We start from the raw sequence: 72,089 nt of genomic DNA, 5'->3' as shown, positions 1-72,089 counted from the left end.
ATGGACACCCACGGCCAAACGGGCCCTTAGAGAACTGAAAGAAAGCCTAATGCCTTTATTGGGGTTGACGAGTCCTCAACGAGAAGAACCCTTAATAGTATACCAAGTAGCAGGTGAGCGAGCTCTTAGCATTGTCCTGACGCTAAACAAGAACGGAATCTGGACGCCAGTATACTATGTAAGCATAATGATGCAAGGGCCTGAAAATAACTACCCAAAGATTGAAAAGTTGGCTCTAGCCCTAGTGCACACATGAAGATAACTTCGGAGGTACTTCCAGGCTTACCCTATTTGTATGCTAACAAATCAACCGATAAGGTAGGTACTACTTCAATCGGAAAGGTCAGGCCGACTGGCTAAATGGGCTATTGAGCTAAGAGAGCATGGTATCCAATACAAACCAAGGACCAACATAAAAAGCGAAAGTCTTGGCAGACTTCTTAATGGAGATGCCTGAAGAAGAAAACCCCCTCGTTAGCTCAAGAAAATAAAATATCATTGGAGCTGACGCATAGTGTTAGACGTTGTACACAGATGGGGCGTTCAACTTCGATGAATCCGGAGTAGGGGTTGTATTGACAGACCCGGAAAAATAGATGTTCACTTACGCCTTACAGTTTGAATTCATATGTTCGAACAATGAGGCGGAGTATGAAGCTTTGTTGGCAGGACTAAAAATCTCCATAGAAATGGAGGTAAAACATCTGAAAGCATATAGACTCTCAATGATAATGGTAAAATAGATAAATGGAACGTACAGAGCAAAAGAAAAACTGATACAACAGTACTTGAAGTTAACTAAGGATTTATCGTCCGAGTTCGAGACCTTTACTATAACCCAAGTGTCAAGATCAGAAAACAAACAAGTCGACACACTAAGTAATATGGTGATCGTCACCTTCAGCCATCTCACAAAAAAGTACTTGTCAAAGTACTACGAGGTAAAATCATCGGAGAAAAGAAGATTCTTAGAATAGAAGAAGAAGAGGAAACATGGATGAGTCCAATGATTCGATACTTTCTCAATGTAACCGAGCCTGAAGACCGCCTACAAGCAAGGAAAATAAGAGCAAAAGCACCAAATTACGTACTCAAGCAAGAAGTCTTATATAAACCAGGAACAATCTCACCACGGTCGAGGTGTGTAACACCAAATAAAGCATAAAAAAGAATTGAAGAGTTGCACACATGTCTATGTGGAGCACATGGAGTAGAAAGAGAATGGACTCATACAATTATACGGACATGCTACTTTTGGTCGACCCTATCGGATGATGTCAAGAAATGGGTGAGCATATGCGATTCCTGTCAAAGGCATACAAGCATCCACCGTGTTCCTCAAACCACAATGATTGGGATTGAAATCCCCTGGCCGTTCAATCAGTAGGGCATAGATATAGTGGGACCCTTCCCCGAAGCCCCAAGAAAAGTAAATTTTTCAGTGGTAGTTGTGGATTATTTCTCTAAATGGGTTGAAGCAGAACTCCTCTCTCACATCACCGGAAAACATATGGGAAAGTTTGTGTGGAGACAAATAGTATGGCGATTCAGAGTACCACACACCTTGATTAGTGATAATGGGACCTAGTTAGTGCACGAACCATTCAAGGGATGGTGTGTCCAGCTAAAGATATGACAACATTTCACATAAGTAGCACACCCTCAAGCCAATGTCCAAATCGAGGTGACTAATCAAATAATAATCAAGTGGCTCAAGACACATCTATCTCGAGCTAAAGGTCAGTGGACGGAAGAACTTCACAACATTTTGTGAGCATACATAACAATCGAGTGGAGAGCTACAAAGGAAACCCCCTTCTCACTGGTATACGGAGACAAAGTCGTCATACCACCCGAGTTGGACCTCTTAACCAGTCGAGTAGTGGCCTTTAACCTAAATGAAAACAACCAAAGTCTGGGAATAACTCTAGACCAAGTTGAGGAAAAAAGGGAAAAAGCACCCATCTAACAGAACCGATACAAAGCCGCCATGGAAAGTTTTTACAATAAAAGATTTAAAGAAGCAGCATACAAGGTGGAGGTACTTTACTTACAAAAAATGAAGCTAGCCGGTTCGAGAAAGGAGGAAAACTATGCACCAATGGGAAGGCCCGTACAGGATTAGTGAAGCTCGGAGGAATGGGTCATAGTCCTGGAAACCCTTCAAGGGAACCGATTTCCAGGGATTTGGAACATATCAAACCTTAAAAAGTTCCATTTGTAAATATAGGTGAAGGGAAGGGAAATGAAGGCCATGAAATAGCCACATTTTGTACGAATTGTAAGCCCCTATAAAATGGGCTAATTTTGATGTTCCAATGTATTTGTAACAAAATATAAACTTTTCCTAAGTTATTTATAATTAACTAGCAAAAAGAACACATAGTTCGATCAAAACAATAAATTCGAGTCATCGCAACCCAATAAATTATGTTCATTTGTGTCTAGTCTACAAAGCTAAACTGCTTCCCGACCAAACCCGGCCAACACAAAAAAAAAGATGTAAAGTGTAGGTCATGTATACTGCCACATTGTGTTAAATCTAGTGATAATTTGGTCAAAAAAAACATGACAAAAAATCTATTATTCAGGCATTCCGAGCCCGAGCTCGTGAGGCTATTAGAAAACATAGCCAAAATTAAAAAGGTGTGGATCAGGTAAACCGCCACATTGTTCCAAATCTAGCAACAATTCGATCAAACAAAAGTTGGCAAAAAAATCTATTATTCGGGAATTCCGAGCTTGAGCTCGCAAGGCTATTGGAAAACATAGCCCAAATTAAAACTTCTACTTACCCCACAAGTCGAATCATACCAAGTCAACATATATAAGCTATTAATATAGCCAAATACTATGGAAAAATAGAACATCTCATTAAATAAACACAAAAACCGATCCAATCCAGGTTGTATGGATTAAATCGGCTCGCAGCCAGTTTAGTGTTCATCCAAAATATGTTCAAATTAAATAAAAAAGGAGGGGACGGCGGGGAATATCAACAATAGTTCAACGTGAAAAGCTTGGTCATATTCGCCTCAGTTGAAGCAATTTACTGGTTGGACAAAGCACCAACACGTATAACCAAACACCCCCACAGACAAATTTCGTTAGCACTAAACGCAAGGTGCATCAAGAGTCTAATAAGACTTGCTATGATTTCAGATTCAATTGAAACTGTAACGTCCAGTCATTTTACGTAAAAAATATCTTCTTTAATTCTTAAGTGAAGTGTGAGGTTCAAGTCTAAGCAAGGCGTAGATAGCATCTACGTGTCGCGTAGAAGGAAGTGATGACGAGTCTTTAATGAACTACGCATGGCGTAATCGACCAGATTCCAAACCATAAAAACGAGGTTTTGAGCCATATTTAAACACCTTAACCTTCATAAACCCTTTTCATTCTCAGCTTCCATTTCCCCAGACGACTCCCTTGAAACCATAACCCCATATTAGTGTATTGTGAGCTTAGACGTGTCTTTTTGGGTTCTTTTGAAGGAAGAAGAAGATGGTGGTGGTGGTGGTGGTGGTGGTGGTGGTGCTTGGAAAGTTTCAATGCTTGTAGATATGGGATTTGCATCTCTTAAGCATTCTGTAGGAGGTATAAAATTTAGAACTTCATGAATATCTTGATAGATCTTGTTAGCTTTAGGTTTATGTCCCTTTTGTCCCATATTTCTGGTCTAGTTAGGTATGAGCTACTCCATAACTTATGAGTATCCTTTTCAGATGTTTTTATATGCATGGTGTCATAAATATGCACTTTTGGTCCCTTCTTTCCAACCATGCATGAATTATGGAGCTTGGGATTTTGTGATAAGTTAGGGTTTTTGATTTGGTCACTTTCTAGCCATGAATAGACATAAAGTTGTAAACTTTATGATTTAGAATTCTCTTTAAGGTTAGATCTGTGTATTAGGTGAAAGTTCTTAAGGAAATAAGTGTTTAATGGAAAGTTTGGATTTAGCATGAGTAAGAAGGGCATACTTAAGGATATGTAGCGCGTAACCTGTTTGAGCGCCCTATTTTGTGATGAGACATTATGTCATACATAGAGATGGAGTATGCAGGGCATACTCCGTCTGATGTGGACTGTTGACTTTTAACCATTGACCGTTGACTTTGACCAAGTTTGACTTTAGGTCATTTGGGGTAATTTGAATTTTAGATTGAAACTGGATCCCTGTTTATTTCATAGGTGATCTGTAGAGACAGTGTTCGGAGCAGTAATCAGCTTAGCTATCTTCCAGTTTGTGAGGTGAGCTTTCCTCACTGTACTTGTGGGTCGAAGGCACTAATGCCATCCCACTAGGTTATGTATCCTGGTATATAGGATGTTGTTATGCTGGTATTATGTTAGAGCGGTAGATCTGTTAGATTACATGTACTCACTGGTGTTATGTTAGACTTTTAGATCTGTATGATTACCTCTACTTGTTGGCTATGGATTATAGTTGTATATGTCGACATGTTATTGTGTTGTGGGGTTAAGGTGGTCCTACTATGTGTTGAAGGCCAAGATATCGGGGCAGTCCAATCGATACGGTAGGCCTAAGGGAGCGGTCCAGCTTATGTTGTAGGCTCAGGAGCGGTCCAGCTAGTAGTTGAACGCTCGGTGTCGGTCCTGCCAAGTGTTGCAGACCTGGTTGCGTGCATTGTATTATGTTTTCGTGTGTAGTACATTGGAGGAACTCACTAAGCTTTGGCTTACAGTTTGATTTTATGTTTTTAGGTACATCAGAGGATAGGGGCAAGGTGAAGGCGTGATTGTGCACATCATGTTCGATTTTATTGAGTTATTATTTTAGGATACTCTGATTCATGATTTTTGTTTTGGAAACGATGTTATTATATAACTTATGAACTTTGGAATGGTTTTAAAAAAAGTCATGATTTTTGGGATGTTACAAGTTAGTATTAGAGCCCTAGTTTGAGTGAATTGGATGAACATTTGCGTAAATCTAGACTCAAACTAAGGATTTTCAAAAAACTAAATTCAAAACAAAAGTAACTCTAAAAGAACCGACAGGAAGGATGCGATGTGTACAATCAGCCTGAGCCAAGGAAAGTGATTCCCCAAGATACCGATACTTGTTTAATGTATTGATAGAATTGCATGATAGTATCTAGGCTAAGGTTCTTTAAGAATTGCATGATTGAATTTCCTGATGTATGATGCATGATAACCTACGCGAGTTTCTTCTTATGCTATATGGAACTGACATTATTACTGTGGTTGCTTAGTGTATGCATCATAGTTGTACATAACTAAGATTTTATAGTCTGAGAATGTTTGATTTAGCCTTATTTCCTGTTCCTTGTTTGGTTGTGGGCTAAGGGTAGAATCAAGTATTTGAATGTCTATCAAGTCTAGTGTTATGTATGATTAACATACACAAGCGGCTGCAAGGTTAGTGGAAATTTCATGAGTGCACATAGTTTGTAGTAGGCCAGCTTAAGGAATGATTAGACACTCTCGAAAGAGTGAATATAGGATGTATGCGTATCCTAGTCGTTGGGTTTTGTAGATGGGTGGTTCCATAACGATCCCTTTAGACAAATATGGGTAGGTGTTGAAGGTAGTATGGCCCCGTACTATTGGAAGCACAGGACTCGTACGCATATCAAGGAAGTCCCGAACACCGAGTGTTGATTAGTTATGAGATGATGTGGTAGATTGGATTATGAATCTTGTCCTGATGTTTTCTCGGTTTATTTTCGGTATGTCGATCACTAGAGATTCTGGATCAGGAGCTGGTGGCCCGGCGAGACCAATCTTACGTCCCAAAAATACCAAGTAAAAGTTTCATTTTTATTAAGTTTAAACCATTTTAAACATAAACCATAAGCAAGATCTAGTCTTTAAGTCTCAAAGGGACCAATAATGCATCTTTCTCAGCTAAATCCATTAAGTCCACGTCTCCAACCTTCATATCTAAATCAACATGATGTTTAGATGGATAAATGTCACACCCCCAAACCAAGGATGGATGAAACGTCCGGGGGTGGAGGAATTCATGTATAGTATCCTAACAACAATTGCAATAGTGATCAAAGTAAACATAACCAACATAAATATAATTGAAAAAGTTACATCATGGTATGAGTTACATGTTTCCAAATCAATTACATTATGTTGACAAAATATGAAATGTTTGACGCCTTAACGTCCCATCCTCAAAAGCACTCGGTTACCTGTTTAGTGATTTCCTGAGAATACAAGTTGTTTGAAAAAGTGTCAACACAAAGGTTGGTGAGTGCATAAACTTTTGTATGTAGTTATGAAAACCTTTTCTTGTAAAAGTAGTGTTCGTTCCAGAAAATCCAATATTTTCCTTAATGTGTAAATGTAGTCTTAAAACCCAAAGACCGAAATGTACAAGAAATTTGTCATACTTATAGTAAAACAATGCAAGTTTAAATCGACATAAACTCGTTTGATTTCAATGAAATCCCCGTAAATTCTATGGTTGTTAATACTTAATGTGAGTTATTATAACCATGCTATGACCTAGTTGGCCTGAAACGACGTTCTTCAGGTGTCGGAAATGTTATGACATTTGTCACCCCAGACCAGCCGGTCTAGCTGTTGCATGCAGCTAAGGTGTGGGTTTTTCAGGCCCAATATAGATCTACATACAACTATCACGCTCTCCCTCCAGGAGACTCTGGTTACAATACAGGACTTATTTGTAAAGTGAAGCGAATGTCTCACAGAAGTCATTAACGAATTTACGTGTAATGTAATGAAAACCCCTTTTGTATAAATGTACCCTTTAGTAATGAGTTCGTTATGTAAATGTATCATAAACTATACCTATTATAGTTTATCACAACAAGGGTAGTAGTAGTGTTCATAAACTACATTTGTCATAGTTTACCAAATGTTTGTGTATAATGGATGTAAACATTGTTTAGAACAATCTATCATTTAGCATGCCTAATGTAGCAAAAACCCATTTGTCTACTGATGTATGTCTAATTACCAAGACAAAATGACATATAATGTAATAATATATGATCACATAATGATATACACCTTGCTCAACAAGTTACAAGGTGGAATGAAATTGATAGCATTTTTCTGTTATTAACATTTTCTATTGTTGTTCTTAGAAAATTTATAGAAAAATTATCAAAGGCCCAAATCAAAATCCGTAAATTCTGGGAGTTTTGAAGATGTGTCTAGTTTGTTCATAAATTTTCTCATGATTTTTAGTAACTTCCAACTTGTGTGAAAAGGGCTATAATCACAGACTGGTCCGAATGTGTTTTTCAAATGATAGGCAGTTTTGTAAAAATCACCATAAATTGTAGAAAAATCGTATGGAGATGTGCAAGTAGCCATTTTAAAGCTAAGAACTTGAACTACTTGTACCTTATACAGTTTTAGAAACCAAAATGTTTAAGTTGCCCAAAACAGTCCGTGATTAGAGTTGAACTTTCCTGATGAAAGCTGTTGGAAAAGTTTAGTTGTGTTCTTGGTGATTTAACTTGTATTCCCCCCCCCCCCCGCCCTTAAAACTTAAGAAAGCATGAAAATATAGGGGTGTGAACTCACCTTATGTGTTCTTAGAGGATGGATGTTGGAGAAGAGAAGTGTTCAACTCAAGAACACTTAGAAGATGCCTTGATGAATCGAGAACCTAACATGAAGGTGACGATGTTTGTGTAAGATTCCTATGATTTTGAGTAGAAGGATGTGTAATAATCATAAGAAGAATGAATTATACTTACCAAGAGTGGAAGAAAGCTTGATGATCAGCCTTGGAAGTCTCGAAATTGAGAGAGAATGGTGAGAGAATTTGGAGTGTGATCCTTGGAGAAAAAATGAGAGAATGAAGGAAGTGTGAGGAGAGAGGGTGGGTTGTCCAGCTCTTAGGACGTGGGAATGGCTGGAGATTGATGGAAAAAGTACAAGGAAGTGACTAGGTATGTATGGTAGGGAGGGGTGTGGGTTGGTCATGGAGTGGGTATGGGTGGTTGCTTGTGTCATAAATCAAAGAAAAGTCAACACTCCACCCCCTTGTACTTCACCCACTAAATCTTGGATATGATTGGCACTAAAAACGTGGGGATTAATGAAATATGGGGCTTTAATTGTTAAAATAAAGTTTTGGGTGAAAATCCCGCGCAAAAATAGTGAAAAACGGGCCTAAAATGAAGTTGTGGTCGAAAACCGGGTGGAAAGTGGAAAATCCGAAGTCAGGGCGTGGTTCCGGTCTTAGCAGCCTTAGATCCGCAGTGGTGGTTTGGTTGGTGAATTGGATCCGAAGGGGGAGGGACTGCGGTCCGAGCAGGTACCGCAGGCGGGTTCGTCAGGAGGGACCGTAGGCGAAGTTCGGATGCGGTGCTCCAGGTTCGATAGCTACGGTTCGATGGCTGCGGTTCGGTGGATGCGGCTCGATGGCTGCGGCCAGATGGCTGCGGCTACTCAAGGGGACTCCGGTCTTGCTTCTTGGGTCTTCGGCTCAAGGAGGGTTTGGTCCCTATAGAGGGAATTCGGCCCTAAAAGGCTATTTTCCAAGGTATGATCCCGTTTCGAGTGGTTTTTCACCAAGTCAAGTGTCGGGATGCCCCAAATGATTAAAAAAATCCAAAGAGGTTTTGAGAGAGATTTGACATACTCGGAGAGATTTCACATACTTGGAGAGATTTGAGATACTTGGAGAGATTGGGCATACTTGGAGAGATTTGGGAGAGATTTCTTTTGTGACCTTTTTGAGTGTCCGGCTTCGCAACGCAAGGTCCGTAAACCCCGTTAAGCCACGTTTAAGGATCTTACACACTCCCGATGAGCATGCAATAGTGTTTTATCGCTTTGGTTCATTACTTACCACAGTTTTTGGTTAAGGAAATCTTGATATACGACTTTTCATTCGATGATTTCTAATTAGAAAAGCGAGTTGTACAGTAATTACATAATGTAAACCGTAGTATACAAGAGTTAGTAGAGTTGACCGGTTTGACTTATTGACTTTATTTGACTTTGACTTGACCAGAATTTGACGGTTGTCACATCATCCCCCCGATAGAAGGAATTTCGTCCCGAAATTAGCTTTTTGACTGGGACTTCAAGAATTTGAGAAGAGATGTGGATACTTTTGTTTCATCAGATCCTCGCATTCCCATGTGAATTCGGGTCCTCGTTTAGCATTCCAGCGGACCTTCACAATGGGAATACGACTTTGCTTTGTGCTTTTGATCTCTCGATCCATGATTTCTACCGGTTCGTCCACGAAGTGGAGACTCTCGTTGATTTCAATTTCGTCGAGAGGTATCACGAGGGTCTCGTCGGATAGACATTTCTTTAAGTTTGATACGTGGAAGGTAGGATGTACATTATTAAGTTCTTGTGGTAGGCGAAGCTTGTAAGCTACCGGACCAATCCTAGCGAGGATCTCGAATGGTCCGATGTATCTAGGGTTCAGTTTTCCTCGTTTGCCGAAATGTATTAAACCCTTCCAGGGTGAGACCTTTAATAGCACGCGATCCCCAACCTAGAATTCCAAGGGCTTTCGTTTGTTATCCGCGTAACTTTTCTGTCTGTCTCTAGAAGCTTTTAACCGTTCTCGGATTTGAACTATCTTCTTTGTAGTTTCCCTTAATATTTCCGGGCCAGTGAGGGTGCTATTAGGGACTTGTCCCTTAGCTAGTTGTGTGTCACCCACTTCAGCCCAGCACAGAGGTGACCTGCACTTGCGGCCATAGAGGGCTTCAAATGGTGCAACCTTGATGCTAGTGTGATAACTGTTATTGTATGAGAATTCGACAAGTGGTAAATGGATATCCCAAGATTTACCAAAGTCTATCACGCACGCTCTAAGCATGTCTTCTAGCGTCTGAATGGTCCTCTCACTTTTCCTGTCGGTTTGTGGGTGATAGGCTGTACTCATGTCCAGCCTAGTTCCCAAGGACTTCTGAAGTGACTGCCAGAATCGCGAGGTAAATCGACTATCCCTGTCTGAGATAATGGATTTTGGAACGCCTTGCAGTCGTACAATCTCTTTGATATACGTCCTAGTCAGTTTCTCCATCTTCTCGGTTTCTTTTATCGGTAGGAAGTGCGCCAATTTGGTCAGTCTGTCTACGACTACCCATATGGTATCAAGCCCGCCCGTGGTCTTGGGTAGCTTGGTTATGAAGTCCATGGTTATCCGTTCCCACTTCCACTCGGGTATATCCGGCTGCTGTGGTAGTCCCGAGGGTTTCTGGTATTCGACCTTGACCTTGGCGCAAGTCAGACACTTGCCCACATAGGTAGCAATCTCAGCTTTCATGTTCGGCCACCAGTATAACTTCTTGAGGTCTAGATACATCTTATCTGACCCGGGATGGATGGAGTATCGAGTCTTGTGTGCTTCACTCATGACAACGTCTCGGAACCCACCAAACTTCGGTGTCCAGATCCGATTCATGAGGTAACGTGCTCCATCATCCTTGACTTCTAAGTTTTTATCCATCCCTCTTAATGCCTCATCCGCCACATTTTCTGGTTTCAAGTCTTCTAGTTGTGCTTCCTTGATTTGTGTGGCCAGGTGGGAATGGATTGTCATGGTTAAGGATTTTACTCGGCGGCCCGAATATTCTTTTCTGCTTAGGGCATCGGCCGCTACATTGGCCTTGCCCGAATGGTAGCGAATTTCGCACTCGTAGTCGTTCAGCAACTCTACCCATCTTCTCTGTCGCATGTTGAGCTCTTTCTGATTGAGGATATGCTGAAGACTTTTGTGATCGGTGAAGATAGTGCATTTTGTGCCGTAGAGGTAGTGTCTCCAGATCTTCAAAGCGAACACTACCGCTCCCAATTCAAGGTCGTGCGTGGTATAATTAACTTCGTGCGTCTTAAGTTGCCTTGATGCATAAGCGATGACCTTCCCTCTCTACATGAGCACACATCCTAGACCTTGATTTGAAGCGTCGCAATACACTATGAAATCTTCAGTTCCTTCTGGGAGGGACAAGACCGGTGCGCTGCATAAGGCTCGTTTTAATTTTTGGAAGGTGGCTTCTTGTTTATCCTCCCACTTAAACATCACACCTTTCTGAGTCAAGGTGGTGAGTGGTTTAGCGATCTTGGAGAAGTTTTGGATGAATCTTCGGTAGTATCCAGCAAGCCCCAAGAATTGTCGGATTTCCGTTGGTGTTGTAGGTGCTGACCAGTTCTCGATTGCCTTGATTTTGGAGGGGTCCACATGTATCCCTTTCTCACTGACCACATGGCCAAGGAAATCCACTTCTCGGATCCAGAATTCGCACTTAGAGAATTTAGCATAAAGCTTCTCAACTCTCAACGTCTCTAGCACCTGTCGTAGGTGTTGGCGATGTTCTTCCTTGCTTCGTGAGTAGACCAAAATGTCATCGATGAACACGATCACGAACTTGTCTAAGTAGGGTCGACACACTCGATTCATCAGGTCTATGAATACCGCAGGTGCGTTGGTTAATCCGAAGGGCATCACCACAAACTCGTAGTGCCCATAGCGAGTTCTGAAGGCTGTCTTGGGGATATCTTCTTCTTGAACTCGTAGCTGATGGTAACCCGACCGCAGATCGATTTTTGAAAAGTAGCTTGCTCCTTGAAGTTGGTCGAAGAGGTCGTCGATTCAGGGTAGAGGGTATCGGTTTTTGATGGTAAGCTTATTTAACTCGCGGTAGTCAATGCACATGCGAAAAGATCCGTCCTTCTTCTTTACAAACAGGATTGGTGCTCCCCAAGGTGAAAAGCTCGGCCTGATGAACCCTTTGCTTAACAGCTCGTTCAATTGGCTGGACAATTCTTGCATTTCTGCCGACGCTAGGCGGTATGGAGCTTTGGCTACTGGGGTAGCTCCGGGGACCAAGTCGATTCGGAATTCGACTTGTCGTGCGAGGGGTACGCCTGGAAGGTCTTCAGGGAATACGTCGGGAAAGTTGCACACTTCTGGTATGTCTTTGATATCCTTCATCTCTTGTTTCTTATCTACTACGTGGGCTAAGAAGGCGTGGTATTCCTTTCGGAGATACTTTTGAGCCTTGACGCAAGAGATGATTTGTAAGTTTGCACTGGGTTTATCACCGTAGACGAGATGGATATCGCCACTTGGAAGATTGAGGCGAACGGCCCTTTCGTAACATAGAATGTTGGCACGATGAGAACTTAACCAATCCATACCAATGATTATGTCGAAACCTTTTATTGTTACCGGCATTAGGTCGATTTTAAATGAATGATTATCTAGGGTGAAGGTACACCCTGAGTATATATCGCTACCGCGCTCTGCCTTTCCGTTTGCCATTTCTACGACGTATGTGTCTTTTAGTAATTGGGGATCTTGTTTAAGTAAATGTTTGAATTGATGGCTCACAAAACTCCTCTCCGCTCCACTATCGAAGAGTATGCATGCATAAGAGTTATTAAGGAGGAAAGTACCGGTAACCATCGTGGGGTCCTTGATTGCTTCTCCATGTCCTATAGCCAGGACTCTCCCCACGCCACCAGCATTAGGGGTTTGTGCCTTTGGGCAGTTTCTTTTGAAGTGCCCTGTCTCCCCACAGCCATAACAGGTTTGACTTGCCCCCGTATTGGCGACTTGAGTGATTGGTTGGGCTGGCGTCCTACAGAAGCGAGCGGTATGCCCCTTCTTGTTGCAATTTTTGCAGTGCATTTCCCGACAAGCACCGGTGTGGTGGAAGTTGCATTTATTGCACTTGGGAAGGGTTCCCGCATATTGCTTCGGTGGTGCTGGAGTGACAGGAGTAATGGCAGCATGAACAGCAACCGTTTGTTGCTTTTTGGTGGAGTCTGGCACCGACTGCTTCTTTTTGTTGTTCCAAAATTTTCTTTTATTGCTCCCCCCTTAGCTTGATCACGGGTGGTAGTAACAATACCGTGGCTGGCTTTATGATCGATAAGTTGTTGTGCCAATTCCTTAGCACTGTCAAAAGTAGTGGGCTTCGAGGCCAACACACTATCTTGAATCTGGGATGATAGCCCTCAGAGGTATCGTTCCACCTTCTTCTCTTCTGGAGTGACCATTGCTGGGTAGAGGAGTGCGAGGTCATTGAATCGAGTAGTATACGTTTCAAGGTCTGTGCCCGACATCTTGAGGTTCCAGAGTTCTTCTTCAAGTTTTTGCACTTCGCCCCTCGGGCAATATTCCTTTAGCATTAAAGCTTTCAAGTCCTCCCAGCTGATAGAATTAGCCACTGTAGGAGTAAGTGACTTAACTCGGCCATTCCACCAAGTGAGAGCTTTACCGGTGAAAGTGAATGCCGCATACTTGACTTTGCTTGCTTCGGGACAAGCACAGATTTCGAAAACTGCTTCGGTCCTCTCGAACCATTGCATTAGTGTGACCACTGCCCCGCTTCCATTAAAAAAAATCAGGTTTGCCGTTCGTGAAGTCCTTGTAAGAACACTCTTTTGTACGCCCCGTACTGTCCCCGTGGTTAGAGTGTGTAGCACCCGACCAGAACCACCAGCACCGTTTGTCCCTATCTGCGACATTGCGGCCGCCACGGCTGCTGTTACTGCCGCCTGGAACATCACGGAATCAAACTGTGGATGTGGCAGCGGCGGAGGTGGTGCTGTGCTGCCGGAAGGTCTGGGTCTTTTCCTTGGCGGCATAGTTCTGTCAAAAGTTATAAAGACAAAAAATCGGTAAGTCTTCAATTGTAAGTCAGATTCTATTGAATTTGATTATTTGTTATATGACCCGACTTAAAACATTCAGAAATGATTTATGAAGAAAGTTCTTGCGCTCGAACTCCCCGAATTTAGTAGTGACCCAAATGTAATTCTGTAATCTTTGGTCATGCCTGGTCCTTTCCTATGATCACTCGATGCACACCAGTTATTTGTGATTATGGTCCAATAGGCCGTTGAACTTAATGAGTCTATCCTAGGCCCACAACCAAACAAGGAACAGGACCTAAAGCGGACTCACCATTTCTAAGTCGATCGTCTCACAATTACAACTAACCAGGAGGTGTACATTAAGAATCTCAGAAACACCGAAAGTAAATTGTTTGCACGGTCATGCTATGAGATTTATTATAAACTCGCAATGAAATAAAATACATGCCAATTTCATTGATATAATTTGATACATATTGTTTGGGAGAATTTGACCTTTAAGCAGGTCTACATCAATGTAACGGAAAATTTTGGCATAACATAGCCCCTTGAGTACTGTAATCACTTAATCATAGGGTTAGCTTACATGCAAGAAGAGTAGCACCAACGCATACTCAAAATCCTAGTTTATAACAAAATGTGAGTAGTGTAGGAACTACTCGTGGCGGGTGACATCTGGTCCGTTGTGGCCTTGATATGAGGTCGAGGCTCCCTGAAGCTCTGCAATCCTGCGTTCGGCCGCGATTACTCTCTCCTCGAGAGCTGTGTGCCTTATCTGGTACTCCCTTACCTCCGCCCAAGCGGTGGTAAGGTCCTCGATGAGTTGGTAAATGGGGTAGAAGTCTCTTTCCAAGTCCCTGGTACGAGCATCCGAGGCGTTTACAGCAGCGTTGAGATCCCGAACCTGATTTGCCACTTCCCTATTCTGGTCTCCAAGGTTCGTGATCTGTTGGATCACGACTGGGAAGGCTCTGTCAGCTGGTCCCCCGTGACTGAGGTCGTAGTAACCCCGTTGATCGCCATAAAGGGATCGTTGTCGTTGTTGTCGGCTCCATCTCTCAATCGTGGTTGCCCAACGGGGCTCAGGCCCGTTGTAACCAAAACGGTTTGCTGGCACCCTGGCAATGTAAGGAGGGTTGATGACTTCCTCCTCCGGTTCCTCTTCTTCATCTTCGTCCTCTGATTCTTCTTCTTTGTCTTCCTCTTCTTCAACCTCCTCGGGGTTTTCCTCCGGATCCTCCTCGATCATTTCCTCGGGTTCTGCCTCGAGCCATCCAGCGTTTCCCTCATTAGGGAAGTAAGGGTCTCCAGGTAGATGGAATCCCGCCATGTTGTCTGTACGAGAATAGGGGTGTAAGATATGTGAAATGAATCTAAAATGTCGAGTTATAAATTTACAAAATACTCCCATAGTATTTTTAAATGTTATGTTTGGTTCTTAGTATATTTTTTATAGGGTGATGTTAGGTTGTCAGATTTGTTGTCCACTACGACTATCCCCCAATATATGCAAGTCACTTCTCGGAAAGATATAGTTGATCAGGCTATATCCGTCCCAGAGTTGACCACATATTCCAAGGCATACTCGTAACGTACAACTCCTCCTCTTTTACTTTATGTTCTTCCTAGTTATGACACTATGCGAGCATATGTGCATGTACTTATACTTTTAATAAGAAACCGTTTACTTTCTAAAAGTATAGTCATTTAAAAATATTTAATCAGAGGCTTTTAGTCCCAAATGTGTTTATAGTTTGTATATCTTATGTGGTTCGATATACTTAGTTCACTATAAACATTGCTCTGATACCAATCTGTCACACCCCCAAACCAAGGATGGCGGAAACGTCCGGGGGTGGAGGACTTCATGTATAGTATCATAACAACAATTGCAATAGTGATCAAAGTAAACATAACCAACATAAATATAATTGAAAAAGTTACATCATTGTATGAGTTACATGTTTGCAAATCAATTACATTATGTTGACAAAATATGAAATGTTTGACGCCTTAACGTCCCATCCTCAAAAGCACTTGGTTACCTGTTTAGTGATTTCCTGAGAATACAAGTTGTTTGAAAAAGTGTCAACACAAAGGTTGGTGAGTTCATAAACTTTTGTATGTATTTATGAAAACCTTTTCTTGTAAAAGTAGTGTTCGTTCCAGAAAATCCAATATTTTCCTTAAAGTGTAAATGTAGTCTTAAAACCCAAAGACCGAAATGTACAAGAAATTTGTCATACTTATAGTAAAACAATGCAAGTTTAAATCGACATAAACTCGTTTGATTTCAATGAAATCCCCGTAAATTCTATGGTTGTTAATACTTAATGTGAGTTATTATAACCATGCTATGACCTAGTTGGCCTGAAACGACATTCTTCAGGTGTCGGAAATGTTATGACATTTGTCACCCCAGACCTGCCGGTCTAGCTGTTGCATGCAGCTAAGGTGTGGGTTTGTCAGACCCAATATAGATCTATATACAACTATCACGCTCTCCCTCCAGGAGACTCTGGTTAAAATACAGGACTTATTTGTATAAGTGAAGCGAATGTCTCACAGAAGTCATTAACGAATTTACGTGTAATGTAATGAAAACCCCTTTTGTATAAATGTACCCTTTAGTAATGAGTTCGTTATGTAAATGTATCATAAACTATACCTATTATAGTTTATCACAACAAGGGTAGTAGTAGTGTTCATAAACTACATTTGTCATAGTTTACCAAATGTTTGTGTATAATGGATGTAAACATTGTTTATAACAATCTATCATTTAGCATGCCTAATGTAGCAAAAACCCATTTGTCTACTTATGTATGTCTAATTACCAAGACAAAATGACATATAATGTAATAATATATGATCACATAATGATATACACCTTGCTCAACAAGTTACAAGGTGGAATGAAATTGATAGCATTTTTCTGTTATTAATATTTTCTATTGCTGTTCTTAGAAAATTTATAGAAAAATTATCAAAGGCCCAAATCAAAATCCGTAAATTCTAGGAGTTTTGAAGATGTGTCTAGTTTGTTCATAAATTTTCTCATGATTTTTAGTAACTTCCAACTTGTGTGAAAAGGGCCATAATCACAGACTGGTCCGAATGTGTTCTTGAAATGATAGGCAGTTTTGTAAAAATCACCATAAATTGTAGAAAAATCGTATGGAGATGTGCAAGTAGCCATTTTAAATCTAAGAACTTGAACTACTTGTACCTTGTACAGTTTTAGAAACCAAAATGTTTAAGTTGCCCAAAACAGTCCGTGATTAGATTTGAACTTTCCTGATGAAAGCTGTTGGAAAAGTTTAGTTGTGTTCTTGGTGATTTAACTTGTATTCCCCCCCCCCCCCCCGCCCTTAAAACTTAAGAAAGCATGAAAATATAGGGGTATGAACTCACCTTATGTGTTCTTAGAGGATGGATGTTGGAGAAGAGAAGTGTTCGACTCAAGAACACTTAGAAGATGCCTTGATGAATCGAGAACCTAACATGAAGGTGACGATGCTTGTGTAAGATTCCTATGATTTTGAGTAGAAGGATGTGTAATAATCATAAGAAGAATGAATTATACTTACCAAGAGTGGAAGAAAGCTTGATGATCAGCCTTGGAAGTCTCGAAATTGAGAGAGAATGGTGAGAGAATTTGGAGTGTGATCCTTGGAGGAAAAATGAGAGAATGAAGGAAGTGTGAGGAGAGAGGGTGGGTTGTCCAGCTCTTAGGACGTGGGAATGGCTGGAGATTGATGGAAAAAGTACAAGGAAGTGACTAGGTATGTATGGTGGGGAGGGGTGTGGGTTGGTCATGGAGTGGGTATGGGTAGTTGCTTGTGTCATAAATCAAAGAAAAGTCAACACTCCACCCCCTTGTACTTCACCCACTAAATCTTGGATATGATTGGCACTAAAAACGTGGGGATTAATGAAATATGGGGCTTTAATTGTTAAAATAAAGTTTTGGGTGAAAATCCCGCGCAAAAATAGTGAAAAATGGGCCTAAAATGAAGTTGTGGTCGAAAACCGGGTGGAAAGTGGAAAATCCGAAGTCAGGGTGTGGTTCCGGTCTTAGCAGCCTTAGATCCGCAGTGGTGGTTTGGTTGGTGAATTGGATCCGAAGGGGGAGGGACTGCGGTCCGAGCAGGTACCGCAGGCGGGTTCGTCAGGAGGGACCGTAGGCGAAGTTCGGATGCGGTGCTCCAGGTTCGATAGCTGCGGTTCGGTGGCTGCGGTTCGGTGGATGCGGCTCGATGGCTGCGGCTACTCAAGGGGACTCCGGTCTTGCTTCTTGGGTCTTCGGCTCAAGGAGGGTTTGGTCCCTATAGAGGGAATTCGGCCCTAAAAGGCTATTTTCCAAGGTATGATCCCGTTTCGAGTGGTTTTTCACCAAGTCAAGTGTCGGGATGCCCCAAATGATTAAAAAAATCCAAAGAGGTTTTGAGAGAGATTTGGGAGAGATTTGACATACTTGGAGAGATTTCGCATACTTGGAGAGATTTGAGATACTTGGAGAGATTTGAGATACTTGGAGAGATTGGGCATACTTGGAGAGATTTGGGAGAGATTTCTTTTGTGACCTTTTTGAGTGTCCGGCTTCGCAACGCAAGGTCCGTAAACCCCGTTAAGCCACGTTTAAGGATCTTACACACTCCCGATGAGCATGCAATAGTGTTTTATCGCTTTGGTTCATTACTTACCACAGTTTTTGGTTAAGGAAATCTAGATATACGACTTTTCATTTGATGATTTCTCATTAGAAAAGCGAGTTGTACAGTAATTACATAATGTAAACCCTAGTATACAAGAGTTAGTAGAGTTGACCGGTTTGACTTGTTGACTTTATTTGACTTTGACTTGACCAGAATTTGACGGTTGTCACAATAAAGTTTCCAACTTTATCCATAATAATATCTCAAGGTTTCAATATCTAAACTTTAATACACCAAAATGGCCTAAATGACCAAAATAACTTGCATGGCTGAAAGTGAAGGCAAAAGATCAAAACTTTCCTAATCTATAAGGTCCAAGAAAACATTCTAAACTGATCAAATGGTTGGAGTCCAGATCTGAGACATACAATGTTATTGGGACCTATGAGAGTAATAAAGTTGCAAACTTTATTCCCAACTCTCACTCAAAACTCATTAAAATGGACCAAAACACCAAATACACTTAGATCCAAGATGACTATGAAATAAAGCTTGGAACTTTATAATTTACAAAGGTCTAGAAGGTAGATGAAAGTTGAGATCTTGAATTTCCAAGATTCAATGATCAATCTTGCATGAAAATTGTTAATGTATCCCTTTAGGAATACATCAAAGATAACGAGACGGTTATATATATGATGACCTAGTCAGCGGTAGCTACCCAGCGTAAGTGTTAAGTCTGTTCCCTCGCCCTTGTGGCCTTGCACTTAGATCCCGACGCTCTAGTGCCAAGGTCCAATTCATAACGAGATGCGCCGGTCCAGAATAAGACAAAACAGTACCCACCACTCCCCAGAGTGACAAGTGAAGCGCTCAGAGCATTACTCTTTGTTGATTTTGCACCAATAGCAGGCAACCACTAGTGGTGCATGATCCGCCAATAGGATTCCTCCACATCCTGGTGGCCTAGACAAGACAAAAAGTACTATCGGGGACATGCTCCTCCGAAGACAGGTATAAAGGAAACCCTTCTTCTCCATAAGAAGGGATCGCTCCTTTTTCTATCTCAAGCAAAACACTAATTCCCTCATCCAATTACTGACTTGACCGTTGGATCCTCATTCTGGTACCCCCCTCCCGGATGACGACTGACGTTGGTTCTTTCTTTGTCGTGATTCTCAGGATTAACCCAAACGAAACCACCTGAAACGGCATGAGGCTCAAAGCAGATATCACCACATTTGGCGTCATCTGGGCATGTACTCAGAGTTACATAACCTCAAACCGACTCTAGACGATGACAATGACGGGTAAGGAACCTGCGGCGTCTGACGGAGGAGAAACGAGTCTGTTCAGACCAATGTCATCACTCAACGACACACAAACATCCATGTCAGACAGACAAGTCTCCACACCCATGCCTACAACACAAACATCAGGTCTGATAATAGGAACTACAACGGCAGCAATCGCCGCCCTATAGCGACTGTCACCCGTCACAACAGTGCAGCCAGTCACAACAACGACCATAGCACCTTAGTCGATAGTGACACTGTTGGATTAATGTCTAAGTCCATAACTATAATTGGTAAGACTTGACCCGACCCGGCATGGTCCATTTGGGTTGCATGGCATCATGCATTTGGATAGACTATAATGAGAGAAATAACACTTAAGGTTGGTTAATATATTATAAGTTCTAATATATTAATAAGGTTATTTAATTAGTATTGATCAAGAATTAATTTGGAATTAATTAAGTGATCAAAAGGAGACTAATTAAATATATGGGTTGATTGTGTAAATCATTCATTCTTATATATGTGGGCTTGTGATCCAAGATTCCTTATGTTGGACTAAGTCCATGGGGTGACCCATGGATACTCCATGGAGGTTAAAATCCATGGAGCATAAGGAATGGGTAAAGTTATGAGTTACATGGTGTAACCCTAATAGCCACCATATAAAATAATCCCATGGCTCAAGAAATCGTGCACTAATGTGTGAATATGAGGGCTAGACGATTTCAAGGAGTGTTCCATTTCTCTCAAGTCATTCCATGTGCATTTGGTGTTGTGTGAACCATTTGAGGTGTCACACTTGGGGCACTAGGCACTCAAGCTTCATGGAGACAAGCTACATCAAACAAAGGTATGTATTCTATCCATTTGATTACCCAAGTATCAAGTATTGTATGTTAGATAGGGTAATACCTTGGAAAGTTCATAATTGCATGTATAATAGAGAAAACATAGATCCAAGGTATTTAGGGTTGCATGTACACTTAGGAGTGTTAGAATGCTCAAAACCCATCAGTGGTATCAGAGCCAAGGCTTATTTTCTTGTTATACTTGCAAAATTAGCTGAAAAATCGAATTGTATTAGTTTAAAAGTTATGCTAATTACTTGAAAAAAAATTTGATGTGAATTATCTTTGTTCATATGAGTTTATTAGATTAATAGAAAAGTTAATTGATTATGTGTTTTCAATCCATTTTAATCTAAGAGTTGATTCTAAAATGTGTTTTTGTAACTTGTCCTCAAGTTATATGAAAAGTCACATTTAAGTTTCATAAAACTCATAAAAAGTTGGCAATGGTTACAAAAATGAAGAGTCTTGTCCTCATTAAATGGTTTTATAACTCCATAACTTGTCCTCAAGTTATGGAGGTTCAAGAGTCACTTCATTAAATGATAAAATGTGTAACCTTAATTAGTTCCATAAGTTACAAAAATAAAGAAAAGTTACATTCTTTTATTAGTTTAAAGTCTTCCATAACTTGTCCTCAAGTTATGGAACTTGAAGAGTTTTTTTTTTAATTAAAACTACTTTAAACACATAAGTTATGGAATTAATTAGTTTTGAATATTTTCAAAACTTGCCCTCAAGTTTTGGAATTTGTAAAGTTTTCCCCATGAATACTTTAATTCCAAGTTAGCCCTTAGAATTTTAAAAGTTAAAATTCAACCCTTATAATTTATAGTATTATAAGTTAATAATAAATATATGTATAAGAGCAAGTCAGTCTTACCGTTAGTAGGCCTCATTCACGAAGCCGGTCTATAAGGGGGGTATAAGGTTACTGCCTATAAAATGGAAGTTTAATGGGTGTCCACTCTCACCCACCGCTTCCTTGACTAGTGGAGGGTCGTTAGCCGAACGGTTAGGACAAAGACTATAATTCTCCCTTCATTAAAAGTATTAATGATAAATACTAAGTAACTAAACACTTATAAATTCCCAATCTTAGTTACTTAGGAAAATGTGAATAAGGTGCTAATCCATGAAATTACACTTTGCACTTTGTTTAAACCGTTAGTGGAGCGTGTGTGGTTAACCGGCACACTAACCTGGATTTAACAAAGTAGGCAAAGGGTAACTTAATATTTATCATAGTATCGGTGGAGCTCGTGTGGTTAACCGGCACATCGATTGAGGGGTAAATATTAAGGGTACCAAGTATATTTACATGGTTACTTCACACCTTGTTTTGTGATCCTCGGCATCCCAGTCACAAAACCTGAAGGGCACACTCGAGATTGAAACATGCCATTGAAAAGTTCAATGAATCTCAAAAGATCTAGGAGTTTCAAATCCAATTAAAAACCTAATTACATTATTTCGTTTTTCATGGTGAAAATTGGTAAATCGTCATTTACCTACCTTCAACTATTTTATAACTCGAATTACGGCATCCCTCTTCCAGTTATAAATAGGTTGTTGGATCCTAGCCTTAATATTTCATATTGGGTGTTATATTAAGGACTTTAGATCAACTATCTTGAATATCTCCCAAAAGATGTCTAGTTCAGACATCTATGATCTTCCCAAATCTCTTGGAACTTTACTTCCTCCACCTCCTCCAATTATTCTCCCTAACCCACAAGTTCAAGGTCACTCAAGCCCTAATGGCAAGCAAGGTCTATGTGTGATCACATCTTAGAGATGAAGTCACATATTGACAAGCTGGGAGAGTTGGGTGTCAAAGTCTTGAGAAAGTTGGATGTTCAATCACTTTCTAAGTCACATAGTGAGTTCCTTTGGGACTACTATGAAACAGACTATGACATGAACCTTAATGATCATATCTATTTGCTTGGTACTGCTGAATCAGCAATGATTTGGAACGATAGTAAATCAAATTTGATTAGAAGATCAACTTCCCAAAAACTTTATGGACAGTGACAATGGTGACACTGGAATTCCAGAAAAAGCATTCTCTTCCCAATGGAAAGGGATTGGCCATAGTCAACCCGGTTGACCAAATGGTAAGGAGAAAGGCTAAGTCTGAGATAGTCCCATTACCAAAGGGTCCATATGTTTATTTTGCCAAAGGAAGGGGCGTTGATTGCAAAGCTGCCAAGTTTACCTAAGGATGTTAAAGTCAATAAGTCTGACTCTACTTCAGGTAGAGCCCATTATCTAACTCTGTTAAGTTTCTATTCTAAGATCCTCATTACATGATGTGACTGGGTCACATGTTGATGTTTTAAGAATCAAAGAATAGAGAGAAAGCTTAAAGGAAGTATATGCTGATTCTGATCGCGTAGGTGGATTTCGATCGCATCAGAATTTTGAAGCTGTTACTTAGGAGTTATGATATATTGCTTAGGAATAGATAACAACAAGTTTTTCCGTATGCATTTGCACTATAAGGATAAGTTTTTTCCGCAAAGTTTTGAAATAAAATAAAAGTTTTTAATTTTATATTTATTTTAAATATCCTTACAAGTGGCATTTGTGAAAAATGGTTGTTTATATGATTTCATTGATAGCAATATTTGAAAAAAAAATGGACTTGATTCTTTCGTTTGTGGTAGTGTCATAATTTACCAAATAAGGAAAGATTCTCATTCCCAAGGCTTCAGTTGGATAGAAACTTGGAATCATGCAAGTTGAATAGTATGATGAATGAGAACTTTCAAGCATTGGAAAATTAAGACTTGTTCACATGGATGTGTGAGTCAAGTTAAGGACTAAAGGGATCGAGTACACATTCTTGTGCACTGGTCAAGTCCACCACAAAGCTCGTTAAGACTATTCGTCATGATTTACTAAATTTTAGTAAATATGGTTATACTTACAAGTTTAAGTATAATTCTGAAACATTGGAAAAGTCTCAATGTATGGCAGAACGAATGGGAAGAATCAAATTAGGCAGAAAGATAAAAGTTTCTCAAATCTGAAAAGATGGGAGAGTACTTTAGTATCATGTTTTGTGATCATCTTAATGATTAAAGAACCACATCACAATTGGTCTTCTAAGGACATCTTAGTGCATTCTTATGACTAAGAAGAGGAGTCATGAATTGTTGAAATGGTTAAATCAAGAAGATGAGTCATACTTCGTTTCAAAACAAGTCTTAGAGTCATACTCCAAGACTATAAGTTGAGTGACATATCTTAAAGAAAGGTTTATAACACTTGTCAAATGTAAGAGTAAAAGTGTCCTACTCTTGTACATTTGAAGTTGGTAAGTTGCGATGTTTTGGATTAAACAAAGACCAACTAAGGCCAATTGTGTGAAGTGTTTATCTTGATAAAGAATCCGCACTATCTCTTGAATATTTGGCAAGATAGTCTTACATGTCAAGAGGACAGTGGGAGTCTTAAAGATCCTAAAAAGAATTTCAAGAACTAATCAAGAATAAAACCTGAGGTTCTTCACTAGTACACGACTTGAGGTTTATAACCTATCATGTTGACATATTCTATGCCCATTCCAGTAAAAGTTGGCTTTGCATAGGAGTTCTGAAAGTTCTCAATTGGTTGCATAACAACTTGGAAGCAATGGCAGGCCCTGTACTGCCAGGTGGCAAGATGTTAAGATTGCATAAGTTCAGTCCATATGAGTTTGGATTTGTCATTATCCTTGTCTTGTGACTATGGTTTTGACGATTCACATGGATAAGAACACATACACCATAAAATCTAAGGGTCATAAGGTTTCTCTCCGATTCATGAAAATGATGGTGAGGAAACACTTCCACCAAGTAGATTTGAAGCAGATGGCAAAAGGTCTAAACAATTGAGACTATGATTACGGCATCCCTTTTCATAGTTCTGAAATTGTTTAGACACACATGCATGCTATCTAAGGAAATGTGTATGATTTTGATAAAGTTTTAGCAAAGCATCTCGTATCAGAAATCTAAACTTTGGTAAGGAAGTCAATAAAGTATTGATTTCTAGAAGTCCAGCTGATTTCTGAGTACATGTCAAAGCTAGTGGGAGCATAAGTGTTATGCTAATAATCATCATGTTAGTGGGAGCATGATAATTATTGTTAGTGTTGCAAGTTAGCAATGTTAATGATAGAAAACAAAAGTTTCAATTCGTGAGGCTACAGGGATTGAAAAAGTTGTTTTGCTATAATTAAGGGAGAGGATATACTTCATTTCAGTTCTAAAGGCTTAGATTGAGACCTTAATCATCTTTAGTCAAGAATATATATATGAATTTCATGTTGGATTGGTTCAACTTAAGGAAATTCTATATATTGCGTTCTCAAAATTCGATTATGATTACGGCATCCCTCTTCATAGTCAAATAAACATGGCAAATAAAAATATTGTAGCAAAAGACTGGTCTAGAATCATGTCTTTATGTGAGACATCATGAATCGTGTATCATTTGCTTTGGGTACAGGATCGATTGCATGTGCTATAATATTTGTCATTTCTAAATTTTTCCAAATGCCCAGAGGCATTAAGAAGGGATAAGGTCTAGAATTGGATATGACTAAAATGATTAAGCAATTGTCGAGGACAATTTGAGGTTTACCAAAGATTGGTTGCTCAGGGACAGTTGGAAGTATAGTGCTAATTTTGGAAGGACCATATTGACATATTCTGAAAAGAGGCATCTCTTATTCAGAAGTGACAGTCAAAATGAGAATATGGAGTTGTCTCCACAGGTGGAAATTATATGTGTAAGATTAGAAAACCTAATGCAAGAAGCATGTTCAAAGCAATATACTTTGAATATGAGACTTAGTTTCCATGGAGTTGAACTCCATTGGAATACCTTATAATGACTGTTGACAAGTCTTTGTGACTTTGTACATATTCATTACAGGAGGGTCAGTGCATATAAGTTTAAAATCTAAACAAATATCGATAAATGATAGGAATTTGAAATTCTCACATTTTTCGATAAGGATTTGGGAGTGTGAAATTAGAATCATTGAAATTATGTTCAATTGGTTTATTTCACAAAGTAAGGATCATAGACAAACATAGAGTGCATACTTGGTGTATGGCAAAACAATTGTTTAAGAAAAACATAGTGTACATGCTTGGAGCATGGGACAACCAGTGTTTTTAATTCAAGTATAAAGTTGATAAAACCGAAACAATGAATAATGAGTAATCAGTATGGTGATAAATAAAAGTGTTTATTTATATTCATAGGGTTTGATACCATATTTGATTCATTTATTCTTGTGTTTCACTTTGCATGTTTTGACTTCCAGAATAACTAAGTCGCTCTTCCTGAATGATTAAGTTATTCAAACCATCCACAATCGGTCATATGTTGGAAGTAGATATGAATCAAGACTGTCCTGGGTTGGTTTGTAGAGGTCCAAGTTGGTGGACAAAGTGGTGCTACAATACTCATGAGTGCTCATAAGTTCTGAGTATTGGATTCAACCCGCGCTCATTTGAATCACTTCATAGATTTTATCACGAGTGATCATGAGACGATAATATCTTATATTCTTCAAACCTAGAGATATGAGTTGTTACTATGAGTTGGTTGTACATTGATTGCACGAAAACGCATTCGGTAACTCGATGTTATAAAACGTGCCTTTGTGTATGATTCAACAAGTAGTAGAACAAACCATATGAGTCGAAGTTTATCCATTCCTTTTACCTTCGGGATAAAAGCGATATATGTGGGCCCCTCGATGATTTAAAGATGATACATGTGAGTGCTTGGCCAAGCCAGGACTGATTTGATTTGTTCAATCAGTCAGTCATCATGAATCGGAAATCGGGAAACAACAAATGGACAGAGAGAATGATTGATAATCCATGTCTCAGTGCATATGATATCTAGAATGGAGGAATATATGATCCCTTATCTAATGGACAAGTCATTGACAAAGGTCAGAGTTCATCGACAAGGTCAGAGTTCGACAGAAGCTTTTGAGAGCTACGATTGTTGATCGGTTCCTGAAGTCATACGCAATAATAGTTTTAGACTTATCCAAGTGGGAGACTGTTGGATTAATGTCTAAGTCCATAACTATAATTGGTAAGACTTGACCCGACCCGGCATGGTCCATTTGGGTTGCATGGCATCATGCATTTGGATAGACTATAATGAGAGAAATAACACTTAAGGTTGGTTAATATATTATAAGTTCTAATATATTAATAAGGTTATTTAATTAGTATCGATCAAGAATTAATTTGGAATTAATTAAGTGATCAAAAGGAGACTAATTAAATATATGGGTTGATTGTGTAAATCATTCATTCTTATATATGTGGGCTTGTGATCCAAGATTCCTTATGTTGGACTAAGTCCATGGGGTGACCCATGGATACTCCATGGAGGTTAAAATCCATGGAGCATAAGGAATGGGTAAAGTTATGAGTTACATGGTGTAACCCTAATAGCCACCATATAAAATAATCCCATGGCTCAAGAAATCGTGCACTAATGTGTGAATATGAGGGCTAGACGATTTCAAGGAGTGTTCCGTTTCTCTCAAGTCATTCCATGTGCATTTGGTGTTGTGTGAACCATTTGAGGTGTCACACTTGGGGCACTAGGCACTCAAGCTTCATGGAGACAAGCTACATCAAACAAAGGTATGTATCCTATCCATTTGATTACCCAAGTATCAAGTATTGTATGTTAGATAGGGTAATACCTTGGAAAGTTCATAATTGCATGTATAATAGAGAAAACATAGATCCAAGGTATTTAGGGTTGCATGTACACTTAGGAGTGTTAGAATGCTCAAAACCCATCAGACACAACAGTCGCAACCCCCCGACTCGGCAGTCATAACTGTCGACTCAGCAGTCGCGACCGACAATTTCTCCGCCACAATCTATACGGCAGCAGGCGGGGACGAACACTTGGTCCCAAGGACCATATTGTCCTCCATACAATACCTAATGTCAACCTATCAGTTCTCCCCAATAGCATGAATGTTGCACATCAAACAACCGCCGATGCTCAACCCCTATTTCAAGAAGTCTCACAGACCTAACACCCAAACATCGTCGCTGCAAGAATCCAACCCTTACCTTTCCTTGGCGTAGTAGCTCAATAGTTATGCTCAACAGCCTCAGGGGTCAATCCCGAACATGCTCCAGCAGTCAGAAGCAAGCTCTCAACTGCAGCAAAGCACACAATCGAGCTCCCAGCAGCAACCATACATCTCACAAGCAGCGATGTACAACCAAGCGTACGAGAACCCGTATTACGCTGAACATTTTATGATGTATGGCAGTTTTCCATACTCTTTCATGGAAAACCCAGTGAGAATCACCAACTTTTCTTTTTTCCAGGAGCTCTTGTAATATGAGATATCACACTCGGTGATGATACAAAACATCCCCAAGTATGACGACACAACTGACCCCGACGATCACATCGACACCTATGAATGGATGATGACATCACTAAGGATGGATAAGCGATTCATTTTCACATACTTCCCTATCACATTATCAAGAAACGACGGAAAATGGTTTAAGGCGCTGCAACTGGGCAGCATCTCGAGTTTCGATCAGTTACAATACATTTTCCTTAATAATTTCATGTAACTAAGAAAGGGGAAGGGAGATGCGAACTCCATAATGGCATGCAAATAGAAAGTAGGAGAGCTAATACGAGCATATTACGATAGATTCACCATGTAAACGCTCAACGTCCTGGGCCATGAGGAGTTCCTCGTAACTGGCGCCTTCGCCCAAGGACTACTCCCCGACCCTCGGTCAAAGAAAATGCAAGGGACAGTACCCCGATCGAGAGATGAGTAAAAATACAGGGTCAAGAAATACCTTATGCAGATCGAGGGCGGGGAGAGGAAGGAAGCTAACCTAAAGGCCATTGCAAATGCGTACATCAAGCAAGAAGAAGCAAACTCCTGTTCTACGTAGAGCCCCACCCACCAAAATCACAATGACAGATGCCATGACAAGCACAAACGACACTCAAGCCACCCATCTTTCAAATTTCTCCCATTTGGTAAAGATGAGCCCCGGAGCCATCGATCTGAGGTGCATGCAGTTGAGAAAACACCTCCAAAGGTGGACAAAAGGAAAGGTAAATATTAAGAGTACCACAAGAGAAAAACCCACGATACCGGCAAGTGCGCTCAAAACATTACTCCAAAACCACCCAAAAACTCAAAAAATGGATGAGAGAAGAGAATGGAGGCTCAAAACTTAAAAATGGAGGCTAGGGTTTTCCCAAGGGGTTTTAGATATGACAGAGGCTAAGAAAATACCTTAAAACATGAATCCTTACATTTAAATACCTTGAAAATCCTAAAAATTCGTGGGCTTGGGATGCACAACTCTCACGTTGTGAGAATTTATTCTCACCTCGTGAGATCAAGCTCCTCTCACGTCGTGAGAATGTACTTCTCACCTCGTGAGAACGTGTTTTCACCCAATTTTACTTTAACTTCAAACAGTCACAACTTCTCCGTTTCAACTCCGTTTTCAGCGTTCTTTATACGCACGGAAAGGTATTGAGGAGCCCCATAACTCTATCTAATTACATTTGACTTAAAGCACACCGAACTAAAATCCTTAATTTATTAAAGAAATCTGAAACATCAATTTTCTCATTTTACCCTTTTACTCCAAGATACAAACCAAGGGCTTAGATAACATAACCAATATTATCAACATACAATAGGGTCTAAACCATATTCCCTTGAAGCCCAAGGCCTTTACCCGATCCATTCACTGTCCACAATTCCGAAATAAGAAACTTCTCGAAACAGGATGTTACAGCCAGGATTGACTGGCGATGAAATTCGGGAAATGATCACCACTCATGTGACCATGGCTATTCAGGAGGCGATCTCGAAGGTTTTTACGTCTATTAATACCACCATGATTGAGTTGTTTGACCAGTGCTATACTACTATCACGGAGGTTGTTGTTGTTGTAGCCACTACAATTGTTGCCGTTGCAGGACTCCAAGGGAGGGGGTTTTTCAGTATCGGGACTTCAGCAACATGAAGCCCCCAGATTTTGAAGGGTTCAAGGACCCGATCATTTCCATGGGGTGGTTATCCGATGCGGAGGGATGTTTCTTCACTTACTTGTGTCTGGAGGACCAGACGGTCAGGTGTGCCCTGAACCTTCTTTGTTTCGGGGCAAAGGACTGGTGGAAGCTGGTGACCTGTGATTATTCTCCTATTGGGAACTTCGTAGTGCCTTGGGAGCAGTTTCCAGAGATGGTTTGTACTGAGTATATGCCACTGGTGGAAAGGGAAAGATTAGCCTAGGAGTATCTGTTGTTGAAGCAGACGACAGAGTCGATGAAGGAGATCATCAAGATATTTACAGATAGAGGCCTTTTCTGCCTTGAGTATGCTACTTTGGAGCAGGTTTAGATGTCCTCCTACTTGATCATGATCAATACGGAGATCCGCGAGTTTATTTCGACGCAACGGTATAGTTTTCTCTCCGAGTTGCAGTCTTTCGCTCGGAGGATAGAGATTGAGATTAAGAATCATACTAGAGAGGAGAGGCGGACCCCGGTTCACACATAGCCAACAGCGAAGCTGTTTAATCCCGTTGATTCATGATTTGGAGTTCATAGGTGCCGCACGTTTGGTAAGTGTGGGAAGACGCATGAGGGCGCATGTCGATCAACTGCTAGATGCCACAAATGTGGCAAGGAGAGGCATTTTGCGAGGGATTGCTTTCAGCGGGCTCCGCTATCGAGTACCCATATTTGTTATAACTGTGATCAAGTGGGCCATGTGAAGGCCCCGTGTCCTTTGTTTTCTGCTAGGCTCCTGGAGGCACCGGCCTCGGCTACTGTGAGGATTATGGATGTACGCCAGGGGAGAACTGAGTCCCCGAAGGCCAGGGGTCATGCTTTTCAGCTCACAACAGATGAGGTCAAGGTGGTACCTAATGTCATTACTGGTATGTTCTCATTTATTATTCTATCAAGTTATTTCCTTATATGCTTATGATTGTATTCCTGATAGGTACCTTGTTAGTTAATTCCTTGCATGCTCTTGTGTTTTTTGACTCGGATGCGAGTCGGTCTTTTGTGTCTCGGTCCTTCAGTAGGGGTTTTGATATGATTGTTGGGGAGCTGGAGTGTCTGTTGTGAGTCTCCATATCCAACGAACATAGGGTTTCAGCTTCAAGTGTTTTTTGGGACTGTACTTTGGAGATATTCAGAGTGTCTTACCCGATTGACTTGATTCCCATCCATATGGGGGATGTGTACGTAATATTGGGGATGGACTGGTTGATCAGATTTGGTGCCATGATTGATTGTGAGATACAGCAGGTGATAGTTTGAATATTATTTATGGTGAGGGTACCAGGGTTGGTATGGCTTTTTGTGCAGCTTCTATGGCTCGACAGTATCTTCAGCATGGATGTTTAGGTTATCTCGCTTATGTGGTTGACACTCAGGATGAGGGGAGAGTTTCGGTTTCAGATGTACCAGTGGGCAGAGAGTTTCTGGACGTATATCTGGAGGATTTACCCGGTGTACCTCCCATGAGGCAAGTGAAGTTCAGGATCGATATGATCCTCGGTGCAGCCCCAATTGGTAAGGCGTCGTATCGCCTCGCACCACCAGGGATGCAGGAGTTGTCTTCTCAGCTTCAAGAGCTGCTGGGAAAACAGTTTATCAGACCGATCAGTTCACCCTAGCGAGCACTGATCCTGTTTGTGAAGAAGAAGGATGGGTCTCATTGCATGTGCATAGATTATCAGGAGTTGAACAAACTTATAGTGAAGAATCGTTACCTACACCCTACATTGATGAGCTTTTTGATAAGTTGCATGGTGCATCTTGGTTCTCCAAGATTGATATGAGGTTGGGTTACCACCATTTGAAAGTAAGGGGGAGGACGTGGAGAAGACAACATTCCAGTCTCGTTATGGTCATTACGAGTTTGTGGTGATGCTGTTTGGGCTCACCAACGCACCGGCATCGTTCATGGATTTGATGAATCAGGTATGCAGGTTGATGCTTGACCGGTCAGTTTTTGTTTTCATTGATGATACTTTGGTCTACTCCAAGACCATGGAGTAGCATGAGGAGCACCTCAGAGAGTTACTTGGAGTATTAAGATAGGATAGGCTTTATGTCAAGTTCTCCAAGTGTGAGTTATGGTTACGTGAGGTCCAGTTTTTGGGATACATTGTCAATCAGAACGAAATTTTGGTCTCTCCGGCCAAGATTCAGGTAGTGATGCAATGGGAGGTTCCGAAGTTCCTGTCTGAGATTAGGAGTTTTCCAGAGTTGACTAGCTATTATTGGAGATTCATTCAGGATTTCTCCAAGATTATTGTTCCTCTGACCCGTCTGAAGAGGAAGGGTGTGGATTTTTGTTGGGAGCCTGAGTAGCAGACAACATTTGAGACTATGAGGAGGAAGTTATGTGAGGCCCCGGTATTGACCTTGCTTGAGGGTGTTGAGGATTTTGTGGTGTTTTGTGATGCGTCAATCACAAGTTTGGGGGCGCTTCTCATGCAGAGATGTAGAGTCATTGGTTATGCATCCAAGCAATTGAAGCCTCATGAGGTTAGGTATCCGACTCATGATTTAGAGTTGGGGCATTAGTTTTTTCCCTCAAGATTTAGCGACATTGTCTATATGGGGTCCGTTGTACCATCTACATGGATCACAAGAGTTTGAGATATTTTAAGGATCATCCAAATCTGAACATGAGGCAGCGCAGGTTGCTTATGACAACCATTCAAAGGAGTTGTCAGACACTATCAGACACATGCTTCATACATAAGGAAACATAAAAATAAAATCATCCATATGTTAAACAAATATAGCAAATGAACAACAAAATCCAATTATATAAAAAACTTAAACACCGCCATCAGTCGGGTTTGGCTCTGCACCTCCACCAATTAGTTCCCTGAGCTCAGACACACCAACTTTACCTTCACACACCTGCTTCAAGAAGATAAATCCTCCGCAACAAGAGCCTTGAACCAATTATGAACCCTCACCAACGCATCCACATACACATAAACATGAACTACAGAATCAACCTGAGATAAATATCGACTTTTCATCTTGGCACAACCTTTATGAAGACCATAATGGATATAGGCGGTATGAACCCTCATGATGGCCTGACCATATTCTGGGGAACACAAAAAATGGACTAAAGCATCGGGGATACCCTCTTTCACTTACCAAAACACATCCGACAAACTCTTTTCTAGCTACTGGCGACATCGACTCGGCTCTTCAGACACCACCATCTTGTCACTTTTAAGGCTAACCAGCCGATGGTTGACCTAGAGTCTCATTGTCTGCAAATGATTCATTTAACCCTGTAATTCACCCATCTTCGTTATACTCACCACAAACTCATCATGAATTCCTAAAAGAGTTGACTCTAGAAAACCTACAACCTTTTCCTTTTCACACATCAGCAATCGAAGCTCATCTTCCAGTTTGCTCACTACCTTGTGTTTTTCATACTCCAAAACACAAACCCTACTCTCTAAAGCTTTTACATGTTCTCGATTACACAATAAATGATACATATCCTCTATGACAGGAGTTACACCCTCAACCGAATTCCCTGTAGATAGTTCAATGTTTTTCAACACAAAAGTTTCGGAGTTAGATAAAACATCTTGATGAAGGTCAGGGACGTAGTCAGACAAGCTAAGACCATCATCTTTCATAGAAGATCCAGATACAAGTGAATCAAACCCAACATTAAAAAGATGTAGATCACCTAAGGGGATGTGGAATTGATTAGACAAACTAAAAATAAATTCATCAATGGCATTAAATGGGTTAGATGGAAACACTAGGGAATTGGAAACCTTGAAAGTTACCGAAGAAGAATGACCCTGGCCAGATAAAGGAACTTAAACCATAGTACGAACCCTTGAAGCCTCGAGTGCGATGTGGGGACTGACAGGTTCATTAGACTCTCCGGTACAAGTAGAAGGATCAATAGGCTCGGATTACGTTGTGGTCACGGACGAAGGTCCCTTAGTTGATACCTTCCTCTTCTTACACCTACCAAACGGCTCGTGTGCAGCATGCTCATGAGAGCGAGAAGACTGAGCCCCATTTTAGTCCGACAAATATGGCTTACAAAATGCATATTGGAGCCAAGCAGGATGGCCTCATAGCAGGAACCCTCCTTCTCTCCTAGAAGGCCTTCATCACCGACCTAGAATGAATCCGACTTCCCTCTGAATCATTTGAGTGAGCCCACAAATAAATCTTCTTGAGCTTTAACTCTAACTCCCAGGCCTCGCCGCTTAGGATCGAAATCAATGGAACCTCCTGGCCTCCCACAACCAGAGCAAGTCTCTTACCTCGAGATACCCAATACGGACTCAACCCAGCCATTCCCAAGATAACCTCCTTAAGGTCTTTCCACCTGATAACGTAAGCGGCCAAGGTCTGACTAATCTGCTCTTTCTTCAGGGAGATCCTGTTTTGGGTATGTTGGACGCTTGGAGATCTTACCAAAATGCATTGGAAATAGGTAAGCCGAAGAATGCACAAAAAAGAACTCATGCTTCCATTGTTTGATAGAATCTAAAAGCCTTATATAGATGTACGTAACCCCTTTTCAGCTAGATAAGGTAATCCAATCTCCAATCGATGTTGTACAGTAGAAATAATTAAAGATGTCGATGTCAGGAACGATATCCAAGGCTTTGCACAACATCAAGAAGCACATCATCTTGAGAAATACATAAGGGCTTACTCGGGTGATGTGAAGCGTGTAAACATGGTACAAATCTCCGATGAACGAAGAAGTCAAAAATCATAAACCAACAAGAAGGAATTGAAGGTAAACCCCTACATGATGATCCCCGACATCACGGATAAAAGATTCAGGAGGAACGACCGAGGGAAGGAGCGAGTCTAGAATCTAGTACAACCTCATGATCTGTATCAAGAGATTGGAATCCACAAAAGAAGGGATGGATTCAACACTATCTTTCCCAATAGAAGCTCTTGAAATTTTTGATGAAAGAGAGGTGGAGAAGGAGAAAACAAAGGAAAACCTAGGGAGAGGTCAAACTATCTTCCTTTTAAAGGAACCAGGAAGAAACAAAAAACATCCTTAGGAGATGGGAAAAGTCAGAGAAATGAAAACCATTTAATGTCAGGGCGCAACGTAATCATCACCTACGTGGATAAGATCTTTGAGCGATGCCACTTCGGATGCTAATTTTAAATCGGTTCACAAACCAAGTCAAAATTAGGGACGCTTAATGGTATATGTGGAAATCCGGAGGGCCTTTCCAATCCAACCTTAACTTGAAGATGACTCTAGAGGTCGACCCGGAAACATAACCAAGGTGAAGAGTCTGCCCGTTTCTGACTACCAGTCCCATCGGTGTACAGTCGGGAAAAGGACCAACGGATAAAGATGCATGATGTATCTGTAAAAAGGGAATCCTGCATATGAAAAAGGTACATAATTTTCATCTAAGTCTGTCTATTAAGCCATATTCTTTAACCTTAAACCACTCCTTACTTACTCTCTCAACGGAGAGGTGTCAGGTATACCTTGGGATCGCTCTAGCCCATGTTATTGTTCCTACAACTAGCAGATACCTAACTAAGCTCCCTCTCGGATCACGTATAAAAGAGAGTTAGGCGTAATATTTATTTATTTAGGTTATCAAATCTCTACAGATTAAATCAGTAATAAGTGCATAACACATATTTTTTGTTGACTTCAAAACACAGAGTTTGTTAAAAATTTAAAACGCAAATTTTGTTAGAACTTTTATTTTTTAAAAATATCAGTAGTTCTTTTTCAAACAAGAAAGTAGAATGTAATGATTTAGATTTTCTGTAGGTAAATGTTACTTGATGTTATATAAAATCCTATCTATGAACAAAAATGATAAGTTTTAAGATAAGAAATGAGACGGTTAATACATTTTTCAACCACTCACAATACAAAAATAAAACATAACACCAACTTTCAGATTTACAAAGAATCTGGAAGCTAAGAAGGAGGTGATACAATGAAAATATTAAAAATATCTCAACAAAATATGGTTGGAAAGATAAGACATAAATGAATTAGAATAGATACATAATGCTTAAATTTAGAATTGTGGGTTAAGAGGATGAAGAACTTTTTGTGTGATTCTTTCTATATACAATGTGTTTGCTTGAAATTTTTTTTTAACGATGGAGGGTTTCCTTCCTTAGATTTGAATTGAAAACCATGTATTAAATAGTAAGTTGAGATAATTGTGTGTTTGTTCGATTATTGTTTTATATCCATTGATTTAATTTATATGTACTGAGATGATGCTCATCTGTTGGATTAAAAGCATGTGAAAGGAATGTTTGTATTGCAAAAGGAAAGTTTGCAATCCATGTGAAAGGAATGCTTGTATTGTGATAGGCTGAAATGTTTCCACTAAGATCACTAATAAATTAAGGTTGTAGATTGTGTTAAGAAAATAATCAGTGATCGCGATCTCTTCCTCTTAATTTTAAAAGGAAAGTCTTAAAAAGTTATATATATATATATATATATATATATATATATATATATATATATATATATATATATATATATATATATATATAGGAAGGATCATTTGAAAACTCATAGTTTCCCGAGAACCCGAGAACTAAAAGTGGAACGTTGGATCAAAATAAAGGACGATCAAGATGCAATGTGGCATTTTTGTAAATAATCAGAAAACTAAAGAGGTGGGGGCATATCAATTAAATTAGACAAGGGTATTACTGGAAACAAATATATTATTAGTTTATTAATCCTATTTACTAAAAGAGAAAACAAAATTTCCCAATGTCTCCTGCGATTTTCCCCAAACGATCGTCACCTTCTCCGATTCTGGTGTCGGCGATTCCGCCTCCCCGACAGCCGACGCCGGCGAGTCGCCTCTTCAGTACCGCATCTAGGTAATTATCGGTGACCACTACCTACATCGACCATCTCCCTCGGCCGTTACGAAAAGAAAAGAAGAAGCTGAAAGTTCAAGCCCTAATTGATCAGTTAGGGCTCCGAAATGACGCCAAAACTATCATCGGTGACGAAGGACATCGAGGAGTCTTAGGCAGAGAACAACGTCGTGTTTCCATTGGACCTGATATTATTTTTGTATTCGATTCCGGTGCCGCATCCATCTATCTTGTCTTCGACCACAACCACCACCATACATTCCGTGAATATACATCCAAGCAAAAAAACACCAACTGCTCTTGTTCCAAAAGCTTCTTCCACCACCGAATTCTCCCTTGAAATCGTTGATGTACTCGGAGATGTCAACATCTTCACCGCTTCCTTTCAAGTGTAACAGAAGGTTGAATATCCTGAACATGAATTCCATCCGCTTCCATATTTACCATTTTGCCCTTCGTTTTCCTTTCACCACCAAAAGATTCTACAGTTTCAGATTGAAGAGTATCAAGTTTAAGAATTAACTTGAGGGAACCATTTGTTGCATTTCTTGGGGCCAATTAGAAGGTGAACAGTCATCTTGATTTCAGACAGGAGACACCAGGTTTGAATTTGATCTCCTTGTTCTATGCAATTTTGGTGGCCTTTGACCAACCCATTCACATACTTGTGAAGTAAGTATCTCCCTAGCCATTGCAGTCTCCCACACTATTTGTGTAGTCCTCATAGCCTTCTTTTTTGTCAATGGACTAGAACATGTAGTGTAAGAATCATCACAATTATTGGACCTGAGAATACAGGAAAGGTTAGAAATACTTGTTACTATTATGAAAGACACAATATTAAGAATGTGAAATAACAAAAGACAAATTCGATTATGTTCATAGTTTTAGTAACACTTTCTCTGTTTTTTAATGAAAGATACAACATAAAAATTATAATGGATTACCTGAAAACCATATTTATTATTAAAATTTATAATAGATTTTTGTAGACTAGTGTACTTGAAATGATATCTGGATTTGAGTGTTTGAAAATTGCTTAAAACTACATAAAATCTTCATGTTTGAAGTTGTTTAAAGGTTTTCCTGTGTTGAAAGGTGAAACTTGAAGCCTGTGATTTCATATATCTTGCAATCTTTGTATATTCTTTTGTTTAACTTGTGGAAATGTGATTATTGCAATTCATGTTTAAATTCTTGTGAAATTTTTGTATGTTGAAACATCTGCAAATGTGATGATGGTTTAACAGAAAACCAGTATCCCTGTTGCTTAGGTTTTGTTGAAATGGATATGATAGAAAATAATTAGTATCATGGTGCTCTTGCTTTTATACTTTTCATACATGTGTTATTTATTACCATGTTTTACTTGTATTCACTTCTAGCTTATCTAATATAGTTTTATATGGTTCTTCCCAAAACCATGTTAAGTAATATTAACTTATAAAATATAATGGGAAAATTGATGAAACTGATATAATAATGTGATCTGAAAACTGTAGGTTTTCAAATGGATTTGGGGTGACAGGTGGCAGTGCTCTTGGTAACTTAATTAAAATCAGGTCTTGAAAATGAAGGTCCTTGAAGTCTAGCGATCTATGTAGAAATAGTGTAAGCAGTAAACGAATTGAAGGTTATAAAAGTGGAGTTAGGACATTAATTAAAATAAATCAATTTATTCTCCATTATTATTATTATTATTATTATTATTATTATTATTATTATTTACACAAATAGGAAACACAAGACAAAACAAATATGAATCACAATATAGAATGCTATAAAATAAATGAGGATAAATAACACCAGCAGAGTAGACTTGATATATTGAGCTTCACAAAATGGCAACACACCTTATTATTCTCTATTATTATTATTATATTTATTGTGCGAGACCTCGGCGTTTAAAGACTGGGATACTCTGTGGGAACTTAAAGAAATTCTCGGGATCAACTTTAGCCTTGATTCGGATCAACCTCTTGAAATTCTCCCTCTTCCAGTACCTCTCGCCCCAAACACTTGCTTCTGTATAATTAGCATTGTTTGGATGTGAAGTTAGATTATCATTACTAATTTGATATTTCCCCTTTGTTCATTGAGCAGTATTCTCATAAATATACTGACATTGTTGAGGACTGTTGTTGTGATTATGAGACTGTTGATATTGTGAATGAAGATGTTTTATATCCCTTGTTGCAAGAGCTTGTTACAACTCCATTCTTCCGATATTTTAAGGTAATGTTTCCATTGATATTTGGCTTCTTTGTAAGACTAGTGATGAATTGAAAATCCTAATGTGTTCACATCATTCACAGGTTAACTTATGGCAAGGGTAAGTGGTCCAGAATTAAAGCAACAGATACATAAACAGCTTACAAACATCAGGTTTCACTCTCAACTATATCATATTCCGTTTATCTAGAAAATATCCATATTTTACTGGTTTCTTTTATGTTAAATAACCTATTTTAGAAAGAAAAAATATACTAAACTTCACATACTTATTTTTTTAAGGAGTGTTTCTTTCCTGTAATGAAAAACTTAACAAGTCTACTATGATTCCCATGTAAATCATAAGTGAATCACATATAATTACATGTGATTCACATGTAAATCACATATGAATTACATGTGATTCACATATGAATCACATGCGATTCACGTGTAAATCACATGTAATTCACATATAAATCACATGTGATTCACATATGAATTACATGTAAATCACATGTAATTCACATATGAATTACATGTAATTCACATGTAAATCACATGTTATTCACATGTTATTCACATATAAATCACATGTTATTCACATATGAATCACATATAATTCATATATGAATTACATGTGATTCATATGTAATTCACATATGAATTATATGTGATTCACATGTAAATCATATGTAATTCACATATGAATTACATGTGATTCACATGTAAATCACATATGAATTACATATGAATTACATGTGATTCACATGTAATTCACATGTGATTCACATGTAAATCACATATGAATTACATGTGATTCACATGTAAATCACATATGAATTACATGTGATTCACATGTAATTCATATATGAATTACATGTGATTCACATGTAATTCACAGTAATTCACATATGAATTATATGTGATTCACATGTAAATCATATGTAATTCACATATGAATTACATGTGATTCACATGTAAATTACATATGAATTACATGTGATTCACATGTAAATCATATATGTATTTTTGTGAGTGTTTTTGCATCAATAAACTTCTTATTATTTTTTTGTAGATTTGGAAGAAATTGTGGTGAATATTGAAGATGTGAAAAATGATAAATTGAAGAAAATATGGAAATATTGACAAGAAGACATGAAAACGCTTTGAAATTTTGTAGCATTTTTTTGTTTTTGATATTTTATATTGTATCAAATAAAATACTTATTGTATTGTGTTTATAGATTAATAAATAAAATGAGTTTTCTTATGATTCCTTTACAAATATTATAATATATGAAATATGCATATATGCACTTGTAAAAATATGCATAAATGTACCAAAAATATACATATATGCACCTAAAAAAATGCAGTTTTTTTTATAAAAAAAATAGTGTCTTTCTGAAAAAATTGCAGTTTTTTTGAAAAAAATATGGTTTTTGAAAAAACTGCAGTTTTTTAAAAAAAAATGTTTTTTTTTTTAAAAAATGTTTTTTTTTTTAAATTACAGGTTTTTTAAAAAAATTGTAGCTTTTTTTGAAAAGTTTGCGGAATTTTTTTAAATGCTGTTTTTTGAAAAAGAAAAGCAGTTTTATTTTTTATTTTTGAAAAAATTGCAGTTTTTTTAGAAGAAAAATGCAGTTTTTTTTTTTTGAAAAAATTGCTGTTTTTTTGAGAAAAATATGTAGTTGTTTTATGAAAAAATTACAGTTTTTTTTTTAAAAATTGTTATTATTTTTTTTAAAAAATTTATGATATTTTTTAAAATTTTTTATTAGTGTTTCCAATAACACAAAAAATTAAACATTAAATGAGATTGGTATGATTACGATCATGCCCTTATTGAATTAGTGTTGATCTAACGCTCCACTTTTAGTTCTCGGGTTCTCGGGAAACTATGAGTTCTCAACCGATCACACCCATATATATATATATATATATATATATATATATATATATATATATATATATATATATATATCAAGTTTGTAAAAATCGCTAGGCGGGAGTCAGGCGAGTGACTAGGGTTAAGTGCCTAATCGGTCTCGACGGAGATTAATCAGCGTCTAGACAGGGACCCTTAATTGTATTAGAAATTATTTGTTTTTAAATAAATGTTACTTATATCCTAACAGAATTAATAAATATGAAAAAAAAATTCAAGATTATTTACTAATTTTGAAATAATATATACAATTTATTCAAAAATTATTATATTTTAAGAAATAAATATTTGGAAATTTGAAATATTAAAACTTTAAATTTTAAATTTTGAAAATGTAGGAGTATTATTTGAAATTTAAATTTTTTTTGTGTAATATTTGAATATTTTAAATTTTAAAATTTTTAAAAATTGAAAATTCTGGCCTCCTTGGACTGCCTAGACTGATATTAACCGGCTCCGCCTAATTTGACTACTTAACAAAAATCATAGGTCGTTGCTATCCGCCTAGCCCGCCATTTACAACCTTGATGACAATACACATACATGTGTACAAACAGTGGTTACGACCTTTCGTCATTCTACCAATAACGTGTGTATCTGGACTTACGGTCTTTCACCATTTCGTCGTCATCACGTGTATATAAACTCACATTCGGCCGTTGTTCTGCCGTCAACTCCTTGCACAGACATAATGAATTATTCATATAAACAACATTCAATCATACAGAGACTCTACCATCCTATGCATACCACTCTGCTCTACTATCTCTTATTTCCTATCATGCATGGATATGTATTGTAATACATAGTATAGTAAGATAACTCGCCTGATCAATCTCAAAAGAACTAAGTAGGTATCTTTGCAGACAGCTTGACCAACATGTATCAACCTATAATATACTATTTTGGTTATTTAACTATTTGTGCATAATGACTAATATTTAGATCCTTCACTAATCCAAGATATACTTTCATGGCTATCAAATAAGGATCAATCAGTCAAGACAATCAGGAGGCGGGACAATTTTGGTATGTAACTTTTCTAAAATCCAACAATCATGTCAACGTGTCTATCCTAGACATCTCTCCCGTAAGTAGACCAATCAGAACATTTAAATGGAATTAATGATTAATCTGGTATTCATAGGTTTATAACAATGACTAATGTATAATCAGTTATAGGTAGGAGTAAGTATAACTTACTTGATTTCGACAAAGCCCAAATATCCGTGAGCAGAACTTCAACGCCTATCTTCTTCTCTTATTTCGAAAATTCTAGAGTTTCGGTAATTAAACTACAGAACGAGAAGTTGAATAATAAGAGACCGAAATGTTCGAGGTTAAGAGGAGAAATTCTCTTGAAGGAGGAGAGAATGATGTAACAGATTGGGAGAGCTAATCCCCCTATTTATAGTAGTTCTGAGGAGGCGCGTCGCGCCCTAACATAGACACATCGTGCTTTTGTAATGGTCTTTTGTCACAACTCAAAATTTTTAGACCCAACAAAGCTTAAACGCTAACCAAACACAAGTGAAAACCACATTGCAATCCCTGTATCATTTTACCATCTATAGCCTTAGGGCTTGTTTAAAGAGTTAACAAAGAAGTAAGGATTGAAACCTAAGCTAAGTTAGGAAGGTATAATCCAACACTTGGCAAAAGATTAAGGCTTAAAATATAAATAACCTCCATATTGGAGTTTACGGCCAAGAACTCAAGAAGAAAGGAGTTCACGGCCTAATGTGATTAAAGGGAAAAGTAATTCACGGTTTGGAGATTCAAACCAAATGAGTGTTCATGTTTTGGGATTCTAATTCACAAAGATGTTCACGGTCCAAAGATCCAAAGATCTTTTAGTTCACGGCCTTAAAGTCTAAAGTAAAGGAGTTCACGGTTGGAAGTAAAAGGATAAAAGGTGTTCACGGTTTTGGAGTTTAAGGATCAATGATGTTCACGGCCTAGGAATAAATTAGCATAGATTTCACGGCCAAGGTATGACCGTGAACACAAACCAAAGCTCATTTATTTGAGCGTAAACCCCTTAAATATCTCATATCTTATCCTAATTCAGCATATCAATGTGATAGGATTCAATTACCAATACAACCACCTCATGAATTCCTTCATACTTAAGTTACTTCATATATAAGCCTCATATAAGATCAATTCTTTCATTCTACACATCCAGTTAACGAAAACACTCACCTTTCTCTCTCAAACATCAACCATATTCATTTCATCCTTAAAACATCTCCTGGAGTTTTTCTTCAAGTCATTTCCATTTGTAAATCATAGTAAGTATTTATAGTCTAATGATTAGCTCATATTATTCACATACTATTGTGTGTTTAAAATCATTAGGATCACAACATCTCTCCCGTATTTTAATCTGAAGGTCACCGCTTTCGTCTCGATATCTAGTCAAAACTGCACACAAGGTAAGTTCATACCCCCATATTTTTCCAAGATTTTTCAATGTTTTAGGGGGGAATACAAGTAAAACACAAGAAATTTTGTGTTTAAACAATATAATTTACTTATTGTGTTTTCTTACCGTTAATAGGTATTTATACGTGAAAATTGTTAAAACGTGGAAATAAACTTATAAACTATAATAGGTATAGTTTATGGATCATATGAACTATTTTTTTTTACAAACTTATAAACTATAATAGGTATAGTTTATGGAACAAAGGGATCTTTTTACAAAATTACATGTTACTTACAAAAAGGTTTTTCACTTTATGTAAACTAGTTAATACAGGATTGTGAACCGCTTGATGTACCAAATATTGTACCCGTTAAAAACCTAATTATAACCAGAGTCTTCTGGAGGGAGATCGTGAGTTTGTGTATAGATCTATACGAGACTGACAATCCCATGTCCTGACTGTTAGCTACAGTTGGAACGAAAGTTCAGGGGTGACAAATGTCATTAGCTTTACGAGGCCTGAAGAACATCGTGTAGACAATTAGTCATATTAGTATGGTTATAATGAATATTCACAATAAGTATTAACTAATTATTTATGTAAAGATATACTTTTACACAGTCTTAAAGGGAAATAACTCTGTGATTACTTAGTGCTTACATCGAGGTTATATAAAATTAATGTCCGGTAGACTGTGGGCTGTGTGACTTTCGCCTTACTTTATGTTCCTTGTTTGGTTGTGGACTTAGGGAAGATTCACCCAGTCGATTGTCTATTCGATCTCGATTTTATATAACTCGTATGTACTAAGTAATCATAGGAGGGTATTAACTCCATATCTAGTTAACAGTGCAAACACGTCTTAAGTTAGTTTTATTTATGAATAAAACTACGTATCATTAAATTAAGTATGGCAATAATACTTGTACTTTTCGGTCTTGGAAGGTTTAAAACTACAATTCGATTTTATGGAAAATATAGGATTTTTCAGGATAAACATCATTATTTTATAAAAGGTTCAACCCTTATTTACAAACTAGTATAACACAAAGGACCTTTAATTGTTAATTCTATGATTTCTTTAGCTTATACATCAGGGTTATATATAAATAACATCTGATAGGCAGTGGAATGTGTGACTTCTGCATTACTTCCTGTTCCTTGTTTGGTTGTGGGCTTAGGGCAGATTCATACATTCAACTGTATGTTAATGGACTCTTAATAAGATATGGCCAAAAAGAAAGTTGGAACTCTTATTTAAAATGGTTTTCATATATTCACCAGATGGGAAATGAATTGAGAAAAAAAAACAACAAATTTTAGTAACCAAAATAGATCTTGCCAAATATTAAAATTACCTATAAAATGATGTTTGTTTCAGAATGCAAAAGTTGCTCAAACTGCAAGCGAAAAAACTCTTACTATAAAGTACGGAAGACATTAGAGAAACAAATGACAACAAACTCATCACCTATATGCTAAAACAGATAACAAATAAAATATATTTCTCATATTAGCAGTGAAAGAGAGGTACATTGTTATTTCAAGAAGCTTTAGTGTACCATGTACAATATGGTCAAATATAATATTTTCAATTTAATTAAAATATGTCTTTTATGAACCATCAAAAATGTGTTTGACCATTTTGCCCCTGTCCCTCTTAAATGATTTCTAGTAAGTAAGATTACAAGTGAGTAATGCCAAAAACATATTACTATTTGTAAATGCTCTATCTTACAGACCATGCAATCATAGTGAGTCCAATACTCACATCCAAAGGTTGTAACTACCTGTCTTCAACAATCACAACATAGTCGATAATCACATAAACAATTGATCCCAAATCAAGCAATCTCATAATTTCGGCTTATAACTCTCAATCTATTAAAAGAAAATTCAGAATAGGAAACATCAACTGATAGGGTGAAATCGGTACAGCAACAAACAAAACTTACCTGGCTATGAATTATGATTGTTCTTGACATTATTCTCTCTCTCTCTCCCTCTTTATATAAGCCTTCAAAATCTTGAGTTTTGTTCCCTTCATGCCTCTCAATAGTTCCTACACACTAATTTGGAAAACATTTTTAAACAAATGATGGATTAATTGTATCAAATACTGATAATAAAGCATAAAAAAACTCAACATTTCTTGTCAGATTCTATTAATTTGTTGAATAGCAGCATCCTTTTCATCTGTCAACTTTGTAATAATAGACCTTAAATAAAAGCAAAACCAACCTCAAAGCCATTGCAATTCCCATTACTTGACATTGTATTTGTGGGTGAAGACACTTCATTTGGTTCTTCTTATGGAACTGGTGAATGTCTTTGGGGAGGAGCAAGTTAAATAACTCTCAATTTGCACGCATCAACAACATGCCCTGCCTCCTTACTGAACTGTAAACACAAGACCACCATAGCTAAAAATTATTCCATATTTTTCATTCATCTTCTTACCATTTCAGGGGTAACATCTTTTTGTGGTTGCTCTTGGACCTGCAACTACACTCTGAATAAGAAACTTATCTTACATTGCAATTTCCAAGTCAACAGGGGCTTTCGTCTCGGCTTGCATTATTATTTTAGTTGAAACATAAACCAAACAAAAAAACGATAAATACTTAAAATTATACTAAACTTAAAAAACGAAATATAGAGTAAATCTACCGGTAACGTCACATGTTTGCTCGAGGCAACACAACTCCAATATCCAGACGATTGCAATACTTCTTCGACTTCGTCTTCTTCACCTAAATGTTTTGCATCAAATGTTTATAAACCTTAACTTTTTTCAAGATTGAAGTTATCAATCAAGAACCAAATAATCCTTTCTTCAGTTCATTCTCAAAGTCAGAAAAAAAAAATGAAATGACAAAGAAGAAGGGAGTCAGGGATTTTGAAATCAAATCCAGAACGATTCAAGGTACTGAGATTTGGGGCGAAGATTTTGAAGGATTAACATGGAAAGTAACCAATTTATGCATAAGATTTGAAATTCAAATTCCAAAAATCAAATCTTCAACCGTGTAATATGTGTGAGGGGTATATTTGGTACTTCACTTTGGCTTAGAAAGGCTTAGGAGATGCCACATGGCAAAAAATGTACTGTTTTATTATAATAGAGGATATATAGACACACACACATACACACACACGATTACAACATCGATGGATCGGAAAAATATACAAATGAATAAAATACAACATGGGACTATGGTATATAAACATATGTGAGGTAATAAAATTATAATAGATCAAATAAAAGTTATCATGATGTCCACGTCCATATTATTCATTCGCAACAATTAGTGGCGGATCTAGAAAGAAAAATCTTAGGTTGTATAATTTTTTTAGGGGGTTGCACTACCGCTAAAAAATTCGTTTCCGAATGAAGTTTCCGTCACAAATCCGTCAATAAACTGACGAATTTACAATTATCAGATTTTGTGAGGGGTTGCCGACGGATTAGTGACGGATTTCTGACGGATTTCCAACAGATTTGTGACGGATATTTAAAAAAAATCACTAAATTTACATTTAATGGAAAATTTTGATATAGTATGGGGTACCTCGGGCTACATAGTAGCTCCGCCCATGGCAACAGTTAAATCACTCTTGGAATATATAAAGTATCATTTAGAAGGATTTAGATGTATAATTAAGAGAAATCACATTACTCAAAACTCGAAGAATGTCATGTGAAAATTGATGTTACAAATAACGAACTTAACAAGAATATTAAAACTTTAGGTCCACTAATGAAACTTTATCAATAGTTCAGAAACCAAACTGTAATTGAAAAAATGAACGAGTCCTACGTGAAAAAAAAAGTTTGCGTACTCATAACAGACCAATCCCGTTTCTCGACAATACACAACCATCTCCGGTACAGATCCACCGTCAATCACCTCCACCGTTTCTCTCTCTCTCTCTCTCTCTCTCTCTCTCTCTCTCTCTCTCTCTCGTGCTGCCGCCTGCCGGAGCCATATTGTGTGTTTGCGTTTGTATAATTTCATCACAATAATCAGGCCGGAGAAGTAAAGGAAGAATCGAAAAGGAAATAAAAATGTCGATACCGGAAGGAGCATTGTCGTCGGACGCCGGCGACCTGGATTTTGGTCAGGAGGTAACGCTTGGTGACAAGCTTAAAGCCTTCAAATCATCTGGTTTCGATCAGGAAAGTTATGTATCTGCCAAATGCCGCACAACCAGCGAAAAGGTAAAATCTTGTAGTTTTTTCGTGCATTTTATGATTATTATATGCAAAATTCATTTGACGAATTCGCTTTCAAATTAACATGCTTGGTTTGAAATATGTAAAATCTTTTGGAAAAAAATTGATCTACAATAGCTTAAAGTGTGTGTTATTGTTAATTTCATGCACCAATGAGCCATGTCAATGTAGGAAACCATCTATTTTGTTCAAATCTTTCACTTATTATCTTCATGAATTTGCAAATTTTATTATTAATGAATTCGTATATTTCTAAGGTTTGATGTTAATGATAGACTTCTATAACAAATATTTATGACTCATTTTCTTTTTTATCTATTTTCTTCATGAAATGATCAAGAAACTAAGAAATTTATATCCATCTAGTATAGACTAAAATTCACAACCAAGATTATTGGCATCTAGTGAACCATTTTGAGTTAATATCTTATCAGACAAGCAAAATGATTGATTAACAAGAACAATAAGAATTTTGCTCACCTGAATGTTGAACAATACATAAACGAATTTTTGTAGCACTTGCAACCAAAGCCTTGGACTCTTTTTATAGGCATGGAATCTACTCAACCTTTCTCTTTTCATCATCACGGACTCCATTTATTGAATTTTATAAGTAGAAAGATCGATTAACAACAAACGATGCGTCTAAGGCTATGTTTAGCGTACTAATTGAAAAGCTAGCTGTTAGCTGAAAAGCTAGCTGTTGAATAAAAAGCTAACTAATAGCTGAAAAGCTAGCTGATAAAAAATGGCGTTTGGTAAACTAGCTTAAAAGCTAGCTGAAAAATATAAAATGACATAAAAGGGTATTTAAAAGAATATGTTCTATAATTAATTAAAGGGTATATTTGAAAAAATTTTAAAAAAACTCCTAAAAAGCTACTCTAATTAGTTTTTTAAAAAGGTAGTTTATAAGCTACTTTTTGGCTTGCCAAACATGACAACTTAAAAAAACTCGAAAAATAAATTAGCTTATCAAGCTGGTTGTGGCGCGCCAAACACAGCCTAAGTATTTATCTCCAAACTGGTGGAATTGTTTGATTGGCAGGAAATAAAGCACTTGGTGACTTGTCTTCTAGATCTAAAGAAGGCCTCAGCAGAAGAAATGAGGAAAAGTGTGTACGCTAATTATCCTTCCTTTATTCGGTAAGGAAACAGATCAATCCAAACAACTATTTTGAGTTCTAATTATGGCACTAAACTCAAAAACATATTTTCACACATACAGAGTATCAAGAGAAATTTCAGATCTTGAAGGGCAACTAGTAGCATTAAGGAATCTTCTATCTAATCGTGCAGCCATCATCCATACTCTAGCCGAAGGTACACGAACTGACTCCATGTCATCGGGTCCCGGTTCAAGAAAAAAGGGTAGTTTTGACTTTGAACATAGAGAACCCACAAAAATGGAACTTTGGTTATCACAATACATAGACAACCTAAACATTTTACTAGCAGAAAGACGAGTAGACGAAGCTTTAGCTGCCCTTGATGAAGGTGAACGTGTAGCAAAAGAAGAAAAATCAAACGACTCAATGACACCCATCATGCTCGCTTCATTACAAGCTACTATAACCGAACAAAGACAAAAACTAGCTGATCGACTCGCTGAGTCAGCGTGTCAACCTTCTTCTAGTGGAAAGGAACTCCGATCATCCGTTGAAATAATCAAAAAAATCGGCGATGGCCCACGTGCACATACGCTTCTTCTCAACTCACACCACCAAAAGCTACAATCCAAAATTCAAGGTCTTCAAACCTCGGGTTCAACTTATGGAGTGGCTTACACTGCTGCCCTTTCACAACTTGTGTTTTCAATCATAGCTCAAGCATCAAGCGATTCGTTGGCTATATTTGGTGATCAACCGTTGTACACGTCTGAATTAGTGACATGGTCTGTGAAGCAAACGAATACTTTCGCGAATTTAATGAAGAGACATGTGATTGCTTCACCTTCGGCTTCAGGGGGACTAAGGACAGTGGCTGAATGCGTTCAGATTTCAATGGGACATTGTTATTTGTTGGAAGCTCGAGGGTTGGCATTGGCGCCTGTTCTTTTGAGACATTTTAGACCGTGTGTTGACAAAGCTTTGAATGCTAACTTGAAAAGAATTGAGACGAGTACTGCTGCCATAGCGGCTGCAGATGATTGGTTGCTAAGTTATCCGCCTATTGGCACGTGCTCTTTGGGTACTCCGCCTACTCTTGGCAGTTCGATTGTGTCTCAGCCGAAGCTTTCAAGTAGCGCGCATCGGTTTAATCTTATGGTTCAGGTTGTTTTTTTTTCTCAAAGATTCCCAACAACTTATTAAAGGAAAACTGAACGTCAACACAAGTATATACATGAAAAACTGCAAACCAAATATATGATAAATTGTTACAATCACATAAACAAATCATTCAAGCCTAGAGCTAGTAAAAAATCGACACAAAATTAGTGGGCTGGCTGTGTTGAGATTTTCAACCAGTTTAATTAAATAAGTCGAGTTTGGGTTGAAATTTCTGGCCTGTTAAAGATATGATTCTTTTCATTTATATTTTATTTCATCTAATAATTTAAAATGATACAAAAACAAAACCTCAAGTCTTGAAATTTTAGAATGTTATTTGAACAATTAAGTTGTAGTTGTACCTCTTTTTAAAATTTGAACAATTTTTTGGTGTTTTAACTAATTTAATAAAGTTTAAACTTTTTTATTTTTATTTTATGTGAACTTTAAATGGGTTAACTCGACTTCTAACATGTTGGGTTGGAAACGAAATAAATGGGTCCACCAAATTATCTAGTTTGTCTGGGTTGGAAATTTCAATCCACGGGTCAACCCAACTCGACCCATGCGAGCTCTATTCATAAAAACACCAATTACTTTACACCCAAACTCTCAAAAAATTTACTCACATTCTTTGATTACTTTTATTTCAGCCAAATCTCAACAATTTTACTTTACTTACTACTTGTAAATCCTATTATTTGCATTGATTACCAGGAAATGTGCGAGGATATTGGACTCCTGAGATCATCAACATTCTCCAATCAAGCAAAAGAAGGTTTACATCAAGTATTTAGTTCATACATCACCATGCTAGTAAATGCATTGCCTGGTTCATCAGAGACTGAGAATTTGGAGGGTAGAATTGTGAATACAGCAGAGAATGATACCCAACAGATAGCCTTGCTAGCTAATGCACTATTCTTAGCAGAAGAGTTACTCCCACGAGCAGCATTGAAGCTAATGCCTTTACAACAATGTCTTCCCACTGATACTCCTAGGAGGAATTCAGACAAACAATTAAGAACTCCAGAAACAAGAGAATTGAAGAAACGACTTCAGAGATACGTTGATCAGTTGAGAGATAGCTTTTGTAGAAAACATGCCCTTGATCTTATTTTTTCAGAAGACGGAGGTGCTCGTCTTAATGCACCTATGTATTTTAGTATGGATGAGAATTCAGAAGAGCCAGAATGGTTCCCATCTCCGATATTTCAAGTAAACAAATATGAATTTATTACTTTTAATATAATCATCAATTCTTTTTCTCTGTTGTCACCACCTTGGTAAACATGTCTGCTCGATTCTTGGCATGGCCCACATGGTCCGTGCCAGACAAAATAGTGTCACCTTGTGTGTAACAAATTTTATAACATTTTATAGAATGAGCGTTGCAACATTTACCATATAGTACTGATGTGTGACCATATAGGATCATATGACGTTAGCAGTAATACAGTGTCCTGATTGTTTTTCGCAGGAACTGTTTGCTAAATTATATAGTTTCGCACGCTTAGCATCGGACATGTTTGTGGGAAGAGAAAGATTTTCCACTCTACTTTTAATCAGACTAACAGAAACAGTAATTCTATGGCTTTCCGATGAACAAAGTTTTTGGGAAGAAATCGAACATGGCCCAAAGCCTTTAGGCCCTTTTGGACTTCGACAGTTTTATCTAGACTTGCAGTTTGTTATCCATTTTGCCTCAGAAGGCCGATACTTATCAAGAAACTTGCATCAAGTTATCAAGAATATAATTTCAAGAGCTTTAGGATCAATTGTTGCTGCTGGTGGAGATCCCGACAGGTTTCTTTTTTTTTTTTTTCTTTTTTTTTTCTTTTCCATATTTTTGAGGATTAAAAGATTTGTTTTTTGGATTTGAGCAGTATGGTTCCGGAGGATGAATGGTTTACTAATCATGCTCAAACTGCGATTAAAAAGTTGACTGGAAATGCAACGCCAGAAAATAAAGATGTTACTAGTCCCACAGTTGACACGTCAGAAGGAGCTCTGCCTTCAATTGAAGAGTAACAGTATCCTCACAAACAAATGGTATCAAATTACAATTGCATTTTTCTCTTGGATTTGTGTTTAACTGCATCCACAATGCATTCGATTCAACTCTATAAAATTTAATTTCTAGATGCCATAGAACTCTACAAAGTTCAATGGAACATAATTTTAAAAATACATATCGTTTTTTTGTTAATCATTTTCCATTCAACCATGCATTGTGGATCGGTTTGAAATTTGAAAACTGAAAATATAATGATTTGGGAAGTCAAATAGTTATTGATTTTGTTTATTACTTTTCTTGTGTGACTTGTTGTGGCAGATGGTTTAATGGGGCTAAAACTGGATATGCTTAAAGCAAGGAAAGGTTGTCCTTTTGCCAGTCAACTCCAAACAGGTGATGAAGAATTACATTTATGATAGATTAACTTCTACATCCATTGTTCTTGATTTTCTTTTTTCTTTTTTTGTTTTTTTTTAATGGTTCTTGCAAAAATAGTAAAGGAATAGATTTATACTTTGTAAGAATGAGTTTTGACAAACTATAGAAATATAAATGCAAAAATATCTAATTTTACAATGGTATTATTTTAATCATTTTCTTCCAATGTTCAGAAAAGTTCAACAAAATTCCATAGTATTAACATAAACTTTAAAATATAATGAGTAAACATGTATATAAGAAACTTTGGTGACCAAATCAAACAAGTTTATAAAATTTTGTTGCTATTTAACCCTGGTCATCTGTATAATCCCAAGTTAAAAAATGAAATTGGATTGCATTCTGTTTGGTGGATTTCAAGACAAAAATAAATAAATAAATAAATGAATTTTGAATTCCAATTCCCACGTGTATATTCTCTGTAATGTTCATATACAGTTGTGATTATTGCATCATGATGAGACCTGATCTAACCTCAGAATGTGATACTTCATGTAATCAATACAATTTAACCTCACACAACACAACAATTCCTCTGGTAACTCCTCTGCTTTATTACCCTACATTAAAACAAAATTTATGCTTAAGTAAAACATTATGCTATTAAAAAATATATATATATTTTTTTTTAATAAAAGATTAATTTGCCTGAATTGTGATGCCAAAATCCAGGATGCAATCCTTGAGTCGATCCTGAAATGCACCAAACCCTTTCCTAGAGATGTAACTAAATCTATGCATATCCAAATCGATCTCCAAATAATTTTCTCCCTGTAAATTATTCGACACCAATAAAGTTATAAAAAATTGAGTTGTAAAAAATAGAAAAAAAAAATTACTTGATAGAAGTCATGTTGAGGACGTGAAAGAACAGGTTTTCCATTGTAAGCGTGCATAAGCTTCCTTTGTGGTGCACTCAACTGAAGATCATCTATATTTACAACACGTCCCAATATTTTTATCCTTTCTCTACATGCTACAACTGTATCTACACGAAAACCTTTCACTTCTTCTACTTCATCATCAAGTATCCTCTGTAATTAATGTTATACAACAAAATAAAATAAGTTTGACATAACATAATGATGAATACAAAATGCATATCAAAGGATTATTTAGTATTTACTCTCATGTTATCTTGAAATTGGGAAGACAATTCCTTTGAGTAACAATCAGAAAGTTTAAAATACAACACAAAACTTATTCCTTCTCCATCAATTTCACCTCCAAAAAGAGCAGCAGGATACAATGGAATCTGCAAATCCACACGGAATCATAAAAACAACATGATTAATATATATTTTGTCAAAAATCAAAATATTTTAATTATGAATGATATATCCATCAAAATACCTGTACATTTACAACAAGAATAGATGGAACATCTATAGAAGAAGCAACATCAGGGAGTTTTACAAACTGAGCAATGTGATCAATTTTCCTCTGAGATAAAAACACATCAACTCCAAATGGGTAATAAGCAGCGTAATTAGAAGCAAGTTCCTTCTTTCTATCCCTGTAAAATGATATAACATAACAATAAACTGATCAAGTGTCTTTTCAGAATTGACCACATGTTTGAATATATATAAACTTATAAGGTTACCTGAGATAATCCTTGCCACGTACTCTAAAAGTTTGGGGTTCAATAATTGACCAAGAATCAATCATATTCTTGTCTATTGGGCAGAAGGGTACTTGTGAACCAGCTATAGGTCGTTGTATTATATGATGCATCTTTGAAGGAACTGGATTCAGATAAAGAACTATGTTAAATTTCAGTGTTTGAACTATGAAAGCTTATCAAATGAGGCTCAAAGGAAGTAACATAAACGAGTTAAAATCAAGTGTAATGGTAAAAGAACTCACTGATTGTGGGATTAGTATGTTCATCATTTCGTTTGAAGGATAACTTAAATGCAGCTTTTTTCCTTGAGCTTGATGGGATACCATTCTCTCTTCCAGTATTTTCATCTATATTTGATTGAAATATCATCTGTTCAGGATGAACTGAACTTCTATGAGCCTCACTATCTCTCAGAGAACCAATATGTGGCAAGGAGACAGCTTCTGAGCCATCTGGAAACAGAGCATTTATGAACATATGGATTCAGGATTCATGAGATGAAGAAAAGTAAGTAAATGTATGTCTGTTATAAAATTTCTGCTAAAAATCACCATCGGAAAAACTCTGGAAATCTTCATCACTGCAATCGGATTCAAGAATTGAAGCAGAATCACACCAGAGATCATCAGTGCTCCCTGCAAAAAGTACAAGGTACGTAAGAGAAAATTTCATTAATTTTAATGGATGTTCTAAAAATTCGTAACGAACTACTTGAAATTGCAATGAAAAAAGCAACAACAGACTTCACGAAGTAATTCGGAATGAATCAATATCAAAAAAACTGACTGAAATTTTCAGTTTGGAAGCAGTAGATTCGTTCAAACTTATAGCTTCGAAAAAATAATATTCGATATGAAAAATTGCATCCCGTTGATAAATTTGGCCTCCTTTTCTTGGATCTGAGAATTCCGTCAAAAAAAAAAACTGTTGGAGAACCATGCGAAATACAACAAGTTAACTCATAGATTAATTAAATACGTAATCATGTTCCCCAGCTTATTCCTTGAAGATCATGTACGAGTAATTACTGGTGTAGTTTAATTCAATAGTTTGATTCATAAACAATCCTCAAAACTTCCAATTAGCTTAGTTCAATTACGACGCATTAGGAACTCTATAGAACACAACACATAAAATTTAATGTAGTTTTAGAGAGAAAGAGAAGGAACCGTGGGAATTTGGAGGGTCGCCGGAGGGAGGTGCCTTGGATTGATCATACAAGCGAGACGATACACGGCGTTTCAGAGCTTTCCTCCGCCTTCTCAGCTTCAGCTTCACCTTCACCTTCGACGACTTTATTCCACCTCCGACGCAATTCTCCGGCCTAGACACGCAACCTCCCATCCCCTCTCTTTTCGCTCTCTCGCGGGAAAATATCAAGGTATTTCGTTTAAAGAAAATGGATAATGTTATTTGATCGATATCTTAAATGAGGAAAAAAAAATTAATTGTCCCAAATGTTTTAGAAGAAAACAAGTAAGAAAGCATGTGGATCAACACTAAAGTCACTGATTTAAAAAATCGTTGATGAGTAAAAAATAAATAAGAATAATAACTTGAAACAAAATTTGTGACATTTATCAAGGACAAATCAAAAATAAAATTTAGATGTTGTAGTTTGTTAAGGCAAAAAAGCTACATCCTAAAACTAAACGTGATTCATTTAGACTTCTTTGATGACAATTACACAAAACCAATCAAACTTAACAAATACCAATTAATATAGTTACAATTGATTTTTGGTTTAATGTAACAAACAAGATATAAAATAATTGCACTTTAAAATAACAAACTAGTAATATTTTTCTGGTCAATACATGAGTGCGCATTATAATTTCCAAGAAACTTATATTCTATCAATCAAAACCACATAAATTTTTTTTTTTTTTTTTAAAATCCTTATATGCCACGTGGCACATAGTAACGCGTGATCATTGTAGGGTCGTTTAGTGGAATAGTGGTTGTGTAAATTGGGCCGGCCATTGTTTTCAGCCGTAGGAGTATAAAATCGGAACCACCCGATACCAAGTGGGGTCAATACAAGAAGTTGGACAAACCAATTTCTAATTTTTCATGTCATGTAATGTAATGGTGAGATCATGGATTATATTATTTATAAGAATAAGATGACATAAAAATCAACAAAAATATCATGATACACTTGTTAGTAAACGATTTATGGGTTGCATTGAAACTACCAAAACCTCTCATCTTAGTCTTATATATATATATATATATATCGTTAATATATAAATAATAAGGGCAAATTTCCAAAAAAATTCTTATATTTCAGTTTTTTCGGTCATTACAGTTGACTTGTTCTTTATGTGATTATATTTGAAGTCCTGAGCTAATTAGTTAAAACTCTAAATTATACACATTATGTGTTACCTTTTTTATACCAAGGATTCCCCTATGGAAAATAATTTAAATCATGAGAAAGTTAGTTACTTGTATTAAAAAAAATGAATATGGTTTTTAGATAATGGATTTTGTTGGAACAAAAACTTATAAACATGTCACATGAGTTGATAATTTCAAAACGAATCTTTACCTAAATTTGACATATTATAATTTGGATGACGTACCTTCAACTCAACTTGTTTACTCTTTTATTAAAATGTAGTCATTCTATATATTGTTACAAAAGTATTTTTCCATAATCAATCCAGTTCTCATTAATAAAATATAATACAAATATACAATAACTACATGATCGTGGGCTGAATATCTATGGGTAAAGTACAACATGGGCCTAATCATAATACATAGTTACATACACACAATACAAGAATAATACGTGAGCTAATATATACATGAATCTACTTTTTTTTGTCAACCTTGTTTGCAAAAAATAAACAAATAAACAAATAAACAAATAAAAAATCAGTGTTATCGTTTTATATGTCACGTGTTTGACCATTAAGCTATTTTTTCCAACCAAATAATAAATAAAGCAAAAGAAAAAGAAGAAAAGGCAACCTTTCAACGAGCCTTGGGTTGCGAAGATTAGTCTCTTGTCATATGTCGCCAAATAATTGGTTGATTTATTTCTCATTTTTGAACAAAATTTATCAATTGGATTTTATTTTTTATAAATACAATGGTGGTCAATATGGCAAAACAACTTGGTGTTTTTACTTCTTACCTACGATTTTATATTGTTTAACTGTACGTGACATAAACTTAGTAGATAAAATATAAAAGAAAGGGACCAAATGTAACAAATTATAAAGTAGGCATTTAACATATATCAATACAACTAAGACAGATAATAAATGTCTTTACATATATACCATATTAATATATCATTCACATAACTAGACATTAAAAAAAGGAATATTACCTTTTATAGAAATCCATTCATCAACAAATTCCTTCTTGTGTAGTTGAGCATTCTGAATCTAGCTGTTGTAATAACATATTAAAATTAGAGTTTTAAGATATGTGACAATCAGTACAATAATCATAAAAAATGCTAAAGTGCAAGAAATATATACTTTGACAATCAGTACAATAATCATAGCAATGTAATCCAAGATGTGAAACAATTTTAACATCTATAATTGGATACATTTTTTCACAAATAAAAACTACAATCCTATATTGTTTTTAATCGTTTTAAAATACAATGATTAATAAGAAAATGAATGAAAGTATGTTGCTATTTCTTGCCTCTGACACAGTTGCTCTAGAATCTATGTGATGAGAATTTGCTACATTTTTTTCTTGGTTTGCCACCATTAAAGGCAAAGCAGCTCTATCCTGCAATGGAATGGACAAATTTTATAAATTGTTGATAAATTTATAATTTTATAAAATTGAATATTAAGTGATTATAATCAATTACCTCTTCATCCATACGTGTCATTGTATCTTGAATTTTCTTAACAGTAACTACTAAAATCCCCACTTCAGAATGCAAAGCCTGAGAAATCATGAAAATAAAAACAAATAAATTTTGAGAAAATTATTGTGTGAAATACTGAGTGGATACCTTGTTTTCTGATATTAATGTCTCTATGATCCCTTCCTTCATTTGTATAGTTTCTTGAAGGTGAGGTTAGTTAAGAGAGACATTAATCAATAATTAGTTTTTGTTTAATGTTAAATAAATAAAATAAAATAAAATAAAATAAAAAAAAGATAAAGATGGATATTTCCTCTATCTTTGGTTGGCATTGAAGAGTAGTTATTTTTATTGTCTCCAGCTGTGTATGGAGCTCTGCAATCACTCTATCCTTTGTATGAAACTCACTTTCTTTAATTTTTAGTTTAGTTTCAAGATCCTTGATTTTTTCTGCAAATATTTAGAATAAAAAAAGACCATGAATAGTAGATGTGAAATGAGCATGAAAATAGTAAATAGATTCAAAGAATAATTATAACATTACCAATGAATAACTTCTCAAATGCACATACTTTGTCAAATTTCATCTTCAACTGAGACACTGAGAATCATATGAGAAACTATCAGTGATTCAGATTCAGAGTATAAATGTATAATTAATTTGATTTGTATTTTGTAAAATTAAAAAACATACCTACTTCCTCTTTCTCATTGACAACATGAGTTGCATTATCCACTACTTGCTTCACAAATGATGCCTCCTTGCGTATTGTGTCAAATGATAATAGTTGAGTATTTATCTTCTCAGAAAGAATGGCAATCTTTCTATCTCTGGATTCAATGGATCTTTTCATTTCACAAGTAGATTCCTGAAAATGTTTGAATCATGGTGATTACTGGTTAATAACAAAGCATTTAACAGTTACAAACCTGGTAAGCTTTAACAAAGCCTTCTTTTTCTTGGAGTATGCTGCTTATAGTTTCCTTCAGTTCTTTATGCTTGTTTTCAAGTAAATAATTCTCATCTTCAAGGAACTGGACCTGTTAGACCACAAACCCTAAATTTAATTTGTTTGCTTCATTTGAGCATAAATGAAGATTCATGAACAAATCAATTATATCATACCTTCCGTTCTAGCTTCTGCTGCAGTTCGTTAGATGATGTTAACTCGGTTTCCAATTCCTTAATCTTTATACTAAATTCTTCATCGCTTTGCTTCTGTTTCTGAATTCGAAATATCAATAACTTAGCATAGGTCTACAAACAATTTCTACAATATTCGATTTTGACATTGGATGCGAACAATTAGGTTAATCATGATAAATGTTCACGAACTACAATCGATTTTCAACAATTACTAGAAGTTGAACAGCATTGGTTTTAAATTAATATTCGATTTATAAGAACCTGGACATAATCGTGAAGTTGATCGGAAGATGCGCGTTCCTTTTCCTGAAAATTTGATATAAGTTCTCCAAGGTTGTTCTGATGATTAATCAATCCAATGACATGAGAGGATGGAGAGTGATTGAGATTTTACTCTGAGTTCACGAACTTCTGTGATTAGGGTTTGGAGCTGGAGCTTGAATTTTGATAGCTTGATCAGCTCCATTTTGCCGCCAAAATTCTCCTGAAATTTTGTCGCGTTTCTGTTTAGGTTCAAACTATAGAGATTGATTAATCATTAAAATACTAGAAGATATGAGTTATTATCATATTTGAGACATTCTTCTATTCTCTCTAATTTTCGTTATACAAGATTCTGAACTATTTTGAGTATTTTTTTTTTTTTTTCTGAGTTCCCCAAAAAATTTTAAAATTCATCTTGTTCCAACGAAAACCCAATCTACAAACCTAAGATAAGTAGATATTGAAATGCAAGAACATCAAATAACAACCTCAGTAAACAAAATTCAAAATCAGTAAACAACATCTGCAATCAATTATAATCATAAACTTAAAACTCAAAATCAGATATAAGAAACAGACAACATTGAAGCAATCAGAAAACAACATCAGTACAAAATTCAAAATCAGAATTCTCATTTCTCTAACCTTAGCGAAATTCTACATCAAAATTCAATGAAAATTCAGAAATCTATAAGCATGTTCAATGAAAATTTCGACAGTAGCTTACAAATACACACACGAAAGTTCAAAATTGGAACTTAATAAAGTGAGAACCTGATAGAATGAAGATGGAATTTCAAGAATATGTATTCAGTAAACCTAAGCAAAGCATAAATCGAAGTTGAATGTATAGAAATCGAAGCTATGAGATGGAGTAAAAAAATCGTACCTGAGATAAAATCGCCGGCTGCTGTAGCCGGAAGTGGAGTCGCCAGTGTCTAGCGTAGCCGGAGGTTGAGTGGCCTGCTGGAGCTGCAGCCGGTGATGGTGGTGCAACCGGGTGAGACGATCGATTTCTTACAGTTGTGGCTTGTAGCTTCTACGATCAGTAAAAAAGAGATGTAGGACACAATCAAATTTTTTTTTTTTTTACTAAATGGTTTTTTTTACTAAATGGTAGAAAGTAGAATCATCCTATTTAGTAAATACTATTAATTTTTTTTATTAAACAGTAAAATCATCTTATGTGGCTAGGTGTTTCTATACATTTGATAAAGGCGTTTTTAGCAGCTGCTATTTATTGAGGGTAGTGTTGCGTATTTTGGCGCCGGAGAAGAAGGATGCGGCTAGGGTTGGGTCTGGAGAGAAGAAGAAGCATATACTTAGAGGGTATTTGGCTTAGCTTTGTGTGGGGCAAAAGTCCTTTTTGTAAAAAAGACTTTTTGTAAAAGGACTTTTTACAAAAGTTATTTTTTAAAATGTGTTTGGATTAGCTTTTGAAAGGAAAAAGTCAAAAGTTAAAGTGTTTGGGTTAACTTTTAGGAGAGAGTAGGGAATCATATGCTATGAATGAAGAATTGATTAGGATAGATGTGGGTATATTGGTAATTTAATATTTTTACTGTTGAAAAGTTGGGAAAAGTCACATAATCGTGACTTTCCAAAAAGGCTCCGTTTACTCTATTGGAAAAGTCATTTCCAAAAGTCATTTTCACTTAAACAAACATCTTTTTGACTTTTTCTAAAAGATAAAAGTAAAAGTCATTTTAAAAGTTAAAACAAACACCTTCTTATAGTGGGAAGTAATTTGGCGTTGGAGAACCATCGAGAATCGTCTCACTAATTTGCTTTACTTCCCATTTGCTTCTAGTTGGCAATGAAGAACCCATCCACCACCACTAATGATGAAAAGGTGAAATATCACAAAGGTTGAGTCACTTCATACAAAGGGTTAAAGTGGTATATATCGGTAGTAGTGTGGATGTGACATCTCAATTTTCACGACCAGAAAAGACCGATTTTGCTTATGCTTATTTAAAAATCAGAGTATCCTTTTTGAAAAATAGTATTGCGGAATTTGTTCCCAGAAAACATGATAAAGATGTTATCAAAGCATTTCGGAAAAATGTATTTTATTTATATTAAAAATTGGGATGTCATCGTCAATACAGAAACATAAGCATAACAAAATATTACAAGTCTTACAGTAATTAAACTACTGGCCTAATACTTCTTGAATCTCTCAGCAGAATGTATCTTTCATATAGCCACCTGTGATACAATAAACTGAGTAGGTCAGGTTGGGAAACCTGGTGAGTACATAGGGTTTTCAACTCATAATAATATAATTATTATGTTTAATCATCCAACAATTAACTCAATTTCCCATCCCCATTATCTTATTTATTCTTAAGGATCTTCCCTGACAATCATCTATTCTTCATTTATTTATTCCTAAGGATTGTCCTAAGGAATAGGCACGAAGTCCATCGCTGTCATGGTTTATCCAACAGACACTAAGTCCATAGTTGTCGATGTTATTTATTAGGCATAGCTGCCAATGTTCATTTGTAAGGCACTAAGTTCATAGCTGTCAATGTTCATTTGTAAGGCACTGAGTCCATAGATGTTAGGGTTTTTGGAGTACATCTGGTGAACACGTAGTTCAAAAACACCTACAGGTTGCGAGCCTACTAGCGTTCCACTGGACTATCTAGAATCGTCTGTGGTTGTCATCTATACTCTACTAGATGACTAGATCAGAGTTAAAGTCAATGCTTCTTGTCACACCCCAAACCAGAACGGCGGAAACGTTTGGGGGCGGATGACTTCGTGTGCAGTATCATAACAATTGAATAATAACAATCAAAGCATCACAACCATTGTATTGAATATTTAATAAATTACATTGTACTCAAAAACATCGTTTACATGATATCAAATGTGTATGACAAAAATAAATAACGAGATGTGACGACATGTCATCCACCAAAAACTCTTGTGGTTACTTGTTTACTGATTTCCTGAGAATACAAGTGCTTTTGAAAAGTGTCAACAATAAACTTTGTGAGTTCATAAGTGTTTTGTATGAGAAGGATTTGTAACTGTTTCTGGTAAAATGATAGTGTATACTTCCAGAAAATCCAATATTTTCTTTAAAATAAACTGTAAGTCTTAATCCAAAGACTAAAAATGTAAGTAATGTTGTACTGAAAAGCAGTGTTATAAAGTTTTATCTTTATATAAAACTACTTGAATGTATGTTAACCTCGTTGTAAGTCTTAACCCAAGACTAAAAATGTAGGTGATGCGGTACTGGAAAATAGTTTTAGTAAGACTTATCTTATTGTGAAAACTATTTGAGTGTACTCTAGCCAATAAACCAAAATGTTTTGTTAATACTCTATGTGAGTTATTATAACCATACTAATGCGACTAGTGGCCTGAACGACGTTCTTCAGGCGTCGGAACTGTTACAACATTTGTCACCCCAGACCTGCCGGTCTAACTGTAGCTAACAGTTTAGGTGGGGGTTGTCAATCCCGTATAGATCTATACGTAAGTGTCACGCTCTCCCTACAAGAGACTCTGGTTATAATTCAGGACTTAGGTGTGTACTCTGGTAGGTACAATGAAGTAGTGACTCACAAGTATGTATCAACTGGCTTACGTCTATTGTACTGAAAATTCGTTATCTTGTAAGCAAAATAACTATACCTTTAAATAATTATTTGTTTATTCTTAAATGATAGTGTAGTGTTTGTAACTCCCAAACTATACCAATTATAGTTTATCAATGTTTGTTTGTCAAGAACATTTATATAAACATTTATATAAATACATAGTAAATATCTTGTCTAGTTTCAAAATGTAAAGTTAACATCATATTTTTGGGTTGTAACCCACAAAATAGTGAAATAACTAGAATGAACTCCTTTTTGTTAGAAAAGCTATATTTTAGTAAAAAGCTTCAAAAACCATGTAGTTTTGCAAATCATAAATTTTCTTATGATTTTATAACATAGATTATGTTTGTTTTGTTAGTTTTGTAATTCAAAACCAATATATCACAAATAATTGTACAAAAGTAGTGATAACCATGTATTATGCAAATAATATCTTATATTTAACATAAATATGAAAACATGTAAGTGTTTGAGGAGATGGTGTGAAGATTTCCAAGCCTAAACACTTGAATGTGGTGGATGGACTTCCTTGGAAAGAATATTATCCTAAGAGTTTTAACACATAATAATATGTGTAAATATGATGAAACTAATATGAAAGTGTATAAATACAGTAGATTAAGAAGGAAATCTTACCAAAATTCTAAGGATGAACTTGGGGAATTTTGAACTTGGAAGCTTGGAGTTGATTTTTCTTGAGAGGGAATGGATTAATCTTTAGAGAGAATGGAATGGGTGGGGTTTGTGGGGTGATCTATCGTAGTTAAGGAAGAAGGGATGATAGGATAGTTGCTTTCAAAGTTTAATTGCAACAAAGTTGTGATGTGGTTTTACATTATACATAGACACACCTTAGGCCTTGCTTGTTCCAAAATTTTCCAGTTGTCACAACATCCCCTGTTAGAGGGAATTTCATCCCGAAAATTGCATCTTGGACGGGTTCTTGCAATTAGAGGAAACGTTGTGGGTACTTCTGTTTCATTTGATATTCTCGTTCCCAAGTGAATTTGGGCCCTCGCTTGGCGTTCCAGCGGACCTTCACTATTAGTATACGACTTTGTTTTGTTCTCTTGATCTCCCTGTCCATTATTTCCATAGGTTCCTCTACGAAGTGTAGACTCTCGTTTACCTCCATTTCGTCGAGTGGGACTACAAGAGTCTCTTCGGACAGACACTTCTTTAGGTTGGACACGTGGAAGGTGGGATGTATGTTACTAAGTTCTTGTGGTAGTCGGAGTTTGTAAGCTACCGGGCCGATTCTAGCAAGGATCTTGAATGGCCCGATATACCTTGGATTTAGCTTTCCACGTCTTCCAAAACATGTCATTCCCTTCCAGGGTGAGACCTTCAACAGAATGCGGTCACCAACCTGGAATTCCAAGGATTTCGTCGCTTATCAACATAGCTCTTTTGCCGGTCCCAGGATGCCTTTGATCATTCACGGATCTGGACGATTTTTTCCGTAGTTTCTCGTATAATCTCTGAGCCGGTGAGAGTGCTATCAGGAACTTGCCTCTTTGCTAGTTGTGTGTCACCCACTTCAGCCCAGTACAAAGGGGATCTGCACTTGCGTCCATAGAGGGCTTCGAATGGCAAGACTTTGATGCTAGTGTGATAGTTGTTATTGTATGAGAACTTGATGAGCGGTAAATGGGTATCCCAAGATTTACCAAAGTCTATCACACAAGCTCTTAACATGTCTTCTAGTGTCTGTATGGTTCTTTCACATTAACCGTCTGTTTGAGGGTGATATGATGTACTCATATCGAGTTTGGTTCCCAAGGACTTTTGGAGTGATTGCCAAAACCGTGAAGTGAATCTACTATCCCGGTCGGAGATAATAGAGATTGGCACACCATGTAGTCGTACAATTTCTTTGATGTACGTCCTTGTGAGCTTCTCCATCTTGTCGGTCTCCTTTATTGGTAGGATGTGTGCGGATTTGGTTAACCTGTCAACGATTACCCATATGGTGTCAAGTCCACCCGCTGTCTTGGGCAACTTGGTTCTGAAGTTCATGGTTATCTGCTCCCACTTCCACTCGGGTATCTCCGGTTGCTGAAGCAAGCCCTACCTTGACCTTGGCATAAGTCAGGCACTTGCCCACATAGGTAGCGATATTTGCCTTCATGTTTGGCCACCAATAAAGTTTCTTTAGGTCCAGATACATCTTGTCTGAACCGGGATGAACGGAGTATTTTGTCTTGTGAGCCTCGTTCATGACTACGTCCCTGTACCCGTCGAATCTCAGTGTCCGAATTCGATCTATGAAGTAATGAGCTCCGTCGCCCTTGACTTCAAACTTTTTATCCATTCCCCACAATGCTTCACCTACGACATTATCGGGTTTCAAGGCTTCTAGCTGCGCCTCCTTGATTTGTGTGGACAAGTGTGAATGGATGGTCATGGTTAATGACTTTACTCGGCGACCCGAGTATTCTTTCCGACTCAAGGTGTCTGCTACTATGTTGGCCTTGCCTGGATGATAACAAATTTCACATTCGTAGTCATTTAGTAGTTCAACCCATCGTCGTTGTCTCATGTTGAGCTCCTTTTGATTGAGAATGTGCTGAAGACTCTTATGATCTGTGAAGATGGTGCACTATGTGCCGTAAAGGTAGTGCCTCCAGATCTTCAGGGCAAACACCACTGCTCCTAATTCAAGGTCGTGCATGGTGTAATTGACCTCATGAGTCTTGAGTTGTCATGAGGCATAGGCGATGACCTTTCCTCGTTGCATAAGCACACATCCTAGGCCCTGCTTGGATGCATACCACAAAGTCTTCGGTCCCTTCTGGAAGAGACAAGATTGGAGTGATGCACAAAGCTTGCTTAAGCGTTTGGAAGGAAGTTTCTTGTTTATTCTCCTAGCTGAAAGTCACTCCCTTCTGTGTCAAGGTAGTGAACGACTTTGCGATCTTTGAGAAGTTCTGTATAAATCTTCGGTAGTATCCAGCAAGGCCTAAAAACTGGCGGATCTCTATCGCTGTTCTTGGTGTTGCCCAGTTTTCAATCGCCTTGACTTTGGAAGGGTCCACGTGTATCCCTTCCTTGCTGACTACGTGCCCCAAGAAGTCAACTTTTCGAATCCATAATTCACATTTCAAGAACTTCGCGTATAGCTTTTCTGCCCTTAACGTCTCCAAGAACTGTTGTAGGTGCTGACCATGTTCCTCCTTGCTTCATGAGTAGATCGGTATGTCGTCGATGAATACTATCACGAATTTATCAAGATAAGGCCGACACACACGGTTCATTAAGTCCATGTACACCGCTGGTGCATTAGTCAAGCCGAGGGGTATCACTACAAGCTCGTAGTGACTGTAACGAGTTCTAAATGTCGTCTTAGGAATATCTTCCTCCTGAATCCACAGCTGATGGTACCTCGACCTTAGATCAATCTTTGAGAAGTAGCTCGATCCTTGCAGTTGATCAAATAATTCGTCGATTCGAGGTAGGGGATAACAGTTCTTGATAGTGAGCTTGTTTAGTTCTCGGTAGTCTATGCATATGCGGAAGGATCCGTTCTTCTTTTTCACGAACAAAACCGGTGCTCCCCAGGGTGAGAAGCTCAGTCGGATGAATCCTTTGCTCAGTAGTTCGTTCAGTTGGCTGGACAGTTCCTACATATCAGCCGGTGCTAAGCGGTATGGGGATTTGGCTGTGGGGGTGGCTCCAGGAAGTAAGTCGATTCTGAACTCGACTTGGCGTACAGGCGGGATTCCCGGAAGGTCTTCTGGAAATACGTCGGGAAAGTCATAGAGCTCGGTAATATCCTTGATGTCTTTCACTTCTTGTTTCTTATCGACGAAATGGGCTAAGAAGGCGTGGTATTCGTTACGTATATATTTCTGGGCCTTGATGTAGGAGATTATTTGTAGATTTGCGACAGGTTTGTCGCCATAAATGACGAGGGTTTCGTTATTTGGTAAGTTAAGGCGAACGGACTTTTCGTAACATAGAATATCGGCAAGGTGAGGACTTAACCAATCCATGCCTATGGTAACGTCAAAGCTACTTATTGTGACCGACATAAGGTTGATTCGGAAGGAATGATTGTTTAGAGTTAGTGTGCACCCTACGAATATATCTTTAATGCTTTCTGTTTTTCCATTGACCATTTCTACGGTGAACGTTTCATTTAGAGGTTGTGGTTTCTGTTTGAGTAAGTGTTTAAACTGGTGGCTCACGAAGCTTTTCTCCGCAGCACTATCAACTAGTATGCATGCATATGAGTTGTTTAGGAGGAACATACCAGTAACCACGGTGGGATCCTTCATGGCCTCCTCATGCCCCATCGTTAGAACCCTTCTCACGCCTCCGCCACTTCTATTCTGTGCCTTCGGGCACTCCTTCTTGAAATGCCCTGTCTTACCGCAACCGTAGCATGTACGGCTCACCCGACATTAGCGGCTTGGGTGTTTTGTTGGGTTGGTGCCTTGCAGAAATGGGTCGTGTGCCCCTTCTTGTTGCAATTGTTACATTGTAGGTCTCGACAGGCACCATGGTGGTAGTAGCTGCACTTGTCGCATTTCGGAGGAGTTCCAACGTATTGCTTGGTTGGTGCAGGGGCAGTAGGGGCGGTGATGGCATGGACAACCACAGTTTGTTGCTTCTTAGCTGGGTCTTGAGCGGGTAGGACTTTCTTTTTATTCCAAAACTTCCTCTTTTTGTCATCTCCTTTTGGCTGCTCTGGCGTGGGGGTTATGATGCCTTGACGAATTCCCTGGTCGACAGGAGTTTGTGCCAGGCGCTTGGCACTGTTGAGGGTGCTCGGGTTGGCAGATATGACTATCCCCTGGATCTGAGGAGATAGCCCCCAAATGTAACGTTCCACTTTCTTGGCCTCTGGAATGACCATTCCCGGGCACAAAGTTGCCAATTCATTAAATCAAGAAGTGTAAGTGGCAATATCGGAACCCTTCATGGAGTGTTCCCACAGTTCCTATTCAAGCTTCTGCATCTCACTCCTTGGACAATACTCCTCGAGCATCATAGTTTTCAGGTCTTCCCAGCTCACGACGTTAGCCACGGCTAAAGTCAGAGTTTTAACGTGGCCGTTCCACCACATCAAGGTTGAGTCCACGAATGTACATGCGGTGTATTTGACCTTGAATTCGTTAGGACATGCGCAAATTTCGAAGATGGACTCAGTCTTTTCAAACCATCTTGTTAGAGTAACGACTCCACCATCGCCATGGTAGGTCCTGGGCTTGCAGTTCATGAACTCTTTGTAGGAGCACATCCGTTGGTGCCCTTGATTGTCACCCAGTTTGGAACTGTCAGTCCCGTTTCCACTTCCGTTACCGCTTCTGTTGCCATTTCCGTTGTTGTTACTGCTGATTTGGGCCATGGCGGAAGCCACATCAGCTGTTACTGCAGCTTGGAACACAACATAGTCCATTTGAGGAGGTGGTGGTGGTGGGGCTGCTGGTGTGTTGGGAGGTTGTGTGTTGTTCTTTCGCCTGTTTGACTTCCTTGGTGGCATACTTCTGCCATAAAGTTTAAAGGTGGAATTGTTGGATAAGGTGTCTAAGTCCATAACTATTTCTGGTATGTACTTGACCCGACCCGGCATGGTCTATTTGGGTTGCATGGCACCATGCAATTGGATAAACTAAAATGAGAGAAATAACACTTACGGTTTATTAATATATTATAAGTTCTAATATATTAATAATATTATTTAATTAGTTTGATCAAAAATTAATTTAGAATTAATTAAGTGATTCAAATATAACTAATTAAATATATGGGTAGATTATGTAAATCTTCCATATCTTATATAGTGGGCTAAGAGGCTCCATGGATTATCAAGTTGGGTTCCACCCATAGGATGCTCCATGGATGCTCCATGGAGTTACAAACCCATGGGTCATGGAAATGAAGAGTCATGACACATTAGGGTTTACATGGTGTAACCCTAGATGTGTCAACACTATATAAGAAACCCATTCTCCACCAAAATCGGCTACACATAAGAAACAAGAGGGCTAGGCCGATTTTAGAAGTGTGTATTCTCTCTAAAGTCATTCCAAAAGCATTTGGTGTTGTGTGAAGCATTTGAGGCATCACACTTGGGGTGCTAGGCTCACAAGGTTTCAAGGATCATAAGCAACAACAAGGTAAGTTATTCTATCTTTCATGCAAGTTTGTTCCCCATGTATGCTAGATAGGAATATAACCTTGGAATTCAACTTTGCATGATAATTAGACAAACATAGATCCAAGGTTATTAGGGTTGCATGTACACTTAGGAAGTGTTAGAATGCTCAAAACCCATCAGTGGTATCAGAGCATGGTTCGTTTGTTGTTGTTTTTTTTTTGTGTGCAAACAGCTTGAAAAAAAAATCGTTTTTCTGTTTTCAGCTCGTATGAAAGTTTGCACATTTGTTGCTGGAAATGGACTAGAAACATTACCCTAAACTGTTTTGATGTTTTAAAGCTTGTTTTAGATGGTGTAATGTTTATGCTAATCCATTTACAATGGGTATTATTAAAATTACAAGTTTTTTTTAAGTGTAATTTTTGATTCTTGAAAGTGTTCATATTCATGTTCTTGAACTTATGAAGATTAGATGATCATAGGAATTGTTTGTAACCTTCATGGTAGTTTAATTCATGATCATAATGTGTTTTAATGGAGTCCATAACTTGTCCTCAAGTTATGGAAAACCAAAAGTCTCACTTTTATTAAAGCCATAAAGAACACAAGAGTTATAAAAATGAAGAGTCTTCATTTTTATTACTCAATTAATTCATAAGTTATAAGAAATGAAAAGTTTTGGAAGTTTACAAAACTTGCCCTCAAGTTTTGGAACATGTAAAGTCTTGATTAAAACTTTAGTTCCAACCCTTAGAATTTTAAAAGTTAAAATGCAACCCTTATACTTTATAATATTATAAGTTACTAATATATATATGTATAACGTCAAGTCGTCTTACCGCTAGTACGCCTCATTCACGAAGCCGGTCTATAAGGGGGGTATAAGGTTGTTGCCTATAAAATGGCAACTTAATGGGTGTCCACTCTCACCCACCGCTTCCTTGATCGGTGGAGGGTCGTTAGCCGAACGGGTAAGACAAGGACTTATAAATTCTCATTAAAAGTATGATGAATATTATAAAGTAACTAAATGCTTTTATTAAATTCCCAATCTTAGTTACTTTAGGAAAATGTGAATAAGGTGCTAATCCATGAAATTACACTTTACACTTTGTTTAAGTCGTTGGTGGAGCGTGTGTGGTTAATCGACACACTAACTTGGAGTTAACAAGGTAGGTAAAGGGTGACTTAAGGTTTACCATAGCATCGGTGGAGCGTGTGTGGTTTACCGGCACATCGATTGAGTGATAAACCTTGAGGGTACCAAGTGATTTGCATGGTTACTTCACACCTCGTTTTGTGATCCTCGGTATCCCAGTCACAAAACTTGGAGGGCACACTCGAGATTGAAACATGCCTTTGAAAAGTTCATTGAATCTCAAAAGAATCTAGGAATTTCTAAGAACCAATTAAAAACCTAATATTTATATTTCGTTTTTCATGGTGGAAATTGGTGAATCGTCATTCACCTACCTTTCAAATATGTTATAGCTTGGATTACGGCATACCTCTTCTAAGTTATAATATATTGTGATTGGATCCTAGCCTTAATATTACATTTGGGTGTTTTATTAAGGACTCTCTTAATATCTAAACTAATCTTGTTCTCTTCTTTCAAATGTCTTCAAACAATGTTGCTTCTGGCTCTAATCCTAATGGCTCCTTTACCCTTATGAACTTGTGTGGGAAAGTCACTTTTGATGGATCCAACTTCAATGAATGGATCAGAAACATCAGGATGATAACCCGCTACGAGGACAAAGAATATGTCCTTGACAAGGAGCTTAAGGAGATTGATGAGACCACTACAACTCCCCATGAGATCGCTGACTTCCGGGCACATGAAAGGGATGCTACAAAAGTGGCATGCATCATGTTGGCCACCATGACAGCGGAACTCCAAAAGTCCTATGAGGACTTCTACCCTTTTGAAATGCACCAAGATCTGATGGAAAGATACCATCAAAGTGCATGACAAGAGAGGTATGAAATCATATGCTCTATCATAACAACCATGATGAAGGATGGGGAATCCGTCATGAGCCACATGCAGAAAATGCAAAGGTATGTGGATCGGTTGCTGAAGCTTAATGTGAACTTCCTTGAGGAGCTTGCAATATATATCATTTTGCACTCCTTACCATCGTGCTATGATCAATTCTGCATGACATATCACATGAATAAGGAAGAGGTCACACTCAGCAAACTTCAGGGACTCCTCAAGACCGCAGAAACAGGTCTTAAGGGTAAATCGGTTGTTAACACTCCTACTCCAAACTCCGCCCCGGTTTTGGCAATCGGGAAAGGTAGAGGGAAGAAGAGGAAGAGCTCTTCGAAGGGTACCAAGGCTAGGACCCTTGATGGCTATTCTTCAAGTGGAACCAAGAAAGGTTTTGTCACTCCTTCTTCTGACCCTAAAGAGGCTGAATGCTTCTATTGCCATGAAAAGTCACATTGGAAGTGGAACTACCCAAAGTACCAGCAAGATGTGAAGGATGGGAAAGTTAAACCCAACCATGCAGGTATTTACACTATCTTATCTAATAACTCACCCCATTCTAACTCTTGGGTCCTTGATACCGGTTGTGGTATTCATATCTGTTCTGATTTGCAGGGACTAAGAAGAAGTGAGAATGTGGAGCATGGAAGAATAAACTTAATCATGGGGAATAGGAAAGCTTTACCTGTCACCAAGATTGGAGTTTATAATTTATCGCTAAGTAGTGGGTTTAGTTTAGATTTGAATAAATGTTGTTATTCGCCAGAAATGGCAAGAAATATTATTTCCTTTCATTCATTGTATAAACAAGGTTTCACCTTTTCATTTGATAATGAAGTTGGTTCGGTTAATGCTTTCTTTAATAATGTTCTTTATTTTAAAGCATTACCTTGTGATGGTGTGTATGAAACTGTATCTGTGGTTGATAACTTAGGAAATAATGTATTGTGTATTGATTCTGTTAATGATAATAACTTGGATAAAGCATCATTATGACATTGTCGTCTTGGACATATAAGCAAGAAACGCATAGGCCAACTCCAAAAGGATGGAGTATTGGAGTCATTTGACCTAAAGTCAGATGATAGTTGCGAATCATGCTTATTTGGAAAAATGACAAAGTCACCCTTCACAGGTTCTTGTGAGAGGGGTGAAGGTTTGTTGGATCTTATACACACATATGTGTGTGGGCCCTTCAAACATGCCACAAGGGATGCTAATCGTTATTATTTGACTTTTACTGATGATTACAGTAGATATGGATATGTCTACTTAATCAAGCATAAGTCAGAGACTTTTGAGAGGTTTAAAGAGTTTAAACAGGAAGTCGAGAATCAATTGGGCAGGAACATTAAGATGCTTCGATCCGATCGAGGTGGTGAGTATCTTAGTTCAGAGTTCCTCGACTATCTTAGGGAATGTGGGATTGTCTCACAATTGACACCTCCCAGGACACCGCAGTTGAATGGTGTAGCTGAGAGGCGTAATCGAACCTTGTTGGAT

At 37.5% G+C, this 72,089-nt stretch overlaps 3 protein-coding genes across 5 annotated transcripts; 1 reads left to right on the top strand and 2 right to left on the bottom strand.

Moving 5' to 3' along the window:
* Positions 1-46,835: 46,835 nt before the first annotated feature.
* On the top strand, positions 46,836-52,189 carry LOC145133767 (exocyst complex component EXO84A-like). The gene is made up of 7 exons (XM_079068729.1): positions 46,836-47,227; positions 48,291-48,388; positions 48,471-49,515; positions 50,230-50,730; positions 50,993-51,318; positions 51,399-51,564; positions 51,848-52,189. Exons 1-6 carry the CDS (start codon positions 47,075-47,077, stop codon positions 51,541-51,543), a joined length of 2,268 nt encoding a protein of 755 aa, XP_078924855.1. The 5' UTR covers positions 46,836-47,074; the 3' UTR covers positions 51,544-51,564; positions 51,848-52,189.
* Positions 52,190-52,321: 132 nt separating this feature from the next.
* Positions 52,322-55,108, bottom strand: LOC145133768 (uncharacterized). The gene is made up of 9 exons (XM_079068730.1): positions 54,764-55,108; positions 54,146-54,229; positions 53,837-54,046; positions 53,574-53,715; positions 53,321-53,483; positions 53,094-53,222; positions 52,807-53,001; positions 52,616-52,738; positions 52,322-52,527 (listed from the first exon to the last, which is right to left on the bottom strand). The coding sequence occupies exons 1-9, from the start codon at positions 54,936-54,938 to the stop codon at positions 52,420-52,422; spliced, it is 1,329 nt and encodes a 442-aa protein (XP_078924856.1). The 5' UTR covers positions 54,939-55,108; the 3' UTR covers positions 52,322-52,419.
* Positions 55,109-56,890: 1,782 nt separating this feature from the next.
* On the bottom strand, positions 56,891-60,062 carry LOC145133488 (RUN/FYVE domain protein). 3 transcript variants are annotated; one of them, XM_079068428.1, is made up of 12 exons: positions 59,745-60,061; positions 58,986-59,075; positions 58,853-58,897; positions 58,571-58,669; positions 58,375-58,485; positions 58,139-58,313; positions 57,989-58,045; positions 57,755-57,894; positions 57,592-57,651; positions 57,445-57,522; positions 57,270-57,359; positions 56,891-57,002 (listed from the first exon to the last, which is right to left on the bottom strand). In XM_079068428.1, the coding sequence occupies exons 2-12, from the start codon at positions 59,055-59,057 to the stop codon at positions 56,961-56,963; spliced, it is 969 nt and encodes a 322-aa protein (XP_078924554.1). In that variant the 5' UTR covers positions 59,058-59,075; positions 59,745-60,061; the 3' UTR covers positions 56,891-56,960. The 3 variants fall into 3 exon arrangements, with proteins under 3 accessions (XP_078924554.1, XP_078924553.1, XP_078924552.1); XM_079068427.1 differs by lacking the exon at positions 56,891-57,002 and having other exon boundaries at positions 57,069-57,359; positions 58,986-59,109; positions 59,745-60,062; XM_079068426.1 differs by lacking the exon at positions 56,891-57,002 and having other exon boundaries at positions 57,069-57,359.
* Between the last annotated feature and the right edge of the window lie 12,027 nt (positions 60,063-72,089).

The sequence above is a fragment of the Lactuca virosa genome, chromosome 8, assembly GCF_052849685.1.
Source record: "Lactuca virosa cultivar CGN04683 chromosome 8, Lactuca_virosa_CGN04683_v6, whole genome shotgun sequence".
NCBI classification, from domain to species: Eukaryota; Viridiplantae; Streptophyta; class Magnoliopsida; order Asterales; family Asteraceae; genus Lactuca; species Lactuca virosa.
The sequence above is the reverse complement of the archived record's forward strand: the minus strand, read 5'-3'. Positions and strand labels throughout refer to the sequence as shown.

Excerpts from the sequence above, each read along its gene's own strand:
- LOC145133767 (XM_079068729.1), top strand. The coding sequence starts at position 47,075 with ATGTCGATACCGGAAGGAGCATTGTCGTCGGACGCCGGCGACCTGGAT. Across the intron at positions 47,228-48,290 it reads GCCGCACAACCAGCGAAAAG|GAAATAAAGCACTTGGTGAC; the intron begins GTAAAATCTTGT and ends TTTGATTGGCAG. Across the intron at positions 50,731-50,992 it reads TCCCATCTCCGATATTTCAA|GAACTGTTTGCTAAATTATA; the intron begins GTAAACAAATAT and ends TGTTTTTCGCAG.
- LOC145133768 (XM_079068730.1), bottom strand. The coding sequence starts at position 54,938 with ATGGGAGGTTGCGTGTCTAGGCCGGAGAATTGCGTCGGAGGTGGAATA. Across the intron at positions 54,047-54,145 it reads TTTCCAGAGTTTTTCCGATG|ATGGCTCAGAAGCTGTCTCC; the intron begins GTGATTTTTAGC and ends CTCTGTTTCCAG. Across the intron at positions 53,223-53,320 it reads TTCTTGTTGTAAATGTACAG|ATTCCATTGTATCCTGCTGC; the intron begins GTATTTTGATGG and ends GTGGATTTGCAG.
- LOC145133488 (XM_079068427.1), bottom strand. The coding sequence starts at position 59,057 with ATGGAGCTGATCAAGCTATCAAAATTCAAGCTCCAGCTCCAAACCCTA. Across the intron at positions 58,670-58,852 it reads AACTTCACGATTATGTCCAG|AAACAGAAGCAAAGCGATGA; the intron begins GTTCTTATAAAT and ends TTTCGAATTCAG. Across the intron at positions 58,046-58,138 it reads CAATGAGAAAGAGGAAGTAG|TGTCTCAGTTGAAGATGAAA; the intron begins GTATGTTTTTTA and ends TATGATTCTCAG.